This window comes from Bombus terrestris, chromosome 17 (genome assembly GCF_910591885.1).
Source record: "Bombus terrestris chromosome 17, iyBomTerr1.2, whole genome shotgun sequence".
In the NCBI taxonomy this organism is placed as follows: Eukaryota; Metazoa; Arthropoda; class Insecta; order Hymenoptera; family Apidae; genus Bombus; species Bombus terrestris.
Window position 1 is genome coordinate 4,823,811 of NC_063285.1, and position 60,948 is coordinate 4,884,758.

Below are 60,948 nucleotides of genomic sequence, written 5' to 3' on the forward strand. Positions count from 1 at the left end.
TCTTTCAAAATCTAATATAATTTCACATCTATTTATTAATCAAATTTTAATTAATTTAAATTTATTCTCTCCAAAATTTAGCTTCGTGGGTTCAAATAATATTTCTATTTTGAAATATAGTATAATTTCAAATATTTCTATTAAAATTGAAATTAATAAATTAGACTTCTCTTTAAAAATCTAATATAATTTCAAATCTATTTATTAATTAAATTCTAATTAATTTAAATTTATTCTCTCCAAAATTCAGGTTCGTGAATTCAATTAATATTTCTATTTTGAATTATAGTATAATTTCAAATATTTATATTAAAATTGAAATTAATAAATTAAATTTCTCTTTCATAATCAATAAAATTTCAAATCTATTTATTAATTAAATTTTAATTAACTTAAATTTATTCTCTCCAAAATTTAGGTTCGTGGATTCAAATAATATTTCTATTTTGAAATATAGCATAATTTCACATCAGCAACAATAATTATTGCTGTACCAACAGGAATTAAAGTTTTTAGTTGATTAGCTACATATCATGGTTCAAAAATAAATTTTAATATTACAATTATTTGATGAATTGGATTTATTTTAACATTTACAATTGGAGGATTAACTAGTGTAATACTATCTAACTCATCAATTGATATTATTTTACATGATACCTATTGGTCATTTTCATTATGTGCTATCAATAGGAGCAGTTTTTGCTATTATTACTAGACTTATTCATTGATATCCAATAATTATAGGTTTAACAATAAATAAAAAAATGATTAAAAATTTATTTATTTATTATTAATGATTAAAAATATTTATTATAATATTTATTGGAGTTAATATAACATTTTTTCCTCAACATTTTTTAGGATTAATATAAATACCTCGACGATATACAGATTATCCAGATTCATATTATTGTTGAAATTTAATTTCCTCAATTGGAGCAATAATTTCAATAAACAGAATATTATTTTTAATTTTTATTATTTTTGAAAGATTAATTTCTAAACGAATAATTTTATTTAAATTTCATCAATCATCTCTTGAATGATCCTCCATCTGATCATTCATTAATTGAAATTCCACTAATCTCAAAAAATAAAATTAAAAATATTTTTAATAAATATTAATTTTATATATTAATAATTATATATATGTCGAGTTATCGTTGGGATTTCGAACGCGCGATGGTTCTTAGTTAGAATTTGCCATCGTGATGTTCAATAAAGGTTGTATTTACATAAATTAATATTTCTTTACAAAGTTTGGTAAATAATTAGTTTAACGGTTAACTAGTATAACAAACAATAAATATAACGAATGCTTTTGTCAATATTCTTGGGTTCTGTAACGAATCCACGGTCAACGGGTAACTCTTTGTATGTTTTAATATATTTGATAGCACGCTGACACGTTTACTCAGGCACAGGGTTTCTCTTAGATGGACTCCAAGACGATGACAGTAAACTCTCCAAGGAGATTGCAAAATAAAAGACAGATACAGTTACATATGTCAAATACATATCGATCGGGAATATCAACAAATTCCCAAGCGCCGTAACTAGGCAGTCCCGCGTAAACCAGCATTGCTCCTGATCGAGACTTGATTGCTTATACAGCGTGTCCCTCAACATCGGCACCTCCTCTGTAAGACATTTCGTTCATACCGTGACCGTGGCTACGTTCGGCGACCAGTTATGTCACCTCGAGCCTAAGTATTAGGGAATCTTCCTAAAGAAAGGCCCGATGTCCCTACATCTCCGACATATATATATATATATATAGGATTGAAGTCAGGATTATGGAGATGGGCGTTTAATGAATTTTCATTAGAATTAGCCATTGTCGTGATACAACGGAGAGTTTATTAGCACGGGCTTATTAACAAGATTAAGCACTCGTAGCACTAGTGATAATGACCTTAGGTTCGAAACGAATCCGCGGTCACGGGATGGTAAACGTATGTTCTCGCACAGTTCAAGTCTAACTCTTTGTTAACTAGATGTGAGGTATTCACTGGTTGTAAGGTGGCACTGTCATTCGTCGATGAGATCGTACGAAAGAATGAATCTCCGTCTCGACGATACCGTCGAGGAGAACTATAATGGGTGTGTCTAAGGACATGAGATCCTCGGATTCGTCAACGAAAGCTTTCGTTCCAAAGGTGAGGGAAATTAGCGCTGTTGCTAATTGATCGATCTCCATATCGGCGTTTTGAAAGAGATGCTGGCCGCCCTTGAGGGAAGGTTGTTGACGGGGGGTAACGTTCGTGGAAGATAGGTTTCTCCTATCCTCCCGTAGTTGCAACAAAGACTACTTGACGGACTTCGCTTGACTAAATCTTAAGATCTATAGCGGGTCCTCACGTTAGCTAAACATACACCACAAAGGCATGCCGACACCCGGCGATCATCTTACCCGGAGGACAAAATCTACGTGTGGCGGGCCGCGGGATAGAAACTATTGAAGTATTTACTGCCACGTATCGCTACGACTATTTCTTTTAAGGAGAGGTATAGAGTTACTCTGTGGCTTTGTTAGATAAAACGTTCATCCCTTTGACCGCGGCTACGTTCGGCGACTGATTGTCGCCTCGAGCCCAAGCTCATGATCATAAATCTCGAACAATCGGAGCGGCATTTGTTTAATCCAAGTTACAGAGTTGCGGTATTCCCGCGAATTCAAGGAGGAGCTCCGGCGTTCTTTCATCTCCGATATATATATATATATATATATATATATCATCTCCGACATATATATATATGTCGGAGATGAAAGAATACTGGAACCTTCCCTTCGGAACTTTGGGAAGACCCCTAGTATTGTAATTTAGATTTCACCATAGCCGAATTAAGAAACTGTTGTCATTCGATTCGACTGTACTTATTTGAGATTTATGATAGTGAGCTCGGGCTCGAGGCGACAACCAGTCGCCGAACGTAGTCGCGGTCAAGGGATGAACGTTTTGTCTAACAAAGGCATGAAGTAACCCTATAGCGCTCCTTAAAAGAAATACTTAGGACGGGGCACGACGGTAAGCATTTCAACGATTTCTGTCCCGTGGCTCGCCACACGCAGACTCTATTCTTTGAGTAAGATGATTACCAGATGTCGACGCGTCTCCACAGTACATGTTCAGCTAGCCCGAGGACCGGCTATAAATCATAAGATCTGTTTAACTAAAGTCCTTCAAACCGACAAACAGTCCTCGTCCCAACTACGAGAAAATAGGAGAAATCTATTTTTCTCACCAACGACGCTTCCTCTTCTCGAACTTTCTCTTAAGGGCGGCTAGCACCCTTCCCTAACCACCAACATGGAAATTGACCAATTAACAGTAACGCCAATTTCCCTCACTTTCCGAATGAAGGCTTTTCTCCACGAATCCGATGATTTCGTGCCCTTAGGCACACCCGTCATAGCTTTCCGCGACAGCGTTACCGTGATGGAGAACCACTCTCCGGTACGATCTCAAAGACGATTCAAATAACTCTCGAATACGTAGTGATTGCCTCGTGCATTAATATTGAGTACAACTTAGACGCTGAAGAAAAGTAGAGTTCGTCATCCCCGTGACCGCGGATTCGTTAGTGAGCCTAGGATCATTGTCATTAGCTTCTCGAGTATCTAATTATCGCGATCACTTGTCCAATTCCATCATAGTCATATTTGCACTAGTAAATATCTCCTCTATTGCATAATGATCACGTCTAGCGCCAATAGGGATTCGCTTCACGCCCTCAACCCTAACTCAAATCTTAACGCCAACCCGACATCAGAAGTGGGATCAGTGCCGATTATAACAATGCTAGAACTTACGATCATCGTGCGCAAGTTGCAAGTCGTACGCAATTCAGTCGCTAGTGCAAATCGAGTGTGAAACCTAACAATTATCGCTACCACGTTTTAACCCTTAAAATCGCGTGCTCCGACTCCGCTGCATGGGGCGCAGCTGCCAACCTGATTATGGAAGGAAACTATAATTTCAATAACGGGTGGCGAGTCGACTTCTACGTACTGGAAGCACCAACGGATAGATCAAGTCATCTGGGTGAGTCGTTTCCATTTTACTCCGATTCGGGAGCCGAGCGTTCACTAATTAAAGAGTCCGCGGCCTCGAGATTTTCTGGCAAAGGAATGACTGACATATTAGTAATGCGAGGAGTAGGAAATACTTGTATTAAACATACGCCTCCCATTTGTTCATCGTGTGTATTAATGATTTTTACATCGAAGATAATTTCTCATGTCCTTGCTGATAGTGATGTAAAATATGATATCGCGATTAGTTGCGGAACTCTAAGTCTGGGTTTTTACGTAACATTACACAAAACAGCCTCGCTATGTGTAAAACAAAAATAATTAATGTCTGTAATGAAACCACTGCAAACGAGATCGTCGTTAATGAAGCTGACACTGATGTACATGGTAATAATAAAAGTCGATCAATTTCTCTTCTCGACAAATTCAAAGATTCATTCGTTACGGGTTCCCTACGTATTCGCGTAAATACAGGCCGGCTAGAAATACGATTAATTGATCCTAACATCACCGTACGAGGAAGTCCTTATAGACTTAGCGAGGAGGACCAAAGAGCGGTACGTGAGAAAATAAGCGTTTTAATTAAAGCAAAGATCATAAGGCCTAGTAATACGCCATTCGCGAGCCCTACGTAACTCGCGAAGAAGAAAACGGCTCAGATAGATTACGAGTGGATCCCTGAGAGCTAAATCAAAGTACCGTCGCGGATCGGCACCCTTTACTCCTTATTGCGGATCAAGTCGCGAGATTGCAAGAGGTGAGATATTTTATTACCCTGGATATGGCCAGCCGGTTTCACCAAATTCCTATTTATCCTAATTCAGCGAAGTATACAGAGTTCGTTACTCCCGACAGACAATATGAGTAGATAACGATGCCGTTTGAACTGAAGAATTGCGCCGTCCGTCTTTCGGAGGGTCATTCGCAAGGCCTTAGGTGACCTCGCTCATTCGTACGTTGTTATTTATTTCAATGACGTCCTAATTATTGCCAACTCGATAGATCAAGCTTTAGAAAGATTGAACACCGTATTAGATACCCTCGTAAAAGCCGGATTCTCTTTTAATTTTGCGAAACGTTCTTTTCTAAAGATATCGGTGCTCTATTTGCGATATGTAATTCATAACGGAGAAGTTCGTCCTAACCCGGGTAAAATACACACCTTAAGATCTTCACCTGTGCCAACGACCGTTACACAGTTCAGGCAGTTCATAGGGTTAGCTCCGTACTTCCGAAAATTCGTCCCTAAATTCTCACAGACGATGAAACCCCTGTATGCGCTCATCTCAGATAACAGAAATATAACTTGGACAGATAGACACGAGAAAATAAGACAACAGGTAGTTTCCGCCCTGACCGACGCGCCGGTGCTAACGATATTCAACCCCAATTACCCGATAGAACTACATACTGACGCTAGCTCGGAGAGTTACGGGGTGATTTTGACGCATCAAGCCGAAGGTAAGAACAAGGTAATAGAGTATTACAGTAAAAGAACCAGCCCCGCGGAATCCAGATGTCACTCATATGAACTGAATACATTAGCTATCGTAAACGCCGTAAAACATTTCTGTCACTATCTATAGGGACGGGAATTTCTTGTCGTCACGGATTGCAACTCGTTGAAAGCATCGAGTGATAAAGTACATTTAAATGACAGGGACCATAGGTGATGGGCTTACTTGCAGACTTTTATTTTTGACATTATGTATCCGGAAAGTAAACGGACGGCTCACAAATTTCTTGTCGCGAAACCCCACAGGCGTTGACCCTATTAAATTCGACAAAATCAAAGAGAAAATAGTTGACTGGCCGAAATTTCGGAAGATTGGCTATTAGCGGGACAACGTTGTGATTCTCAAAGCTTGGAAATCGTCAAGGGATTGCAAAACGATGGACTCGCGGAAGACATCGCGAATACATACGAATTACGGTTCGGTACTCTGCACCGTAGGTTACAAAGAAAAGGCAGCATTCTCTGTGTACCTATAGTCCCAAGATGTTTTAGATAGTCTGTTATTAACCATGTGCACCAGTCAATTATGCACTTAGGTTGGGAGAAAACGCTGAAGAGACTATACGAGTATTACTGGTTCGAAGGGATGGCGAAGTACGTTAGCCGATTCATTGAGAACTGTCCTGCTTGTCAAGTTGCGAAAGCTAGTTTAGGTAAGATACAAGCCGAACTGCATCCTATACCTAAGACCAGCATACCCTTTTTTTTTTTTTTTTTTTTTTACGTGGAGAGATCCTCATGGACACCCAGCTGCAAGCAGCATGGGTAGTGTCGGACTCTTACCGACTAAAACTCCACGGTGGTCTTCCAGACGGCTGTTCGAGGAGGGCTCAGGATCTCTTGCGAATACTACCAAGCGCTCCTCGTCGTCTATCTCCCTGCTGGGCGGGAGACTTCCTTGTTAGACAGAAGATCGGGGCCGCCAGGGGGGACCACGCCCCCTAGCGCCCCTTTCCTTGGGTCTTGTTACTTCCTCGATGACTCCTTGGGCGCGTTTACGGCGGGGGCACCGCCGCTCCGTGACGCGCGGAGCCTCCTTGATGTCGCGCTCTGCTGGTATGCTGGGCTTTCTCTCTTTCTCTCTCCGCTCGCTCCTTCACGAGCATGACTTGCTCGCAAAAGGTGCGGACGGCTGTGTACTCCTGGAGCCCCCTGAGCATAGCTTCGATGAGCGTATCAGGGGCCAATCTCTCGCCGATCTCGAGTCGTAAGACACGTCGCGGTACCTCCCACGCCGGGCAAGCCTCCAGCGTGTGCTGCGCCGTGTCCTCCTCCTCCCCACATTGGTGACAGATGGACGTCACCTCTCGCCGGATCTTGAGCAGGTACTCGCCGAACACCCCTTGGCCGGTGAGCACCTGAGTCGTTCTGAATGTTAGCGGGACCCCGCCTTTGTCTCTCCACTTGTCTCAGTTGGGCAGGACGGCGCGGACGGCCCGATGAGGGCGTACCGCATCCTCTTCCAACAGCTGCGAGTGCCACCGCTCCCATGCTTCTAGTCTTGCTTCCTCCCGAACATCCACGGTTGGTGCCGTCGGCGTGGCCCGTCGGTCCAAGGTCGCGGCCCTCCGATGTTCGTACACCCGACGAAGGGCAAGGGCCTGTAGCTCGAATGGGGGGGACGCGGCCAGCACGGTCGCTGTCGCGTAGGACACCGTCCTGTATCCCCTGGCTGCCCAGATGGCGATCGTCCTGTGGAGCCTTCTCACCAGAGTCAGGTTACGCCGGCTCGCCGCCAGATCTTCGGCCCATACAGGTGCTCCGTAAAGGACTCGTGACCGGATCACTCCTTCGTAGAGCCTGCGGACTCCCAATCCTGCCCCGCCGATGTTAGGTAATAGGCCGCATAAGGCGTTGGCTGCGGCCGTCACTTTCGGGGAAGACCAGCATACCCTGGCATACGGTCCACATGGACATAACAGGCAAGTTGAGTGGTAAAAGCAATCAAAGGAGTACGTCATTGTTTTGATCGACGTCTTCACTAAATTCGTATACCTGCATCATACTCGTAAGATATATTCCCTTAACACCATTAAAGCGCTTCAATCCGCTATATTTTTATTCGGGAGTCCCTGCCGAATAATAGCAGATCGGGGATGATGTTTTAAGGGTAAAAGAATTTCGAGAATTCTGCGAAAGCAAACGAATTAAAGTTCACTTGATAGCGATCGGTGCTAGTAGAGCCAATGGACAGGTAGAGCGTGTTATGGGTACATTGAAAATTATGTTCACGGAAGTAGATATATATATGTCGGGTTGACGTTACGATTAGAGTTAGGGTTGAGGGCGTAAACGAATCCCTATTGACACTAGACGTGATCACTATGCAATAGAGGAGATATTTACTAGTGCAAACATGACCATGTTGGAATTGGACAAGTAATCGCGATAAATTGACACTCGAGAAGCTAATGACAATGATCCTAGGCTCAATAACGAATCCACGGTCATCGGGATGACGAACTCTACTCTTCTTTAGCGTCTAAGTTGTACTCAATGTTAATGCGTGGGGCAATCACTACGTATCCGAGAGTTACTTGAATCGTCGTCGAGATCGTACCGGGGAGTGTCTCTCCGTCGCGGTGATGCTGTCGAAGAAAACTATGACGGGTGTGCCTAAGGGCACGAGATCATCGGATTCGCGGAGAAAAGTCTTCGCTCGAAGGGTGAGGGAAATTGACGTTGCTGTTAATTGGTCAATTTCCATGTTGGTGGTTAGAGAAAGATATTAGCTGTCCTTGGGGAGAGTTGCTAGCGAGAAGCGTCGTTCGTGGAAGGATAGATTTCTCTTATCTTCCCGTAGTTGGGGCACGGGCCATTTGTCTATTTGAGAGACTTTGTGTAATTGAAATTTAATATTCGTAGCGGGTCCTCGCCCAGCTAAACATATACTGTGAAGATGCGTTGGCATCTGGCAATCGTCTTACCCGAAGGACAAAGTCTGCGTGTGGCGAGCCACGGGACAGAAATCGTTGAAATGTTTACCGTCGTGCCCCGTCCCAAGTATTTCTTTTAAGGAGAGCTATAGAATTACTTCATGCCTTTGTTAGACAAAACGTTCATCCCTTTGACCGCGGCTACGTTCGGCGACTGATTGTCGCCTCGAGCCCGAGCTCACTATCATAAATCTCAAATAAATACAGACGGATCGAATGACAACAGTTTCTTAATACGGCTATGGTGAAATCTAAATTACAATACTAGGGGTCTTCCCAAAGTTCCAAAGGGAAGGTTCCGGTGTTCTTTCATCTCCGACACGGCCATTCTGACTATCACACGTCCTCGGGTGGATCTAAAATATTGGGTTCTCCCAACATTAGACTTGATATGACTAATATTTTACTCCTTTGTAGTTTAGCTAAATTATACTAGTTTATTTATGGTTTAAATAACTGTCCAAATAGGTCAAGGGCCCAGGTTAACAACAAAAATTTCGATCGGACGTTCAATGATAAAGTAGGGAAGAAAAAAAACACAAAAGTCAGTAGCATTATGATTGGTATTCAAAGCGCCAGTTGCATTTTGTGAGTTACCAGTCAGACCGTAATGACATGACAGATCATTTTCGATTTCGTACACGGACGAGTCTCAGTTTGTTGGATCATATTACCGCACTGGGCGTGTGTGGAGACACTGAGTGCGGGTGCATTGACGTAATAGGTGTGTATGAAGACACTGAATGCGAGTGCAGTGTATGGAGACACTGAACACGAGTGCATTGATGTAATAGGCGTGTATGGAGACACTGAATGCGAGTGCAGTGTATGGAGACACTGAACACGAGTGCATTGATGTAATAGGCGTGTATGGAGACACTGAATGCTAGTGTGTGGTCACACTAGGCTTATGTGGGAATATCGAATGCTAGTGTGTGGTCGCACTAGGCTTGTGTGGAAATATCGAATGCTAGTGTGTGGTCGCACTAGGCTTGTGTGGAAATATCGAATGCTAGTGTGTGGTCGCACTAGGCTTGTGTGGAAATATCGAATGCTAGTGTGTGGTCGCACTAGGCTTGTGTGCTAGTGTATGGTAACACTAGGCTTGTGTGGAAATATCGAATGCTAGTGTGTGGTCGCACTAGGCTTGTGTGCTAGTGTATGGTAACACTAGGCTTGTGTGGAAATATCGAATGCTAGTGTGTGGTCGCACTAGGCTTGTGTGCTAGTGTATGGTAACACTAGGCTTGTGTGGAAACACTGTGTTACATGTCATAGTCATAGTGTTAATGATCCTCTGAGATCGGTGTAGTCATATCGTCATTGTCACTGCCATTGTCATCACTACAGACGTCCAACTCAGCAGGAACGCAACTATTCGGCATTTTTCTTAATCTGTCATGACTGTATTTATACGATCGTTTGCCATCTAATGTCTTTAAAGTATATCTATCCCCTTCCAAAATCTCTGCTATTACGAATGGACCCTTGAATTTTGGCTCTAGCTTGGTTTGGTTTCTTTTCTCGTTTTTGCGTGGTACGAAATCGCCGAGGTTAAACCTAACCACTTTAGCTTTGTTTCTATCAAATCTTTCTTTGTTGTACTGGGCTTTACTCTCTATGTTCTACGCAGCCTGCTATCTTACATCAGGGATATCGACTTCCTTTTCCTCGATATTGTCGGGTAGCAATAGGTCGTACGGTCTCGCTGTTCTACCGATTAGTAGTTGTAAAGGGCTCGAATTAGTCACGCGGTTGGTGGTGCAGTTCAACGCTAGCGGTATTTCCCCAATCGCGTCTTGCCACGGCCGCCCGGTCGTTTCTACTGTCGTGAACGTATTTTCAATGTACGCATAACACACTCTACCTGTCTATTGGCTCTATCATCGGTCGCTATCGAGTGAACTTTAATTCGTTTGCTTTCGCAGAATTCTCGAAATTCATTACCCTTAGGACATCTTTCCTGATCTGCTACTATCCGGCAGGGACTTCCGAATAAAATATAGCGGGTTTAAGCGCTTTAATGGTGTTACGGAAATCTATCTTACGAGTACGATGCAGGTATACGAATTTAGTGAACACATCGATCAAAACAATGACGTACTCCTTTGAATCGCTTTTACCACTCAACTTGCCTGTTATGTCCATGTGGACCGTATGCCAGGGTATGCTGGTCTTAGGTATAGGATGTAGTTCGGCTTGTATCTTACCTGAACTAGCTTTCGAAACTTGACAAGCATGACAGTTCTCAATGAATCGGCGAACGTACTTCGCCATCCCTTCGAACCAGTAATACCTGTACAGTCTCTCGAGCGTTTTCTCCCAACCCAAGTGCATAATCGACTGATGCACATGGTTGATAACGGACCATCTAAAGCCTCTCGGGACAATGGGCAAGCAGAGGGTTCTACCCCTCCGCTGCACTTTGCGATAGAGGATACCTGAGCGCAACTCATAGGTATTCGCGATATCTTCCGCGAGCTCGTCGTTTCGTAGTTTGCGGGTAGTTTCTATAATTTGCGGGTCGCGACGCTGTTCGGCCAGTAGCCAGTCTTCCGATATTTCGGCCAAGTTAATTTCTTTCTCCACAATTTTGTCAATTTTACGGTGGCCTAAGTCTACGGGATTTCGCGAGAAGAAATCTACGTGGGACATCCTCTTCCCTTCTCGGTACATAATGTCGAAGGTGAAAGTCTGCAAGTAAGCCCACCACCTGTGGACTCTGTCGTTCAAATGCGCTTTGTTACTTGACGCTTTCAGCGAATTGCAATCCGTAACAACAAGAAATTCTCGTCCATGTAGGTAGTGACGGAAATGCTTGATGGCGTTTACGACTGCTAACGTTTCTAGTTCGTAGGAATGATATCTAGATTCCGCGGGGGTAGTTCTTTTGCTGTAGTACTCGATTACTCTATTTTTACCTTCGACTTTATGCATCAAGATCGCTCCGTAGCCCTCCGAGCTGGCGTCGGTATGTAGCTCAATTGGGTAATTAGGGTCGAATATCATTAGTACCGGCGCGTCGGTCAGGACGGAAACTACCTGTTGTCTGATTTTCTCGTGCCTATCTGACCATGTTATGTTTTTGCTACCTGAGGTGAGCGCATACAGGGGTTTCATCATCTGCGAGAATTTAGGGACGAACCTACGGAAATACGAAGCTAACCCAATGAATTGTCTGAGCTGAGTGACGGTCGTTGGCGCGGGTAAGGAACTTAAGGCGTGTATTTTACCCGGGTTGGGGCGAACTTCTCCGTTATGGATTATATATCCCAAGTAAAGTACCGTTGTTTTCAGAAAAGAGCATTTCGCGAAGTTGAACGAAAATCCGGCTTTCACAAGAGTATCTAGTACGGTGTTCAACCTTTCTAGAGCTTGATCTATCGAGTCGGCAATAACTAAGACGTCATCTAAATAAACGACGACGTAAGAATACGCAAGGTCGCCTAAGGCGTTAAAGATGGCCCTCTGAAAAACGGACGGTGCATTTTTCAATCCGAACGGCATCGTTACATACTCATATTGTCCGTCGGGTGTAACGAACGCGGTATACTCCGTTGAATTGGGATGTATGGGGATTTGGTGGAACCCGCTGGCCATATCCAGGCTAATGAAGTATTTCGCGTTCTGCAATCTCGCAATTTGGTCAGCGATAAGGGGTAGGGGATACCGATCCGCAACCGTATTTTTATTTAGCGCTCGGAAGTCTACGCACAGTCTATCCGAGCCGTCCTTCTTCTTCACGAGCAACATAGGACTTGCGAACGGTGACTTACTAGGTCTTATAATGTTTGCTTTAATTAGTTCGCTAATTCTCTCCCGCACGGTTTTCCGCTCTTCCTCGCTAAGTCTGTAAGGACTTCTTTGGACGGTGACGTTAGGGTCGATTAGTCGTATCTCTAGCTGGCCCGTAGTTACACGAGTACGTGGGAAACCCGTGATGAATGAGTTTTTAAACCTTTCGAGAATGGAAATTAACCGGCCCTTATCGTTACCAAGTACCTCGGTGTCTACTTCACCGAGATCGATCTCGTTTTCGACGGTCCTATTACAGGCGTTAACTATTTTCGTTTTGCAAATGTTGAGACTGTCGCGCGTAATATGTACATCGAAGCCTTGGCTCAAAATTTCGCGACCAATCATGATATCGTATTTTAAGTGGCTATCGGGGAGGACGTGAAAAGTTATCTCGAGCGCAAAACCGTTGATGCATACGGTGGACAAAATCTGCGACGTACTCTTAACGCATGTATTCCCTATCCCTCGCATTACTACTACGTCGGCCGTTCGTATGCCGGGAAATTTCGGGGCAACGGACTCCTTAATCAACGAGCATTCGGCCCCAGAATCGAAACAAAATGGGAACGACTCACCCAGATGACTTGATCTACCCGATGATGCTTCCAGTACGTAGAAGTCGACTCGCCACTTGTTATTGAAATTATGGTTTTCTTTCATAATCAGGTTGACAGTTGCGCCCCGTGCAGCGGGGTCGGAACGTGCGATTTTAAGGGTTAAAACGTGGTAGCGAAAACTTGTTAGGTTTCACACTCGATTTTGCACTAGCGACTGGGTTACTCGCGCACGATGGTCGTAAGTTCTAACACTGTTATAATCGGCACTGATCCCACTTCTGATGTCGGGTTGACGTTACGATTAGAGTTAGGGTTGAGGGCGTAAACGAATCCCTATTGACACTAGACGTGATCACTATGCAATAGAGGAGATATTTACTAGTGCAAACATGACCATGTTGGAATTGGACAAGTAATCGCGATAAATTGACACTCGAGAAGCTAATGACAATGATCCTAGGCTCAATAACGAATCCACGGTCATCGGGATGACGAACTCTACTCTTCTTTAGCGTCTAAGTTGTACTCAATGTTAATGCGTGGGGCAATCACTACGTATCCGAGAGTTACTTGAATCGTCGTCGAGATCGTACCGGGGAGTGTCTCTCCGTCGCGGTGATGCTGTCGAAGAAAACTATGACGGGTGTGCCTAAGGGCACGAGATCATCGGATTCGCGGAGAAAAGTCTTCGCTCGAAGGGTGAGGGAAATTGACGTTGCTGTTAATTGGTCAATTTCCATGTTGGTGGTTAGAGAAAGATATTAGCTGTCCTTGGGGAGAGTTGCTAGCGAGAAGCGTCGTTCGTGGAAGGATAGATTTCTCTTATCTTCCCGTAGTTGGGGCACGGGCCATTTGTCTATTTGAGAGACTTTGTGTAATTGAAATTTAATATTCGTAGCGGGTCCTCGCCCAGCTAAACATATACTGTGAAGATGCGTTGGCATCTGGCAATCGTCTTACCCGAAGGACAAAGTCTGCGTGTGGCGAGCCACGGGACAGAAATCGTTGAAATGTTTACCGTCGTGCCCCGTCCCAAGTATTTCTTTTAAGGAGAGCTATAGAATTACTTCATGCCTTTGTTAGACAAAACGTTCATCCCTTTGACCGCGGCTACGTTCGGCGACTGATTGTCGCCTCGAGCCCGAGCTCACTATCATAAATCTCAAATAAATACAGACGGATCGAATGACAACAGTTTCTTAATACGGCTATGGTGAAATCTAAATTACAATACTAGGGGTCTTCCCAAAGTTCCAAAGGGAAGGTTCCGGTGTTCTTTCATCTCCGACATATATATATATATGTAAGGTCGTAAATCTTGGGATAATTCAGGGATCGATTCTGTAGTCTATATATATATATATATATATATATATATATATATATATATATATATATATATATATATATCGGAGATGAAAGGACACTGAGGCCTTCCCTTTGGAGTTCTTCGGAAAACCCCCAATATATTAGTCTCTATGATTTAACTCGATTATAATTGTCGGATATTTGTGATAGTGAGCTTGGGCTCGAAGCGACAAGTCACTGAACGTAGCCACGGTCACGGGATAAACGTTTTTACCTAACATAGGGATGGAGTAGTCCTATAGCTCTCCTTAAAAGAAATAGTTGTAACGGCACGCGACAGTAAACATTCCAACGGTTTCTGTCTCGTGGCTCGCCACACACAGACTTTATTCTTCGGGCAAGATGATTACCAGATGTCGATGCATCTTCGCAGTGCATGTTCAGCTAGCCTAAAGACCCGCTATAAATCTTAGGATTTTGTTAACTAAGGTCCTTCAAAAGGACAAATAGTCTATAATCTAACCGTCCCTAAATCTATCACCTACTACGGGAGGATGCGGGACATACGTTTTCTCACGAACGACGCTTCCCGCTAGCAACATTCTCTCAAGGGCGGTTAGCATCCTTCTTCAACCACCAACATAGAAATTAATCGATTAACAGGAGCGTCCATTTCCCTCACTTTCCGAACGAAGGCATTTCTCGACGAATCTGATGATCTCGTGTCCTTAAACACACCCCATCATAATTTTCCTCTTGCAGCATCATCGTGACGGAAAGTCATTCTCTCGTGCGATCACATCGACGAAAAGAGTATCGTCTTTACGATCAGTGAATATTTCACGTTTTGTTAAAAAAAGAGTTAGACTTGGACTTTGTGATAACGTACATCTTTCATCCCGTTGACCGCGGATTCGTTATTGAACCTAGGATCGTTGTCATTATCATCTCGAGTATCTAATTACCGCGGTTACTTGTTAAACTCTATGATACTCATACTTGTACTAGTAAATATACTCTCTATTGCATAACGACAACGTCTATTCCAAATGAAGATTTGTTTCACGCCCCTATAGCTATAGAATTACTCCATGTCTTTGTTCGACAAAACGATCATCCCTTGACCGCGGCTACGTTCGGTGACTGGTTGTCGCCTCGAGCCCAAGCCCACCATCATAAATCTCTAACAAATAAAGTCCGATTGAATGACTACAATTGCTTAATTACGGCTATGGTAGAATCTATATTACAGTATTAAGGAGTTTCCCTAAAGTTCCAAAAGGGAAGCTGTCTCTCTGGAGGTGGCGGACTTCCATTACATATTGTACTCATCGCAAACGGCCCTTTCTCTCGAAAAAATAAAGAAATAAAGTTTTAACAATTTTTAAAGTAGGTTTATTCACAATGCGATTGCAGTTTTATAACAAAATATTTTTTAGATAAAATAGGATATCAAAAAACTATTTGTTGTAGCTGTTATATATAGTTATAAAGGCTATATTATTTCTGTATCCATAAACAATCGTTCGCTCTTGTAACCTTTGACTCTGCTACGGTTGAAAGAATCACAACGAGTTACGGTGCCATCAATAGCAGACGACACTTACGGGTTTCCGCATTTCTCCTCTCACTATTAGCAGGAAATCACTTGCTCGTCCTTGGGCATGATATGCGAAGCCAGGTTGGTTTCAGCAGACAACACCGACGTAAGTAATCAGTTGGTTTGAAACATACATTCTTGCTTCCATATACGTTAATTTGTGGAATTAAATAATTATAACAAGAACGAATATTAATAATATAGTTTATTTATAATAACAAGAATATTAATAATATAATAAGAAGAAAATATTATAAACGATCATTCGCTGCTGTAACCTTTGATCCGCGTGCGGTTGAAAGAATCGCAACAGTTCCGTACATAGTTCCGATTATGTGACAGCAAAAAAATTGTTATCACGGATGATAATCAATGCGTACTAATTTCCCCTGAGCTAACGAATTTATCTGATTTGTAGTCAGTATAGGCAACTGCTCGGCGCACAGCCGACACTCGTCTGCGGGTATTAGCCGTCCTATTCGTTTTTCGCATGAGTCGCAACGAAGGACACGTGCGCGGCCTGAGACTCCGCAAATGCTATGATAATTTGCTTCTTCGTACATCCGTACGTCCGCTTTCATCATAAGTAAATTTCTGTAACAAAATCCACAAAGTGAATAGTCGTTGGTGCGGTAGGCAGGTGCGACTCGTATCAAACAATAATATCTAGGTAGGTCAACATGGCGTGTCAGTTGTCTTGGAATTATCATATTCAAAAGACCATAATTTGCATGTACTTGTTCTCTGTTGCAAAGGTTGATGCACATTCTGTAAAGATAGAAAAATTTCGTATTATTTGCACGTTCGTGTATTCGTTGTCCTTAGTTTGCCCGTTTGTCGATCCGTCATTGTCTATTGCGATTATGGACTACTTACAATTTATTTATGGTGACATATTGTGGAATTTACTGATTGCAGCGCGCACACTTCCTGAGTTTCAGTTGGGGTTTTCATATTCGTTGTCTTATCGTTTCTCCCTAAATCAAAGTGGCATGTTTTATAGTTGATTGATCTCGGCGCGCACATTTCGCGACTTCTCGTTGGTCTTTCACAGGCTCGTTGTTCTATTACTCCTATTTATCCAAAGTGGCATGTTACGTAATTAACTGCTTATGGCACGCGTATTTCACGAGATTCAATTAGTTTCACGTACTTGTTGCTTTCCCATCTCCCTATTCCATGTAACATGTGCAAGTTCCGTAAGCTGCGATCAGTTTTTTCACACGATCGTTACTTATTGTTTCAACTTCAGTTCTAGATTAATACGTTACATTGTAATTGACAGGCGTTTGCAGTTTCCGTTCATTATTATAATCGGTGCCCACGCGTTGCCGGTTTGCGAGTTTTCCTGATAGTATCTTTTTAATTTTGATTGGCAAATTAATACATAGTAAAAGTATCTGAGCGTGTTGTAATTGACAGGTTTCTATAATTCCCGTTTGTTATTATTATACGGTGTTCGGACGTTGGCAGTTCGCGAATTTCCCCCATCATATTATTTGAATTTTGGTTGTAGATTAATATTGTAAAAAGTGAAGATATCAGAACGTTTTGTGTCTTTATTCCCCTAAACGTTCTTTGCCTAATTCTATTATCCCCAGAGTAGTGTCGCGCATCATTAGCGAGTTATGACAAATTCTTACTCTGTCTCAAGTTACGGCTCGTGTTGAGCGCGAGACGCGACAAGAAGATTTCAACGAAATTCTCCAAGAAATTGCATTTTACAGATATGCGCGCACTTCGTGCAAAACATCCATGCGATGCATTCGGCATCAAAACAGAGTAAAAAGAGTGCTTAGTTGACAGGATATCCCTTATTCGAGCGGAAAAGCAACAGGTTTCAACGTATATCCCCATAAGATTGCACTTTACATTACAATGAGCGCTGCGATCAATAAATTTCACAATATGCCACCATGGATAAAATAGGATTAATAAAGCGATAAGAAAAATAACCGGAATTCACGAAACGCGCACACCGCGATCAGTAAAATCCACATTGCGTCGTTTTCAATAAAATAATAAAGAAACTCACGTAAGATACTCGTTACGAAGCGTTAAACACTTCAAGAAATTTCGTAGAGATACTTCGTTGTATCGAAGACTACATAGGGATAGGTGTTGCGCGGTTCAGAGTTGGCGTAACATTGAGACGTCCGCTGATGCGCTCTGCCTTGCGCGCGCTCTACCCACCACAGTACACAGTGCAGTAAGCAGCGAATGGGAGCTGAGGGACGATGATGTTCTCAGGTAAAGTCAGCAGAGGGAAGCAGCTGCGACGCGCCAAATAATCGAGTATCACCGCGAGCAGAGATAACCACGTGCCGAGAAGAGTTCGACTCATTATCAGCAAAACGTAAAATTGCAACGCTCGTTGGGAGATCGTATCAGCAGGTGGATGAAACCGTAACACACTTGGGAAGGAAATCAACAGAAGCGAAGACTGTAGCGTCCGCAGAGATAACTACGTGCCGAAACTACGCGTTCTCGTGGGAATAAACCGTCACGAGGCAATTATTTATTATAAATAGGAGTTGTCGCCTACAACAACAGTCAGTCATTAAGAAGTTAGTCACAATTATGTTCCGCAGCAGTTACGGTCCATCAAATTCTGCAGTTACGCAATAAATATTAAGAGTCACTATCAATAACCACATACTCTCGTAATGCCATAGACAATATATTATATACAGGGTGGTTGGTAACTGCAGGATGGTGGCACAAGCGGAAAGGGGGTGATTCTACGCGAAAAAAGAAGTCGAAATTATAGAATAACAATTTTTCGATTGAGGCTTTGTTTTCGAGAAAATCGCCTTTGAATGTTCGCTCGGTACGCGTGCACTTTATCACGTCTCGTTATAACGGATCTCCCTGTAGATCGTTGTCTCGATGGATATTATTGCAGTTTAAGTTTGTTTCTGCCGTAACGGAAAATTAGGAATACATAATGAAATAATATGAAGTAATCATAAAGTTTATTATTACAAAAATTGCTGAAAATGTTGCCCATTCTGCCGAACACATACTTCTGCTCTTCTAATTAAATTTCTATGAACACTTTCAAAGTCGATTTTCTCGAAAACAAAGCCTCAAACGAAAAATTTTTATTCTACATTTTCGACTTCTTTCTTCGCGTAGAATCACTCCCTTTCCGCTTTTCCCACCAGTTACCAACCACCCTGTATATGGATATATATATATACATGTGTATTGTAGTATCGTGAGGAAAAAACCTGGTTAGAAACAAACCAAAACATTGTCGTCTGACCTTCGGCTGTTGGTTTACATAAGAGAAAAACCTATTGACTAAAGTCACCTAGTCCTTGCGGCACGAAAACAGGACCGGATTAGGAAAAGGACAAATTAACGTTGATCGAGAAGTGAGATCGTTTTATCGAGAGGTCAGAGTTAGTCGAGAAGCGGAGGAGTAGATTTGTAGAGTTGAAAGAGTCAGCGGAGTTGCCTGAGTTGCTAGCGTTGTTGAGAGATTGGGTTGTTAGAGTTATAGAGTTGCGAGAGTGATTTGAGTAGAATAAGATTTTTGCGTTTAGTTCAAGTTGAACATTTATCGTTCTCTGTCCAATAAACCTCTGTTATTTTTATTTATCTTAAATAAATAGCATTAGGAGAATTTTACAAATCTAAATTATCCTAATCCTATCCTTCCCGATACTACATTTTGGGGGCTCGTCCGGGATTGAAGCCAGACAGAGAACGACACGTTTTACGGAACTACTCGTGCTGAAAAGAAAAGAGTTGAAAATGGCAAATTGTGAAGAAGAACAGTTTTCAAGTGAGGAAAATTTAACGCTGGAAGAATTAAGAAACAAGCTTGCACAGTTAAATCTACCAATATCTGGTACAAGGTTAGTGTTGGTTGCCAGGCTAAGTCGAGCATATAGTACTGGACAACGAAGTACTAAAGAGCCAGCAAACGGTAAAAAGACCACGGAGAAGCAAGGTTCAGGGGCAATACCAAAAACTAAGCGTGATCGAGATGAAGACGAAGATCTCGAGAAGCTTAGGACAAAAGAATTAAGAGAACGTCTTGCTAGTATGGGGCTAGAGACGAGAGGAAGAAAAGATGAACTACGTGTGAGACTACAGGCGGCGATGGAAGAAGAGAAGACGTCGTCGGAAGAAGAGAGCGACGACGAAAGCGAAACTGAAGACGACGAAGAAGACGAAAGAGAAAGCAAAAGGAACGTGCGAGGTGTATATCAAAAACCTGACAAATTCCGTAGGAAAGCACGTAGGTATACAACAGTAAGTTTTCAGGATGTGCAAGACGCCTTAGAAGTTTTTACAGGCGAAAACAACGAAAATATTAATCAATGGTTCGAGGCGTTCGAAGAAACTGCAAGCATATGTAGGTGGAAAAGAACAAAAGGTAATGTATGCAAAAAACTTGATGAACGGATCGGCAAAGATATTTGTGAATTATGAGTGCCATGCTAGAACTTGGTGCGAGTTAAAAGAAGGTCTGATAAGGGAGTTTTCGAAAAAATTTAACACTTGGCAGATACACCGCAAACTGCAGGAAACAAAAAAAAAAAAAAAAAGAGAAAGAGACGACGAAGGATGTACAGCGTACTTGTACCGAATGCTTGGTATAGCCAGTCAAATGAATATGGAAGAAGCAGCAAAGATAAGGTACATCATAGATGGAATAAGAGACAAATTAGTCAATAAAACAATATTGTACGGGGCTAAATCAATAAAAGAGCTAAAAGAAAATCTTATCATCTATGAGGAACAAAAATACCGTATAGCAGAGTCAACTATGAGACCGGTGAGAGCTAAGGACAATGGAAGATACAAGCAGTCGGAAGATGTAGCGAAGTATAAAAGGTGTTATAATTGCGGAGATGAAGAACGCGTGTGTGCAGAGTGTCCGAACAAGTCGAGGGGACCTAAATGTTTCAAGTGTAGAGAATACGGATACATTGCATCGAGGTGCGACAATCTGAGCGAGTCCATAAAAGAGGTTGGTAGTGTGTTTCGATTGTTACCGACGAAGCGTGGTAAAGACGTGAAGATCGGAAATTTCGAACTGAGCGCGCTGGTAGACACCGGTAGCGAGTTAACCTTGATGCGGTATAATCAGTATGTAAGAATCGGAGCGCCCAAATTAAGTCGAGACATTATTGAATTTCACAGTATCGGGTCTAAAAGAAATTTTACGCTCGGGAAATTTCGGACGGATATTATTATAGACGATGAATTGTATCATATAACGATACACGTAGTTCCGAACACTGCGATGCAACACTCGTTGTTGATAGGTACAGACTTCCTGGATACCGTCGAGATAAACATGAAGAGGGGAGATATCTCCATTAGTAGAATAAAAAACGAGAATTCCGATGGGTTTCCAGAGGTCCTTAAAGTATACATAGAGACGGGAGCGCGTGAGGTAGATCTATCTCGTGTCGGGAACGTGCAACACAAGCAGGCAGTTGTAGTTCCCACGAGTGCTTGTCTCAAGGACACCGTCGTAATGAACAAAATTTCGTTAGATGAATCGGTTGCGACAAACATAACCGCAATAGCGTCGGGTGGAAACGAGACGGACGGTTGCGATGAAGTTTTTGTAGGATGCACCGAGCATCGCGCGAATTGTAGAGTTGTACAAACAAATTCTGTCGCGAATTCTAAGAAACGAACCAAAAGCGAGAATGAGGCGGCTGCAAGAGAATTTGAGGTAGTGCGTAGACGAGCTATCAATCCGACCTCTTGTCGGCGAAGGGCGTTCAACTTATTACCAACTTACAAGGGCGTTATTTTGAAAATATAAATTCGATTTGAAATATATATTCGTTTGAAATATAAATTCTGATTTCCTGATATAATAATTAATAATAGCAAATATCTACAAACAACTATTCGCTGTTGTAACCTTCGACCCTGCTGCGGTTGAAAGAATCGCAACGGGTTACGATATCTTCAGTAGCTGAAAACGCCTACCGGTTTTCGCAATCGCCCTCTCACAGTTAGCGGATAATAACCTGCTCGTCTTTGGGCACGATTTGCGAAGCCGCATTGGTTCCCGCAGAGGACACTGTTATAAATAACCATTTGTTCACATTTGATGCCAAAAGCAAGATAGAATTCTAAAGGTTTATTGATTACTTTGGATTGAATTAAGCTATTGTGACGTAATCTTATACGTCTTGTAGAGATAGCTTGCAAATTTCCTACTTTTCCATTCTTAACTATTGTTATTGCGAATGATATGTTATTATTCGCCAATTTCATTTCTTTGTGTCTGAGCGTTTCTCCATGGAAACTGGTCGCTGCAAGTGCTCTTTCGTCACATGGTTTGATAAAAATTTCATTCGATGCTATTCAGATTCAGATATGTCCAAGCTGCCTAAACTTTCCACACGACTAGAAGCGGCATAGATTTGCACTTTTGCAAAATTCTCTTTGCCAAGATCAATTACGGTCCTATCTATTATAGCCATTTGTAATCTGTGTACCGCTACTGTCCAGCTTAGCACAAGCGATGACATTCTTTATTCAACATCTCCGAAACGTTTCGTCAGTTGAAACATTGCTATTACTGGAGATATGGGAATGTAGCCGTCAGCATATTTGAATCTGCTTCCAATTCTCTCACTTTCAGCTGACCTCTTCGAAGTACTGACAAATAAATTTCTTTGCCATTCCCATTGCGTCGTTTATCGAACCAACGGAAATTGGTATGTTTCGTCGCAACATAACTCGTGATCCCTCGGCTAATGTTATTGCATGCAACAGTTATCCATGATTATTTACATCTGCATGAATAATATTTTCGGAAGTTTTTTTCTCGCATGTAGCTGCTTCCCGACTCTCGCCTACTCAATGAATAACGTACACACGACGTAATTTCGCTAATTCATCAATCACTTTTGTGTTATATTCGTCTACGAATCTTACTATCTGGAATATTCTTACTGCTATATATCACTCCTTCGCACTCATAGTATTTCAAACTCAGAAGTTGTTATTTCGCCAAACTGTAAATTATCTAATAGGTCGATAAACTCTGTATCATCCTTTTACCTCATATTAATGATGAGTTCGCAGAATGAAACTTGGTACTATAAATTAATCTTTACAGCACACCACTGTTTTTATACAATACAACAATGTTCTTTTGCTGGGAATAATTGCATGAAAGAGATGTCATCGAAGAGAAATACATTTCTGTCACCAAATATTTTTTTATATATCTTGAATTCTTGCAGTCTTAAATGAATTATTCGCAAATTCTCGTAAGATACCATTGAGATCTCATCAACAATCAACTATCTTTTATGACGTCACTTTCGTTCCTCCTGTTCAAACTTTTGTCCTGTCACGCGGTTATAGCAGTGCCTTTCTCAATAGGCAAGGGGAAACAGACAGATACAAAATTATCCCAAATATTTCAACGACAGTAACGTCAATCTTTATATATGTCGGAGATGTAGGGACATCGGGCCTTTCTTTAGGAAGATCCCCAATACTTGGGCTCGAGGTGACGTAACTGGTCGCCGAACGTAGCCGCGGTCACGGGATGAACGAAATGTCTTACAGAGGAGGTACCGATGTTGAGGGACACGCTGTATAAGCAATCAAGTCTCGATCAGGAGCAATGCTGGTTTACGCGGGACTGCCTAGTTACGGCGCTTGGGAATTTGTTGATATTCCCGATCGATATGTATTTGACATATGTGACTGTATCTGTCTTTTATTTTGCAATCACCTTGGAGAGTTTACTGTCATCGTCTTGGCTGTCAGTCTGAAAGTAACCCAGCGTCTGAGTTAACGTGTCTGCGTGCTACAAAATGTATTCCATTGTACAAAGAGTTTACCCGTTGACCGTGGATTCGTTATTGAGCCCAGGAACATTGTCAATAGCTTTTGTTATACTTATTAATTATTTCACGCCTAAAATTTCTAACGATAACCCGACATATAAATCTAAGTGGTCATTGTATATTCTTTAGTCGGCATAAATCGTCACAGGATACGTTCTTCTGCGAATTATTCATTTTTCGACGGAAATCTGTTCGCCGCGAAGTGATATCTGACGCACTATTAAGTTATAGAAATATCCTTCTCTGTCACTGTTCAAAGTATAATACTGCTGGCGCAGTATAGCTGGTTTATTCCTTATTCGCATACAGCACTGGATAGCCCACACAATTGTTTATTCATTAATAAGTATAAAGAAACGAAACAAGAGTAATAAATAGATAGAAAGAAATTACCGTCTTATCAATAACAATGAAAACCGTTTTACGTTCACCCTGTATTATTGGTCGCTACACTAAAGAATGTATAATAAGATGAAAAATCTTTTCCAAAGAAATATTATCAATTTTGAAATGCATTGCAAAGTGACAAATAATTTTCTTTGTATTTATACAAATAAGGAATGTTACAAGGATTAAATAATTTCAACCATATTTATATTTTATTTATACGCACGTATAACAATAGTTAGGATTACTCATTCACTTACTAAACAGCATATTATATATACCGCAACCTTTTCGAAGGTGGCGCAAAATTAAAGATACTACAATATATAGACATATCCTAAATACACATATAAAGATAACCTTTATTGTTAAGATGAGTACAAAGTGTAAGGAGAAGGGTTAAAACTTTACAAAGATGCCTGGATTTCAACTGAAGCGTTTAGCACACAATACGATGGAAAAACGGTCAGGGCATATTTAGGGATGCTTAACTGTTTCAGAGCTCGTGATGGTCTGAACCGTCTCTAAGTTTCCAAAGAGGCCAATTGAGAAAGTCGTAAAATAACCGTCTACAGCCATTCCTGACAATAATGACGACCTTGATAATAGTCACGAATTTACGACTTCTCATTAGCATAAACGAAAGAAATACGAACTACAGAACGAATCCAAACAGAGCTTGTCAGTACGATGTAGTCAAATAAAATGCAAGATATTCCGACGGCAAAATCAAACCAAAGCTGATGTAACAATAAATCTAAAATAATGCGATGCATACGTACACACGGATTTCCGATAAATATTACAAAAATATATTCTTAACCTATGTATATCGCATGGATATACACACATATCGAAAATATCGCCGGCGAATTTACCTTCATTTTCGTGGTAATCACGCAAATACAAAAGTAAAATGACAGAAGGTGTGCTTTATAAATAATCGAATTATTAATTGTTAATTATCCTCTGAAATGCAAAATTTCATCTGATCGACTCTTACTATTCCTGTAAAGGGCATACGTGTTAATTAAAACCCACCTATATCTGTAACAACATATCTATTTTTCTCTAAAATCTTTTTAATAACGTAGGGGCTTTCAAATTTCGGTACCAATTCCTTATCTACTCCCGGTGCGACGTCCGAATCACGTATCCGATCATCACGTATCGTCGATTTTGATACCCTGTCGCATTTTTATGTTTTCTGTCGTAGACGCGTTCATTTTCTTGCTCAGGCTTGTCACTTATTCCTGTCGCTTAATGAAGCCAAGCTGATTTATTTCAAACAACAATTGCGAAAGACTTTCTCCCGTTGACCTGCAAACTGTATTGTTCTAGGCGAATTCGACTGGACTCTAGACTCAAGACTGCCATTTCCCGGGTGTTTCCGACAATTTTGCCAGCATCGGTGTTCCGTTTGCCTGTGGAGTACCGAATGTAACATGTTCGACCGCATTATTAGTTAGGAATTCTTTGAATGGCCCAGTCGAGAAAACAAAAGCCTCGATTGCTAATTACTCGTCTGGGTCTACTTTAAGTTCTAAAATATTTCGTCATGAAAACTCATATTGGTAAACACCAACCTTTTGTGTCTTTGTCGACTGGCATGGGCATAACCGTTTGAAAAGGTACGTTACCTTTTCTCAACTACGCAAATATCCTTCGATTTTACCACTAGTCGGCGAAAACTTTGAGCATTTCAAACAATTGCCAAAATATTTCTGTCTTACTTTCTGTCAACCAATGTACTCTACTAATACTTTCGACGATTTTATTGAATCCTAAATGATATTATTTTCCAATTACAGCTCGTGCTAATCGCTGATGGAATCGAAGATCGAGCATCCTCCGATCGGCTCAATATCAATGGTCAGCGGCCATCGAGCGTGCGATCAGTTCGTTTTTATTGCCAGACACAGCTAAATTTCTAAACTAAACAAGTACCTTCAGCTCCCCAATGGTATGTTTTTTTATTATTATTATTATTATTTAATTTGTACTTTACCATTTGTCCGGCTGGAAATTTGGTAAATTTTTCTAACTTAATTGCTAAATAATATGTGGATGGCTACCCCCAGCGGGATACTATCTTCGAGTTTGACTATTTTGTTTCTTTAGCGAGGTCAGTGGGGTGTTTTCTTTTTAGTCTTCTATAAATGGTAAATGTGTTTAGATTTCTTCCACGCTATTTGTATCTCAGGGTTCTGTGGGCATATATATATATATATATATATACACATATACTATATATATATATATATATATATATATATATATACACACACACATATACTATATATATATACACATATACAGGGCGATACTCTACAGCTGTAGAAAAATTGAAAAATTTAAGCGATTCTTCAAGCTAAAATAAGATGCAAATCAAGAATAAAAAGATTGCGTTTTCAGCTTTGTTTTTTAGTTATTGTCAATTAAAACTTAGCCGAAATGTCTCTGTGTCCGAGCAAACCTCCTTAACTGAACAAAAGTAGGTCAGCCTAAACAGCGAGACGCACAGGGATCCTCAAATCGAACGACACATAGGCTTGCCTAGCACAAATCGTAGAAAAGAATATTATGATATTTGACGATGTAAACCATCTTGCGCGACGCTTTGTAAGAAAAATCGTAAATGAATGACAAATAATATTTAAAAGTAAAAGAAATCAAAACGTTTATAAAACTAAAAACGGAAAGGCTCAAAAATATCTACAGTAGAATAACCTAAACCTCTACTAAATTAAACTTTATGTTTGTACTTTATGTTTGGCTGTTGAAATGATCCTGCCCTTCCAGAACTGTTTTACCCTCCTACCAAATTTCTAAAATCTAAACATGTTATGTAACAAGATAGTAGTGGAGAGTCCATTCAGAAAGAAACTAATATTTAGTTGCGAATAACTAAAAAAACAGAGCCCGAAACGCAATTCTTTTATCCTTGATTTTGGCTTTATTTTAGTTTCAGGAATCACCCCTTAAATATTTTTACACCTGTGGCCGAACATCCCGCATAATTCCATTAACGCGCACGCTATTAATACATTTACTGTAATTTGTATCAGTACAGATACAAGCTTTCTGTTATAATGTACTGTTATAAGGACTTTCTGTTACAATGTATTGCAATTTAATACAAATAAATATAAAGTTGACGAGATTTTAAATAATATAAATATAAACGAGTTGAAGTTTCATAGCATGGCACTCGAGCATTGCCATACCAAATGCAGGTTGCTGCAGTATACTTATTATACTGTAATATGTAAATAGAGTAATCTTAACCATTGTTATCAACGGGGATCAAGCGAACTTAAAATACCGTGCACGACCAACATACTCGAGGCTGTAAGAAATATCTGTCGTAATTCAATCAAAAATGAATATTATCTATGTATTGAGTTTGAGTTAGCTTCTCGAATCACTACGTGAAATAATAAAAAATATTATTTTCATAGAATAATGTCATCTAATTAATCATTCGCCTACTATTCTAATAATTGATTCGTTATTATTTCATGCAACCCAACCCTCTGGCAACGGCATTGAAAAATCTAAACCAAATCGGAAATATAGATCATATTCACTTTTAATTTAGCTGTAAATTATAATCATAGAGATATAAGGATAGAGTGCGAGGGCGAGCTGAGAAAGCGAAAGCGAAAGCGAAAGAGAACGCTGCATAAAGGCCTCTTGTGTCCTTGTCTAATAACGCATGGTCATTCGTATAGCAAACATATAAGTGTATAGCCAACACAAACATTGTCAGTGTCATGCCTGATTAGACAAGGACAGAAGACACTTTTATGCAGCGTTCTTTCTACTCCTATGTCGCATCCACTTACACGATAATTTAAGACTATATGACTCGCGTACTCTAACTCTTTGTATATCTATGGTTATAATAGACATTTATTGCAGTCTCACAGTTGTTCGAAATTTTGAATTTTAGAACATGTCTAAGAATCATCGAAATGGAAAGGTAGGTAGCATTTCTGCACTTCCATCAAAATTACTATTAACAAATTGAACACTTTAAACACTCCATCCATTAAATAAACCTCTATTACATAATTGTGATAGTATGAAACTTCCTTTCTGCTGTGACGTCCATATCTCATAAAAAGATTATTTGAAAGTTAGTGGTTTTCACGTTCGTGTTCTATGTACATATGTAGCGCTTAAAGTTCTAAAACAGACAATTTAAATATCCGTGAAGGTCACCTTTTATAAACATTGTAAGTTATAATTTAATTTTATACATATAAGAAATCATTCATATTCTAATATTGAAATATACATCTATACAGATATTGCATACATATGTATGTATGTTAGGTTAGAAAAATTTACCAAATATCCAGCTGGACAAATTGTAAAGTACAAATTAAATAAAAAAAAAAAAAAAGAAAAAAAGAAAAAAAAGAAAGAAAAGATATGTATCTATATATATATATATATATATATATATATATTTATATGTACAGCAAATTTCCAATTAGATGAATTTTTTACTGTATATTCCAAAAACAATATGTAAAACGATTTTAATTAATATTATCATTTGTCATTTTACATCTACCTATTTACAAAATTACTGTGGACTTGTCTAAAACCACCAGAAATGAATAACATAGAAACTTAGGACTTTACCTTGTCGCTGCTATTACTGCAAAAAGCCTACGACCACAAAGTATTAGTAGTAGTAGTTGGTAATATTAGTATTGCTAACTACTATTACTAGTAATAAATATTAGTAATAGTAATTATGAAAACAGTCAATCATATACATTTTGAAAATATTTAGATTTTTTTCTTTGGTTATACTAAAATAAATTCTCTCTTATTTAAGCAAACGACTCAAAAAATATTTGTTTAGGTATACAATATAATGTATATCTCCTATATGATTATAAAATGGTACATGTAACTTAGAAGAAACCATGTTTAGAACCTCGTATGACTGGTTACTACTTACAGACTTATTAATATGTGTAAATATTTATAGTATATTTAAGAGATTTATGGCCTAACAAAATGATAAGCCTCATTAAATAGACATAGCGACAAATGATTTCTATCAGACTGTTTTAACATTATTAAGCGAACTATTAAGAATGATATTATTTTACAATTTTCATGTATAATAAAGATTTAGAGGTCGTCTTCAAATACTTTAACAAATTACTGAGTATCCTAAATCTAACTTACAAAAGGATATTATAAAAGATGTATACCAACTTTGTCTATCTGAAATATCTCTTATTACTTTAAATAACAGAAAACAGTAAGTTATAAAATATATTTAGATTCTAAAACAGATCTAATATGATGACGATGTATTTTCTTTTATATATATATATATATATATATATATATATATATATGGTGATATCATATACAAAAGATCTTCAGAGACCTTTCAAGACCTTTTAAGACCTTCATGTCAGTTTCATTTTTTAGTGAAGTGTCTTATATTCCAATTTCATAAAATGTTGAATAATGAACATAAAAGTACTTCATTAGATTAATTGTAAAATTCAGTGTTACTAAGATTCCTTCTATCTTTCTTTACAGAATGATTAATTTTATTAGTATTTTTTAGATGTGTATGTGTGCATATATTGTTTATCGTAATGAGGCTTGTAATTTAGTACAACCTTTGCTTAGATAAGTACACGTTTAATATTTTAGATACAAGCAAACAGTAAATAGTGACTATTACAAACAGCAGTGTTAGATTGTTGGCGTTATTCTTACAAGAATATTGATATTGAGACATTGTGAAAGTCTAAACCACACATATTTTTCATACCAGAAACACAATTTTTTGGCCCGCTCGAACCTTACAATTGTTATTTTTGGATGTTTTGTTGGGTAGTATATCAGTAACACTGCAAAATATAATAGAAATATTTCACAATGCAAGTAATAAATTCGACAAACTCAAATGTATGAGGAATTATTTTCAATATAATCCCTATTCTATTGAAGTCAGACATAAAAGTTATATGCCTTGATAACACAAATTCTACAGAGCGTTTTACCTTTTCGCCTACAAAGAAACTATTACAACAAAGTATGTCATCCTCCTAATTTTTTGTAAATAATTCTTATTCTTCTCTTATTATTTGAAACAATAAAAATGAAGTCAACAGAGTTGGAGGAATACCTTGTATACTACTTGCAGCAGCTACAATATCTACATAAATTTTAAAACATTTATCCTATTTAATATTTTTTTAAATTTAAGTGACACAATCTCAAACTTAATAATTGTCAATTGTATGAATTTAAAAGTTGTGTTCATGTGTTACAAAGCCTAAAAAACACAAAGAGTAACATGCAGTTTTGTAACAAAATTTTACTTGAAATTTTTTACGCAAACATTCTATGAAGATAAAAAGAACAGTACATATTTTCCTAAGACCTCTGTTATATGATTTTTTGCTTTCATATCCCAATTGGTTATAAGTTTCAAACATAATAATGATGAATGCATATAATTCTGTTCATATTCAATTGTCAGTAGTCGTTGAAATCCATGATTGTTTTCCAGATTGGGGTTAGGTTATATAAACTTTTATATGAATAATCTAATATAAAAAAAGAATATTTATATGTATCTAATGTTGATATTGACAAGATTTTATGTAATTATTCTATTATACGTATACAATTAGCGATATTTAATTTTATTACTAAATGTATACACATATTCGTATTTACGAGTCATATTTCTTTAAATATTTATACGCAATTATTCTTCAACCTATTTGTTATTAGAAGTAAAAATACTACTCTTATTTATGTAAAAATATCTCTAGAATCTTCAGGCGACTCTTATCTTTTTAAATGGGACTAAATGTAACATTTAAACATGACAAATTATGTATGAATTTTTTTCTAAAGCTCAAAAATTGCCTTTATTATAACGTATAGTCTAACCTATATTCTAATATTCTACATTTCTGATATTTTATTGTATTCTAATATTCTAACGTATTCTAATATTTTATAACTCTGGTATTCTCATATATTCTAATATTCTATAATTCTGGTATTTTAATATATTCTAATATTTATATAAAAGCATTGTTCTTTATTACTTAACGTACATAATATACGTCACCGTGATTCTTCAGGACTAACGTTACTCTATTAAACCAGTTGCACTACCAGCCAAATCTGCATTAACGAAATCTGCTATTAGCTTTTGTGAACAGAAAGGCTGCAGATTTGATATGGGATCAGTTTTATTCGGTTATGTTACCAGCTTTTCCATTAGGCAATTTTTTCGTTTTTCCCTTTAGGTAACTACTTCCTTTCTTCGTAATTTGGAAGAATGTACAATAGACCTAAGGACCTTTTAAGTACCAGTAATAAACTGAAAATACTTGTACGGTTAAAGCTTCCTGCCAACTAATAAGACTCGGTTTATGGTGGGGCCTTAGGTTTATTGAGTGTTTCTCTAACGGTGCTTGGGCCTTGACGGTCAGACAATGAAGGACGTCGCGCGGACCTTTTCACGCGACGTTACAATATTATTGGAAACACTCGAGAAGTGGTGGTTGGTATTAAACAATATACCCTGTATATCTTATAGGAATATTGAAATATACATACATACATATTTTATATATATGTAACTTATTGTATCTTAAGCATATATATATATATGTAGGAAAATGGTATAGTGCTAGTAGATTTGGTAACGGTATGATTGTTACAATATCGTTTGATGCTCCGGCAATCTATGTTTGCGCAATCACTGTTCGTTACTCACTAACTTCGTTACAACGATTCTTTTTAAAATATGGTGACAACAGTCTATGACAACGCTGATAACACTCTATGACAATTTCTTTTTTAAGAGTTTCATATATAGGAAAACAACTACTACTCCAAATACCTTCCATTAAGAACAACTTCTTCCGCTTTGCTAAATTTATCAACTCTGTTGTTTGCTTCAAATTCATAGTTAAAGGTTTTTCACATAAAACATGTTTCCCATGATTTAACATTAATTTTGCAATGTCAAAGTGTTGAGGATGTAACGTTCCAATATATACGACATCTGTAAATGTAAAAAAATGAAAAACAATAGATTACAACAATTTTGTGTTATTTCACAAAAACTGGCTATCGTATTTAGCTTTCGGTATTTCGGAGATGCGTATCTGTAGAGTAATTGCGCATGCGAAGTTAGAGAGTGTCGAAGTGATGAAAAAACGTGTGGTAAATGAATTGCGTGTATGATTTCCTTGCCGAGTGGCGAGTATGTACAGTGTACAATGTACAGGGTGTATGAAAAGTATGTGTAAAAACCACCGTAGCGTGATTCTACACATCTGGATCGGTGGAGATTTGTAATAAAATGTTTGTGCAAAATTGATCTGGAGCATGATTTTCAAGGCCAAATTTGTTTTTTATTGTAACGTATTCCACTCATTATGAGGATAAGAGGTCCCAAAGGAACCATGGTATGGGTCGCACTCAAGCGAGGAACTGAACGTGCGTTCTCTTGCTCTTGCGTGCTCTTGCGTTTCCAGAGGCAAGGAGAGTAAGGCGGATTTGTTAGATTCAATGACGTTCAAAAACGTTTATAAAAAGATTATTTCTATATTAATTCAGCTTAAAAAAACACGAAACATACCAATATTCTTGTCTTTCGCTAGCTCTACATAATTGTAGAGCTAGCTCTACATAATTGTAATAACGCCTTTTTAATTTTATGTAAGCTAGAAAAGTTCTGTGCCCTTGATAGTTCACGTGCCGCTACTGCAAGAACTACATGTTCGGATTCTGGTAATGTTCGTAAGCATGTTACAAAACCATGTGATATTTTCCAGCACCTGCTATACCCCAATGAATGGACATCTGTAATAATGTAATTTTAAAAGAAGCTAATTATTTACTAAATAATATAATGGTAAACAATTATAAATTAATTTAAAGTTATAAATAGTAACATTGTTATTCTCTTATATACTAGAATTGATTGAGAAAATCAGTACATGTTTTCAATTGGTATTTCTTATTAATGTATATATATGTCGAGCTCTCATCGGGGTTAGGGGCGTGTAACGAATCTTCATTTGGATTAGTCATTGTTGTTATACAATAGAGATGATATTTACTGGTACAAATATGATTATTACAGAATTTAACAAGTAACCATGGTGATTAGATACTCGAGATGCTAATGACAATGATCAACGGGATGGCAAATGCGCTTTCTTCCAAAGTCTAAGTCGAACTCCAACTTACTTGTCCACAATTCAAGTATAACTCAACTTACTTGTCCACAGTACAAGTAGAACTCTAACTAACTCTTGTTGAAGCGTAGAGAGTATATCTTCAACAATAAAAGATACAAAAATGTTCGCTAGGACGTGTGTAACTCGCTGATGTTGGATCAACGCACATAATTGAGACTGATGAAACTCTTCTCTCCTTACGACCGCGTTCGTTTACATTATATTGGTCGAGGGGGTACCGATAAAATTCCAATCGCCTTTGTTAGACGGTTCCACGTAACGGCGACATTGTTTCTGCTCGGAGTTTGATTATTAATGCAATATGTGTGTGTCCTACGATAATGATACTCCGAGGCAAAACTACTCGTGGCTTGATTTGTCCTCGAGCACGTGTGCCGCTACAACTATATTTTTAAGGAGAGCTATACAGCAACTCCATACCTCTGTTAGGTAAAAACGTCCATCCCGTGACCGTGGCTACGTTTAGTAACCAGTTGTGTCACTTCGAGCTCAAGCCTACTGTCATAAATCTCGAGCAAACATAATCGGATTAAATTATAGACAACTACTTCTGAGCTTTATTATTTATTATTATTTTACCGGGGTTGTCTGTCCTCAAAGCATAGGAAGAAGGAGGAGGGGTTTTTAGTGGGTATGGCAACAACATCCGCCCGAGTCCCACATAACCCAGTGATGCGGGTCACTGGGCATGCGTAACAGCATTTTCCCCTCCTCACGCAAAAAAAAAACACACATTACATATCTTACATTTTGTTTATGTCATGGTATCAGGTAATATATATTAACTATAAACAAAGGCTAGGCCAGCTTGAGTATTTCATTGAGTATTCCTATTATATATCCTGCATATTGCAGTCCTGTGTACAACTGCATAGTGAAAAAAATTATCATTAATGAGCTGCGTTAAGTTTGACTTAATCTTTAAATCCAACTGTCACACCGTAAAACGGCTGACTACGATTTTGGATAATAAATAATAATATAATTACAATTCATATTAGCCTTTTACATCGTATTGCTATTATTAAAAATTGCAAACATCTCAACCATAATATCAAGGAATTTAATTGTTCGACTGTCAAAATTGTCGTCGAAATAGGTTTTTAGAAAAATCTCTTGCAGTCTCACATATGCAGTTGTAAACGATTATTTAGTTTTGTAAAATTTAACACCAAGGTAAACAGATCAATGACTGATGGATGTAAACAGATCGTCAAGCGGCTATGCTAGTGAGCTTCACAAATACACACATATGGGCTGAATTGACTGTAGTGGTATCGACTGTTTTTTGCAAATATCTCGATAATGAAGAACCCGCGAGTAACATACAACGGCAAAAGTAATTCAAAATGACTGTAAGATAAACAAACAGAAGAAAGCCCCAATAAATGCAACCATATTACATTTACACTACGAAAACAGAAACCACCAAATATCCAATTGGATGGCACGCACATAAGACAAACAAAGCAAGAAGTTAAATATCTAGGACTCCAGTTAGACACACAACTTACATGGAAGTAGCATACTAAATCAATTATGGACAAAATATGAATAAAAGAAAGACAGATGTACTGGATAACTAGTCGAAAGTCTAAGCTCAGCATGGAAAATAGACTAAAAATTTACAAAACGATAATAAAACTAATTTGAACGTACGGAATACCACTATGGGAGACAGCAGCAATGAGTCACATAAATAAACTCGAGTCGCTACAATCGAAGATACTCAGAGCAATAGTCAACGGCCCCATGGTATGTCAGAATCAAGGATTTACGGAGAGACCTAAAAATACCAACGATCAAAGAAAAAATCGGCAGATACGCAAAAAAATATAAGAAAAGAATGACAACACATACAAATCAGCTGAAACGAGCAGAAATCTCATAAAAAGAAGACTAAAGAGAAAACACCCCCCTGATCTCACTAAAGAAATAAAATAGACAAACTAGAAGATGGTATTCCGTTAGGGCTGGCCATTCACATGTTAGTTAGCAATAAAGATAGAAAAATTGACCGAATGTCCAGCTGGACAAATTGTAAAGTACAAATTAAATAAAAAAAAAAAAAAAATGGAAATTTACAACGTGACTTCAGTCCCCTTCATGCGTGGATTCGATTTCTGGAATGCATCATTCATATATCTCGCAGAATGAGAACTGAAAAATGGTAAATAAAACAAAAAGACGACAAAAAATAGCTTCTTCATTGAAAAAAAAATAAATATAACAGTTATTCCTAAACCTGCAGGTAGCGAGAATTCAAATGACGAGAACGCAGCTCGTCGAGCATTTCAACAAACACAAATATTGGCAAACACAACAGGTGTAAACATCAACCTACCCTAGAATTTACGAACGATTGTAATAACAATATCTTGCCAATTTGCTATAGATTTAAAGAAATTTAAATCACATTGTTTTCACAATGCAAAATTATTTAAAAAGGCATCCTCGTGGTATCCAATGCCACAAACCATACACAAAATTTTAATACGTAGCAAGCAGATTTTCAACAATGCATTTTAATCTCAAGGCCACTTAGCAGAAGACGCAGCGGAATCTAAAAACAAATTTTACAAATATGATAGACAATTTTCACGCTTGCAAAAATAGTTGTAAGAACAATTTACAGCATACATATATTTAATAGAGCTACGGAAACATCAGATCCATATATCTCATGCATTAGCCTTAAAAACAGAGTTCATAAGCAATAACTAAAGAATTTAAGTAAATCAAAAGTACCGTCATTATTACGTACCCCATACATCCAATCAGAACCATTAACCATCAACATGTAACATAAATCCAGAACAAGCAATGGACGAAGAAGACCAGTCTGCTGATAATGAAGAATGCGAAGAAAATTTGCCAATATTTAGACATTTAGACAATTCAGAACTAAACTCGGGCGAACTATTATTATAACTGTGACCATATTTTTAATTTTACTTTTACTATTTTCTTCGGTATATCTTTTATTATTTTTCCCAGTATTTTATTACAAATAGATAGATTAGATTAATGAACAGAATCTGTTTGATTTCTGCGAAGATCCGCTGCACGAGGTTTTCTTATATTTCTATTGACAGTCCGCTAACATAACCGAATAAAACTGATCCCATATCAAATCTGCAGCCTTTCTGTCCACAAAAGCTAATAGCAGAATCCGTTAATGCAGATTTGGCTGGTAGTGCAACTGGTTTAATAGAGTAACGTTAGTCCTGAAGAATCACGGTGACGTATATTATGTACGTTAAGTAATAAAGAACAATGCTTTTATATAAATATTAGAATATATTAAAATACCAGAATTATAGAATATTAGAATATATGAGAATACTAGAGTTATAAAATATTAGAATACGTTAGAATATTAGAATACAATAAAATATCAGAAATGTAGAATATTAGAATATAGGTTAGACTATACGTTATAATAAAGGCAATTTTTGAGCTTTAGAAAAAAATTCATACATAATTTGTCATGTTTAAATGTTACATTTAGTCCCATTTAAAAAGATAAGAGTCGCCTGAAGATTCTAGAGATATTTTTACATAAATAAGAGTAGTATTTTTACTTCTAATAACAAATAGGTTGAAGAATAATTGCGTATAAATATTTAAAGAAATATGACTCGTAAATACGAATATGTGTATACATTTAGTAATAAAATTAAATATCGCTAATTGTATACGTATAATAGAATAATTACATAAAATCTTGTCAATATCAACATTAGATACATATAAATATTCTTTTTTTATATTAGATTATTCATATAAAAGTTTATATAACCTAACCCCAATCTGGAAAACAATCATGGATTTCAACGACTACTGACAATTGAATATGAACAGAATTATATGCATTCATCATTATTATGTTTGAAACTTATAACCAATTGGGATATGACAGCAAAAAATCATATAACAGAGGTCTTAGGAAAATATGTACTGTTCTTTTTATCTTCATAGAATGTTTGCGTAAAAAATTTCAAGTAAAATTTTGTTACAAAACTGCATGTTACTCTTTGTGTTTTTTAGACTTTGTAACACATGAACACAACTTTTAAATTCATACAATTGACAATTATTAAGTTTGAGATTGTGTCACTTAAATTTAAAAAAATATTAAATAGGATAAATGTTTTAAAATTTATGTAGATATTGTAGCTGCTGCAAGTAGTATACAAGGTATTCCTCCAACTCTGTTGACTTCATTTTTATTGTTTCAAATAATAAGAGAAGAATAAGAATTATTTACAAAAAATTAGGAGGAAGACATACTTTGTTGTAATAGTTTCTTTGTAGGCGAAAAGGTAAAACGCTCTGTAGAATTTGTGTTGTCAAGGCATATAACTTTTATGTCTGACTTCAATAGAATAGGGATTATATTGAAAATAATTCCTCATACATTTGAGTTTGTCGAATTTATTACTTGCATTGTGAAATATTTCTATTATATTTTGCAGTGTTACTGATATACTACCCAACAAAACATCCAAAAATAACAATTGTAAGGTTCGAGCGGGCCAAAAAATTGTGTTTCTGGTATGAAAAATATGTGTGGTTTAGACTTTCACAATGTCTCAATATCAATATTCTTGTAAGAATAACGCCAACAATCTAACACTGCTGTTTGTAATAGTCACTATTTACTGTTTGCTTGTATCTAAAATATTAAACGTGTACTTATCTAAGCATAGGTTGTACTAAATTACAAGCCTCATTACGATAAACAATATATGCACACATACACATCTAAAAAAGACTAATAAAATTAATCATTCTGTAAAGAAAGATAGAAGGAATCTTAGTAACACTGAATTTTACAATTAATCTAATGAAGTACTTTTATGTTCATTATTCAACATTTTATGAAATTGGAATATAAGACACTTCACTAAAAAATGAAACTGACATGAAGGTCTTAAAAGGTCTTGAAAGGTCTCTGAAGATCTTTTGTATATGATATCACCATATATATATATATATATATATATATATGTCGGAGATGCAGAGACATCGAGCCTTTCTTTTGGAAGATTTCTCAATACTTGGGCTCGGGGTGACATAACTGGTCGCCGAACGTAGCCACGGTCACGGGATGAACGAAATGTTTTACAAAGGAGGTTCCAGTGTTAAGGGATACGCTGTATAAACAATCAAGTCTTGATCAGGAGCAATGCTGGTTTATGTGGAACTGCCTAGTTACGGCGCTTGGGAATTTGTTGATATTCCCGATCGATATGTATTTGATATATGTAACTGTATCTGTCTTTTATTTTGCAATCTCCTTGGAGAGTTTACTGTCATCGTCTTGGAGTGAGTCTTAGAGAAACCCTGTGCCAGAGTGAACGTGTCAGTGTGCTATCAAAAAAATATATTAAAACGTACAGAAAGTTTCCCGTTAACCGTGGATTCGTTACAGAACCCAAGAATATTATTTAAAGCATTTGTTTACTTATTGTTTGATATCTAAGTTAACCGATAAACTAACTTTGTAAAGAAATATAATTTTATGTAAATACATCCTTTATTGAACATCATGATGGCAGATGCTAACGAAGGATCGTCTCGCGCTCGAAATCCAAACGATAATTCGACATATATATATATATATATAAAAGAAAATACATCGTCATCATATTAGATCTGTTTTAGAATCTAAATATATTTTATAACTTACTGTTTTCTGTTATTTAAAGTAATAAGAGATATTTCAGATAGACAAAGTTGGTATACATCTTTTATAATATCCTTTTGTAAGTTAGATTTAGGATACTCAGTAATTTGTTAAAGTATTTGAAGACCTCTAAATCTTTATTATACATGAAAATTGTAAAATAATATCATTCTTAATAGTTCGCTTAATAATGTTAAAACAGTCTGATAGAAATCATTTGTCACTATGTCTATTTAATGAGGCTTATCATTTTGTTAGGCCATAAATCTCTTAAATATACTATAAATATTTACACATATTAATAAGTCTGTAAGTAGTAACCAGTCATACGAGGTTCTAAACATGGTTTCTTCTAAGTTACATGTACCATTTTATAATCATATAGGAGATATACATTATATTGTATACCTAAACAAATATTTTTTGAGTCGTTTGCTTAAATAAGAGAGAATTTATTTTAGTATAACCAAAGAAAAAAATCTAAATATTTTCAAAATGTATATGATTGACTGTTTTCATAATTACTATTACTAATATTTATTACTAGTAATAGTAGTTAGCAATACTAATATTACCAACTACTACTACTAATACTTTGTGGTCGTAGGCTTTTTGCAGTAATAGCAGCGACAAGGTAAAGTCCTAAGTTTCTATGTTATTCATTTCTGGTGGTTTTAGACAAGTCCACAGTAATTTTGTAAATAGGTAGATGTAAAATGACAAATGATAATATTAATTAAAATCGTTTTACATATTGTTTTTGGAATATACAGTAAAAAATTCATCTAATTGGAAATTTGCTGTACATATAAATATATATATATATATATATATATATATAGATACATATCTTTTCTTTCTTTTTTTTCTTTTTTTCTTTTTTTTTTTTTTATTTAATTTGTACTTTACAATTTGTCCAGCTGGATATTTGGTAAATTTTTCTAACCTAACATACATACATATGTATGCAATATCTGTATAGATGTATATTTCAATATTAGAATATGAATGATTTCTTATATGTATAAAATTAAATTATAACTTACAATGTTTATAAAAGGTGACCTTCACGGATATTTAAATTGTCTGTTTTAGAACTTTAAGCGCTACATATGTACATAGAACACGAACGTGAAAACCACTAACTTTCAAATAATCTTTTTATGAGATATGGACGTCACAGCAGAAAGGAAGTTTCATACTATCACAATTATATAATAGAGGTTTATTTAATGGATGGAGTGTTTAAAGTGTTCAATTTGTTAATAGTAATTTTGATGGAAGTGCAGAAATGCTACCTACCTTTCCATTTCCATGATTCTTAGACATGTTCTAAAATTCAAAATTTCGAACAACTGTGAGACTGCAATAAATGTCTATTATAACCATAGATATACAAAGAGTTAGAGTACGCGAGTCATATAGTCTTAAATTATCGTGTAAGTGGATGCGACATAGGAGTAGAAAGAACGCTGCATAAAAGTGTCTTCTGTCCTTGTCTAATCAGGCATGACACTGACAATGTTTGTGTTGGCTATACACTTATATGTTTGCTATACGAATGACCATGCGTTATTAGACAAGGACACAAGAGGCCTTTATGCAGCGTTCTCTTTCGCTTTCGCTTTCTCAGCTCGCTCTCGCACTCTATCCTTATATCTCTATGATTATAATTTACAGCTAAATTAAAAGTGAATATGATCTATATTTCCGATTTGGTTTAGATTTTTCAATGCCGTTGCCAGAGGGTTGGGTTGCATGAAATAATAACGAATCAATTATTAGAATAGTAGGCGAATGATTAATTAGATGACATTATTCTATGAAAATAATATTTTTTATTATTTCACGTAGTGATTCGAGAAGCTAACTCAAACTCAATACATAGATAATATTCATTTTTGATTGAATTACGACAGATATTTCTTACAGCCTCGAGTATGTTGGTTGTGCACGGTATTTTAAGTTCGCTTGATCCCCGTTGATAACAATGGTTAAGATTACTCTATTTACATATTACAGTATAATAAGTATACTGCAGCAACCTGCATTTGGTATGGCAATGCTCGAGTGCCATGCTATGAAACTTCAACTCGTTTATATTTATATTATTTAAAATCTCGTCAACTTTATATTTATTTGTATTAAATTGCAATACATTGTAACAGAAAGTCCTTATAACAGTACATTATAACAGAAAGCTTGTATCTGTACTGATACAAATTACAGTAAATGTATTAATAGCGTGCGCGTTAATGGAATTATGCGGGATGTTCGGCCACAGGTGTAAAAATATTTAAGGGGTGATTCCTGAAACTAAAATAAAGCCAAAATCAAGGATAAAAAAAATTGCGTTTCGGGCTCTGTTTTTTTAGCTATTCGCAACTAAATATTAGTTTCTTTCTGAATGGACTCTCCACTACTATCTTGTTACATAACATGTTTAGATTTTAGAAATTTGGTAGGAGGGTAAAACAGTTCTGGAAGGGCAGGATCATTTCAACAGCCAAACATAAAGTACAAACATAAAGTTTAATTTAGTAGAGGTTTAGGTTATTCTACTGTAGATATTTTTGAGCCTTTCCGTTTTTAGTTTTATAAACGTTTTGATTTCTTTTACTTTTAAATATTATTTGTCATTCATTTACGATTTTTCTTACAAAGCGTCGCGCAAGATGGTTTACGTCGTCGATACAGGACGAAAGCGTTAACTACTTCGATCATGGACAGATTTTCCCACCTCGACCATAGGAGAGAGTGGAGACGGTGACCGAAAGCCCCCGTGGTTTCGTCCTCCAGTTGCTGTTCGTTGAGGAATCCGACCATCATTGAAGTTATAGTCTCCGTGGTGCCAAAACGCGAGAGAAAATATTCGGTAAATTTTGTCCACGTAAGACCATCGACCGGAATTTGCGAAAGCCACCGTGCCGCAACACCTTCCAGAGCACTACTTAAAAGGAGATATAAGTCACCATCGCGTATAGGCCTGTCTCGCATAATCACACTGGCTGTCGCGCACCACGTGGCTGCGTCGGTACCCGCTATTCCGGGGTTGAAACGCGGCAGCGATAACTCGAGTGCCGGCCTAGGATTTCGCGCCGGTGTCAGAAACAGCTCCCGCATGACGGCCACGTGCTCTTGCATGGTTAACGTAGACCCGAATCCCACTTCTGATGTCGGGTTATCGATAGGATTGGGGGTGGAGGTGTTCGATGAATCTTCGTTGATATTGGCCATCGATGCGGAGTAACAATGGTAGAGTTTATTGGCACAAGAGAGTGGTATTACAGCGTTGGTAATTAATCACAATGTTAGATGCTCGCGGCGCTATGACAATGGCCTCGGGTCCGGTAACGAATCCGCGGTCAACGGGATGTCGAACGTGTATACTTCGTGGAAGTCTAAGTTATATTCCGATCGCCACAGAACGAGCACTCCGTACCGGAGAATTACTTGTATCGCCGTTAAGATCGCACGAAAGAGTGTCTCTCCATCACGGTGACGCTGTCGAGGAGAACTATGATGGGTGTGTCTAAGGGCACGAGATCATCGGATTCGTGGAGGAAAGTCTTCATTCGGAAAGTGAGGGAAATTGGAGTTACTGTTAATTGGTCAATTTCCATGTTGGTGGTTGGGGAAGGGTGCTAGCCGCCCTTAAGAGAAAGTCGCCATCGGGTCTCGTCGTTCGTGAGAAGAATATACTTCTCCAATTTTCCCGTAGTTAGAACAAGGGCTGTTTGTCGGTTTGAAGGACTTTCGTTAAATAGATCTTAAGATTTATAGCGGGTCCTCGGGCTAGCCGAACATGTGGAGACGCATCAACATCTGGCAATCGTCTTACTCGAAGCATAGTCTGCGTGTGGCGAGCCACGGGACAGAAACCATTGAGACATTTACCATCGCACCCTGTCCCAAGCATTTCTTTTAAGGAGAGTTATAGAGTTACTTCCTGCCTTGGTTAAACAAAACGTTCATCCCCTTGACCGCGACTACGTTTGGCGACTGGTTGTCGCCTCGAGCCCGAGCTCACTATCATAAATCTCGAATAAGTACAGTCGGATCGAATGACAACGGTTTTCTTAATACAGCTATGGTGAAATCTAAATTACAGTACTAGGTGTCTTCCCAAAGTTCCGAGGAGAAGGCTCCGGTGCTCTTTCATCTCCGACATATATATATATGCCCACAGAACCCTGAGAAACAAATAGCGTGGAAGAAATCTGAACACATTTACCATTTATAGAAGACTAAAAAGAAAACACCCCACTGACCTCGCTAAAGAAACAAAATAGTCAAACTCGAAGATAGTATCCCGCTGGGGGTAGCCATCCACATATTATTTAGCAATTAAGTTAGAAAAATTTACCAAATTTCCAGCCGGACAAATGGTAAAGTACAAATTAAATAATAATAATAATAATAAAAAAACTTACCATTGGGGAGCTGAAGGTACTTGTTTAGTTTAGAAATTTAGCTGTGTCTGGCAATAAAAACGAACTGATCGCACGCTCGATGGCCGCTGACCATTGATATTGAGCCGATCGGAGGATGCTCGATCTTCGATTCCATCAGCGATTAGCACGAGCTCTAATTGGAAAATAATATCATTTAGGATTCAATAAAATCATCGATAGTATTAGTAGAGTACATTGGTTGACAGAAAGTAAGACAGAAATATTTTGGCAATTGTTTGAAATGCCCAAAGTTTTCGCCGACTAGTGGTAAAATCGAAGGATATTTGCGTAGTTGAGAAAAGGTAACGTACCTTTTCAAACGGTTATGCCCATGCCAGTCGACAAAGACAGAAAAGGTTGGTGTTTACCAATATGAGTTTTCATGACGAAATATTTTAGAACTTAAAGTAGACCCAGACGAGTAATTAGCAATCGAGGCTTTTGTTTTCTCGACTGGGCCATTCAAAGAATTCCTAACTAATAATGCGGTCGAACATGTTACATTCGGTACTCCACAGGCAAACGGAACACCGATGCTGGCAAAATTGTCGGAAACACCCGGGAAATGGCAGTCTTGAGTCTAGAGTCCAGTCGAATTCGCCTAGAACAATACAGTTTGCAGGTCAACGGGAGAAAGTCTTTCGCAATTGTTGTTTGAAATAAATCAGCTTGGCTTCATTAAGCGACAGGAATAAGTGACAAGCCTGAGCAAGAAAATGAACGCGTCTACGACAGAAAACATAAAAATGCGACAGGGTATCAAAATCGACGATACGTGATGATCGGATACGTGATTCGGTCGTCGCACCGGGAGTAGATAAGGAATTGGTACCGAAATTTGAAAGCCCCTACGTTATTAAAAAGATTTTAGAGAAAAATAGATATGTTGTTACAGATATAGGTGGGTTTTAATTAACACGTATGCCCTTTACAGGAATAGTAAGAGTCGATCAGATGAAATTTTGCATTTCAGAGGATAATTAACAATTAATAATTCGATTATTTATAAAGCACACCTTCTGTCATTTTACTTTTGTATTTGCGTGATTACCTCGAAAATGAAGGTAAATTCGCCGGCGATATTTTCGATATGTGTGTATACCCATGCGATATACATAGGTTAAGCATATATTTTTGTAATATTTATCGGAAATCCGTGTCTACGTATGCATCGTATTATTTTAGATTTATTGTTACATCAGTTTTGGTTTGATTTTGCCGTCGGAATATCTTGCATTTCATTTGACTACATCGTACTGACAAGCTCTGTTTGGATTCGTTCTGTAGTTCGTATTTCTTTCGTTTATGTTAATGAGAAGTCGTAAATTCGTGACTATTATCAAGGTCGTCACTATTGTCAGGAATGGCTGTAGACGGTTATTTTACGACTTTCTCAATTAGCCTCTTTGGAAACTTAGAGACAGTCCAGACCATCACGAGCTCTGAAACAGTTAAGCATCCCTAAATATGCCCTGACCGTTTTTCCATCGTATTGTGTGCTAAACGCTTCAGTTGAAATCCAGGCATATTTGTAAAGTTTTAACCCTTCTCCTTACACTTTGTACTCATCTTAACAATAAAGGTTATCTTTATATGTGTCGGGTTGGCGTTACGATTAGAGTTAGGGTTAAGGGCGTAAACGAATCCCTATTGACACTAGACGTGATCACGATGCAATAGAGGAGATATTTACTAGTGCAAACATGACCATGTTGGAATTGGACAAGTAATCGCGATAAATTGATACTCGAGAAGCTAATGACAATGATCCTAGGCTCAATAACGAATCCACGGTCAACGGGATGACGAACTCTACTCTTCTTTAGCGTCTATGTTGTACTCAATGTTAATGCGTGGGGCAATCACTACGTATCCGAGAGTTACTTGAATCGTCGTCGAGATCGTACCGGAGAGTAACTCTCCGTCTCGACGATGCCGTCGAGGAAAACTATAATGGGTGGGTCTAAGGACATGAGATCCTCGGATTCGTCAAAGAAAGCTTTCGTTCCAAAGGTGAGGGAAATTAGCGCTGTTGCTAATTGGTCGATCTCCATATCGGCGTTTTGAAAAAGATGCTGCTGGCCGCCCTTGAGGGGAGGTTGTTGACGGGGGCATCGTTCGTGGAAGATAGGCTTCTCCTATCGTCCCGTAGTTGCAACAAGGACTGTTTGTCTAAATGAAGAACTTTGCTTGACTAAATCTTAAGATTTATTGCGGGTCCTCAAGTTAGCTAAACATACTGCGGAGGTATATTGACATCTGGAGATCATCTTACCCGAAGGATAGGATCTGCGTGTGGCGAGCCACGGAACAGAAACCTTTGAAATATTTACTGCCACGTGTCGCTACGGCTATTTCTTTAAAGGAGAGGTGTAGAGTTACTCTGTGCCTTTGTTAGATAGAACGTTCATCCCTTGACCGCGGCTACGTTCGGCGACTGGTTGTCGCCTCGAGCCCAAGCTCACTATCATAAACCTCGAACAATCGGAGCGACATTTGTTTAATCTAAATTACGACATTACAGTATTCCCGAGAATCCAAGGAGAGGTTCCGGTGCTTTTCCATTTCCGACATATATGTACTTAGGATATGTCTATATATTGTAGTATCTTTAATTTTGCGCCACCTTCGAGAAGGTTGCGGTATATATAATATGCTGTTTAGTAAGTGAATGAGTAATCCTAACTATTGTTATACGTGCGTATAAATGAAATATAAATATGGTTGAAATTATTTAATCCTTGTAACATTCCTTATTTGTATAAATACAAAGAAAATTATTTGTCACTTTGCAATGCATTTCAAAATTGATAATATTTCTTTGGAAAAGATTTTTCATCTTATTATACATTCTTTAGTGTAGCGACCAATAATACAGGGTGAACGTAAAATGGTTTTCATTGTTATTGATAAGGCGGTAATTTCTTTCTATCTATTTATTACTGTTGTTTCGTTTCTTTATACTTATTAATGAATAAACAATTGTGTGGGCTATCCAGTGCTGTATGCGAATAAGGAGTAAACCAGCTATACTGCGCCAGCAGTATTATACTTTGAACAGTGACAGAGAAGGATATTTCTATAACTTAATAGTGCGTCAGACATCACGTCGCGGCGAACAGATTTCCGTCGAAAATGAATAATTCGCAGAAGATCGTATCCTGTGACGATTTATGCCGACTAAAGAATATACAATGACCAATTAGATTTATATGTCGGGTTATCGTTAGAAATTTTAGGCGTGAAATAATTAATAAGTATAGCAAAAGCTATTGACAATGTTTCTGGGCTCAATAACGAATCCACGGTCAACGGGTAAACTCTTTGTACAATGGAATACATTTTGTAGCACGCAGACACGTTAACTCAGACGCCGGGTTACTTTCAGACTGACAGCCAAGACGATGACAGTAAACTCTCCAAGGTGATTGCAAAATAAAAGACAGATACAGTCACATATGTCAAATACATATCGATCGGGAATATCAACAAATTCCCAAGCGCCGTAACTAGGCAGTCCCGCGTAAACCAGCATTGCTCCTGATCGAGACTTGATTGCTTATACAGCGTGTCCCTCAACATCGGTACCTCCTCTGTAAGACATTTCGTTCATCCCGTGACCGCGGCTACGTTCGGCGACCAGTTACGTCACCTCGAGCCCAAGTATTGGGGATCTTCCTAAAGAAAGGCCCGATGTCCCTACATCTCCGACATATATAAAGATTGACGTTACTGTCGTTGAAATATTTGGGATAATTTTGTATCTGTCTGTTTCCCCTTGCCTATTGAGAAAGGCACTGCTATAACCGCGTGACAGGACAAAAGTTTGAACAGGAGGAACGAAAGTGACGTCATAAAAGATAGATGATTGTTGATGAGATCTCAATGGTATCTTACGAGAATTTGCGAATAATTCATTTAAGACTGCAAGAATTCAAGATATATAAAAAAATATTTGGTGACAGAAATGTATTTCTCTTCGATGACATCTCTTTCATGCAATTATTCCCAGCAAAAGAACATTGTTGTATTGTATAAAAACAGTGGTGTGCTGTAAAGATTAATTTATAGTACCAAGTTTCATTCTGCGAACTCATCATTAATATGAGGTAAAAGGATGATACAGAGTTTATCGACCTATTAGATAATTTACAGTTTGGCGAAATAACAACTTCTGAGTTTGAAATACTATGAGTGCGAAGGAGTGATATATAGCAGTAAGAATATTCCAGATAGTAAGATTCGTAGACGAATATAACACAAAAGTGATTGATGAATTAGCGAAATTACGTCGTGTGTACGTTATTCATTGAGTAGGCGAGAGTCGGGAAGCAGCTACATGCGAGAAAAAAACTTCCGAAAATATTATTCATGCAGATGTAAATAATCATGGATAACTGTTGCATGCAATAACATTAGCCGAGGGATCACGAGTTATGTTGCGACGAAACATACCAATTTCCGTTGGTTCGATAAACGACGCAATGGGAATGGCAAAGAAATTTATTTGTCAGTACTTCGAAGAGGTCAGCTGAAAGTGAGAGAATTGGAAGCAGATTCAAATATGCTGACGGCTACATTCCCATATCTCCAGTAATAGCAATGTTTCAACTGACGAAACGTTTCGGAGATGTTGAATAAAGAATGTCATCGCTTGTGCTAAGCTGGACAGTAGCGGTACACAGATTACAAATGGCTATAATAGATAGGACCGTAATTGATCTTGGCAAAGAGAATTTTGCAAAAGTGCAAATCTATGCCGCTTCTAGTCGTGTGGAAAGTTTAGGCAGCTTGGACATATCTGAATCTGAATAGCATCGAATGAAATTTTTATCAAACCATGTGACGAAAGAGCACTTGCAGCGACCAGTTTCCATGGAGAAACGCTCAGACACAAAGAAATGAAATTGGCGAATAATAACATATCATTCGCAATAACAATAGTTAAGAATGGAAAAGTAGGAAATTTGCAAGCTATCTCTACAAGACGTATAAGATTACGTCACAATAGCTTAATTCAATCCAAAGTAATCAATAAACCTTTAGAATTCTATCTTGCTTTTGGCATCAAATGTGAACAAATGGTTATTTATAACAGTGTCCTCTGCGGGAACCAATGCGGCTTCGCAAATCGTGCCCAAAGACGAGCAGGTTATTATCCGCTAACTGTGAGAGGGCGATTGCGAAAACCGGTAGGCGTTTTCAGCTACTGAAGATATCGTAACCCGTTGCGATTCTTTCAACCGCAGCAGGGTCGAAGGTTACAACAGCGAATAGTTGTTTGTAGATATTTGCTATTATTAATTATTATATCAGGAAATCAGAATTTATATTTCAAACGAATATATATTTCAAATCGAATTTATATTTTCAAAATAACGCCCTTGTAAGTTGGTAATAAGTTGAACGCCCTTCGCCGACAAGAGGTCGGATTGATAGCTCGTCTACGCACTACCTCAAATTCTCTTGCAGCCGCCTCATTCTCGCTTTTGGTTCGTTTCTTAGAATTCGCGACAGAATTTGTTTGTACAACTCTACAATTCGCGCGATGCTCGGTGCATCCTACAAAAACTTCATCGCAACCGTCCGTCTCGTTTCCACCCGACGCTATTGCGGTTATGTTTGTCGCAACCGATTCATCTAACGAAATTTTGTTCATTACGACGGTGTCCTTGAGACAAGCACTCGTGGGAACTACAATTACCTGCTTGTGTTGCACGTTCTCGACACGAGATAGATCTACCTCACGCGCTCCCGTCTCTATGTATACTTTAAGGACCTCTGGAAACCCATCGGAATTCTCGTTTTTTATTCTACTAATGGAGATATCTCCCCTCTTCAAGTTTATCTCGACGGTATCCAGGAAGTCTGTACCTATCAACAACGAGTGTTGCATCGCAGTGTTCGGAACTACGTGTATCGTTATATGATACAATTCACCGTCTATAATAATATCCGTCGGAAATTTCCCGAGCGCAAAATTTCTTTTAGACCCGATACTGTGAAATTCAATAATGTCTCGACTTAATTGGGGCGCTCCGATTCTTACATACTGATTATACCGCATCAAGGTTAACTCGCTACCGGTGTCTACCAGCGCGCTCAGTTCGAAATTTCCGATCTTCACGTCTTTACCACGCTTTGTCGGTAACAATCGAAACACACTACCAACCTCTTTAATGGACTCGCTCAGATTGTCGCACCTCGATGCAATGTATCCGTATTCTCTACACTTGAAACATTTAGGTCCCCTCGACTTGTTCGGACACTCTGCACACACGTGTTCTTCATCACCGCAATTATAACACCTTTTACACTTCGCTACACCTTCCGACTGCTTGTATCTTCCATTGTCCTTAGCTCTCACCGGTCTCATAGTTGACTCTGCTATACGGGATTTCTGTTCCTCATAGATGATAAGATTTTCTTTTAGATCTTTTACTGATTTAGCCCCGTACAATATTGTTTTATTGACTTCTTTGTCTCTTATTCCATCTATGATGTACCTTATCTTTGCTGCTTCTTCCATATTCATTTGACTGGCTATACCAAGCATTCGGTACATGTACGCTGTACATCCTTCGTCGTCTCTTTCTCTTTTTTTTTCTTGTTTCCTGCAGTTTGCGGTGTATTTGCCAAGTGTTAAATTTTTTCGAAAACTCTCTTATCAGACCTTCTTTTAACTCGCGCCAAGTTCTAGCATGGTACTCATAATTCACAAATATGTTTGCCGATCCGTTCATCAACTTTTTTGCATAAATTACCTTTTGTTCTTTTCCACCTACATATGCTTGCAGTTTCTTCGAACGCCTCGAACCATTGATTAATATTTTCGTTGTTTTCGCCTGTAAAAACTTCTAAGGCGTCTTGCACATCCTGAAAACTTACTGTTGTATACCTACATATTTTCCAACGGAATTTGTCAGGTTTCTGATATACACCTCGCACGTTCCTTTTGCTTATTCTTTCGTCACCTTCGTCGTCTTCAGTTTCGCTTTCGTCGTCGCTCTCTTCTTCCGACGACGTATTCTCTTCTTCCATCGCCGCCTGTAGTCTCACACGTAGTTCAGCCTTCTTCCTCTCGTCTCTAGCCCCATACTAGCAAGACGTTCTCTTAATTCTTTTGTCCTAAGCTTCTCGAGATCTTCGTCTTCATCTCGATCACGCTTAGTTTTTGGTATTGCCCCTGAACCTTGCTTCTCCGTGGTCTTTTTACCGTTTGCTGGCTCTTTAGTACTTGGTTGTCCAGTACTATATGCTCGATTTAGCCTGGCAACCAACACTGACCTTGCACCAGATATTGGTAGATTTATCTGTGCAAGCTTGTTTCTTAATTCTTCCAGCGTTAGATTTTCCTCACTTGAAAACTGTTCTTCTTCACAATTTGCCATTTTCAACTCTTTTCTTTTCAGCACGAGTAGTTCCGTAAAACGTGTCGTTCTCGGTCTGGTTTCAATCCCGGACGAGCCCCCAAAATGTAGTATCGGAAAGGATAGGATTAGGATAATTTAGATTTGTAAAATTCTCCTAATGCTATTTATTTAAGATAAATAAAAATAACAGAGGTTTATTGGACAGAGAATGATAAATGTTCAACTTGAACTAAACGCAAAAATCTTATTCTACTCAAATCACTCTCGCAACTCTATAACTCTAACAACTCAATCTCTCAAGAACGCTAGCAACTCAGGCAACTCCGCTGACTCTTTCAACTCTACAAATTTACTCCTCCGCTTCTCGACTAACGCTGACCTCTCGATAAAACGTTCTCACATCTCGATCAACGTTATTTTGTCCTTTTCCTAATCCGGTCCTGTTTTCGTGCCGCAAGGACTAGGTGACTTTAGTCAATAGGTTTTTCTCTTATGTAAACCAACAGCCGAAGGTCAGACGACAATGCTTTGGTTTGTTTCTAACCAGGTTTTTTCCTCACGATACTACAATACACATGTATATATATATCCATATACAGGGTGGTTGGTAACTGGTGGTAAAAGCGGAAAGGGAGTGATTCTACGCGAAGAAAGGAGTCGAAAATATAGAATAAAAATTTTTCGTTTGAGGCTTTGTTTTCGAGAAAATCGACTTTGAAAGTGTTCATAGAAATTTAATTAGAAGAGCAGAAGTATGTGTTCGGCAGAATGGGCAACATTTTCAGCAATTTTTGTAATAATAAACTTTATGATTACTTCATATTATTTCATTATGTATTCCTAATTTTCCGTTACGGCAGAAACAAACTTAAACTGCAATAATATCCATCGAGACAACGATCTACAGGGAGATCCGTTATAACGAGACGTGATAAAGTGCACGCGTACCGAGCGAACATTCAAAGTCGATTTTCTCGAAAACAAAGCCTCAAACGAAAAATTGTTATTCTATATTTTCGACTTCTTTTTTCGCGTAGAATCACCCCCTTTCCGCTTGTACCACCATCCTGCAGTTACCAACCACCCTGTATATAATATATTGTCTATGGCATTACGAGAGTATGTGGTTATTGATAGTGACTCTTAATATTTATTGCGTAACTGCAGAATTTGATGGACCGTAACTGCTCCGGAACATAATTGTGACTAACTTCTTAATGACTGACTGTTGTTGTAGGCGACAACTCCTATTTATAATAAATAATTGCCTCGTGACGGTTTATTCCCACGAGAACGCGTAGTTTCGGCACGTAGTTATCTCTGCGGACGCTACAGTCTTCGCTTCTGCTGATTTCCTTCCCAAGTGTGTTACGGTTTCATCCACCTGCTGATACGATCTCCCAACGAGCGTTGCAGTTTTACGTTTTGCTGATAATGAGTCGAACTCTTCTCGGCACGTGGTTATCTCTGCTCGCGGTGATACTCGATTCTTTGGCGCGTCGCAGCTGCTTCCCTCTGCTGACTTTACCTGAGAACATCATCGTCCCTCAGCTCCCATTCGCTGCTTACTGCACTGTGTACTGTGGTGGGGAGAGCGCGCGCAAGGCAGAGCGCATCAGCGGACGTCTCAATGTTACGCCTACTCTGAACCGCGCAACACCTATCCCTACGTAGTCTTCGATACAACGAAGTATCTCTACGAAATTTCTTGAAGTGTTTAACGATTCGTAACGAGTATTTTACGTGAGTTTCTTTATCATTTTATTGAAAACGACGCAATGTGGATTTTACTGATCGCGGTGTGCACGTTTCGTGAATTCTGGTTATTTTTCTTATCGCTTTATTAATCCTATCTTATCCATGGTGGCATATTGTGTAATTTATTGATCGCAGCGCGCATTGTAATGTAAAGTGCAATCTTATGGGGATATACGTTGAAACCTGTTGCTTTTCCGCTCGAATAAGGGATATCCTGTCAACTAAGCACTCTTTTTACTCTGTTTTGATGCCGAATGCATCGCATGGATGTTTTGCACAAAGTGCGCACATATCTGTAAAATGCAATTTCTTGGAGAATTTCGTTGAAATCTTCTTGTCGCGTCTCGCGCTCAACACGAGCCGTAACTTGAGACAGAGTAAGAATTTGTCATAACTCGCGAATGATGCGAGACGCTACTCTGGGGATAATAGAATTAGGCAAAGAACGTTTAGGGGAATAAAGACGCAAAACGTTCTGATATCTTCACTTTTTACAATATTAATCTACAACCAAAATTCAAATAATATGATGGGGGAAATTCGCGAACTGCCAACGTCCGAACACCGTATAATAATTACAAACGGGAATTATAGAAACCTGTCAATTACAACACGCTCAGATACTTTTACTATGTATTAATTTGCCAATCAAAATTAAAAAGATACTATCAGGAAAACTCGCGAACCGGCAACGCGTGGGCACCGATTATAATAATGAACGGAAACTGCAAACGCCTGTCAATTACAATGTAACGTATTAATCTAGAACTGAAGTTGAAACAGTAAGTAACGATCGTGTAAAAAAACTGATCGCAGCTTACGGAACTTGCACATGTTACATGGAATAGGGAGATGGGAAAGCAACAAGTACGTGAAACTAATTGAATCTCGTGAAATACGCGTGCCATAAGCAGTTAATTACGTAACATGCCACTTTGGATAAATAGGAGTAATAGAACAACGAGCCTGTGAGGGACCAACGAGAAGTCGCGAAATGTGCGCGCCGAGATCAATCAACTATAAAACATGCCACTTTGATTTAGGGAGAAACGATAAGACAACGAATATGAAAACCCCAATTGAAACTCAGGAAGTGTGCGCGCTGCAATCAGTAAATTCCACAATATGTCACCATAAATAAATTGTAAGTAGTTCATAATCGCAATAGACAATGACGGATCGACAAACGGGCAAACTAAGGACAACGAATACACGAACGTGCAAATAATACGAAATTTTTCTATCTTTACAGAATGTGCATCAACCTTTGCAACAGGGAAGAAGTACAAGCAAATTATGGTCTTTTGAATATGATAATTCCAAGACAACTGACACGCCAAGTTGACCGGCCTAGATATTATTGTTTGATACGAGTCGCACCTGCCTACCGCACCAACGACTATTCACTTTGTGGATTTTGCTACAGAAATTTACTTATGATGGAAGCGGACGTACGGATGTACGAAGAAGCAAATTATCATAGCATTTGCGGAGTCTCAGGCCGCGCACGTGTCCTTCGTTGCGACTCATGCGAAAAACGAATAGGACGGCTAATACCCGCAGACGAGTGTCGGCTGTGCGCCGAGCAGTTGCCTATACTGACTACAAATCAGATAAATTCGTTAGCTCAGGGGAAATTAGTACGCATTGATTATCATCCGTGATAACAATTTTTTTGCTGTCACATAATCGGAACTATGTACGGAACTGTTGCGATTCTTTCAACCGCACGCGGATCAGAGGTTACAGCAGCGAATGATCGTTTATAATATTTTCTTCTTATTATATTATTAATATTCTTGTTATTATAAATAAACTATATTATTAATATTCGTTCTTTTTATAATTATTTAATTCCACAAATTAACGTATAAGGAAGCAAGAATGTATGTTTCAAATCAACTGATTACTTACGTCGGTGTTGTCTGCTGAAACCAACCTGGCTTCGCATATCATGCCCAAGGACGAGCAAGTGATTTCCTGCTAATAGTGAGAGGAGAAATTCGAAAACCCGTAAGTGTCGTCTGCTATTGATGGCACCGTAACTCGTTGTGATTCTTTCAACCGTAGCAAAGTCAAAGGTTACAAGAGCGAACGATTGTTTATGGATACAGAAATAATATAGCCTTTATAACTATATATAACAGCTACAACAAATAGTTTTTTGATATCCTATTTTATCTAAAAAATATTTTGTTATAAAACTGCAATCGCATTGTGAATAAAGCTACTTTAAAAATTGTTAAAACTTTATTTCTTTATTTTTTCGAGAGAAAGGGCCGTTTGCGATGAGTACAATATGTAATGGAAGTTCGCCACCTCCAGAGAGACAGCTTCCCTTTTGGAACTTTAGGGAAACTCCTTAATACTGTAATATAGATTCTACCATAGCCGTAATTAAGCAATTGTAGTCATTCAATCGGACTTTATTTGTTAGAGATTTATGATGGTGGGCTTGGGCTCGAGGCGACAACCAGTCACCGAACGTAGCCGCGGTCAAGGGATGATCGTTTTGTCGAACAAAGACATGGAGTAATTCTATAGCTATAGGGGCGTGAAACAAATCTTCATTTGGAATAGACGTTGTCGTTATGCAATAGAGAGTATATTTACTAGTACAAGTATGAGTATCATAGAGTTTAACAAGTAACCGCGGTAATTAGATACTCGAGATGATAATGACAACGATCCTAGGTTCAATAACGAATCCGCGGTCAACGGGATGAAAGATGTACGTTATCACAAAGTCCAAGTCTAACTCTTTTTTTAACAAAACGTGAAATATTCACTGATCGTAAAGACGATACTCTTTTCGTCGATGTGATCGCACGAGAGAATGACTTTCCGTCACGATGATGCTGCAAGAGGAAAATTATGATGGGGTGTGTTTAAGGACACGAGATCATCAGATTCGTCGAGAAAAGCCTTCGTTCGGAAAGTGAGGGAAATGGACGCTCCTGTTAATCGATTAATTTCTATGTTGGTGGTTGAAGAAGGATGCTAACCGCCCTTGAGAGAAAGTTGCTAGCGGGAAGCGTCGTTCGTGAGAAAACGTATGTCCCGCATCCTCCCGTAGTAGGTGATAGATTTAGGGACGGTTAGAATATAGACTATTTGTCCGTTTGAAGGACCTTAGTTAACAAAATCCTAAGATTTATAGCGGGTCTTTAGGCTAGCTGAACATGCACTGCGAAGATGCATCGACATCTGGTAATCATCGTGCCCGAAGAATAAAGTCTGTGTGTGGCGAGCCACGAGACAGAAACCGTTGGAATGTTTACTGTCGCGTGCCGTTACAACTATTTCTTTTAAGGAGAGCTATAGGACTACTCCATCCCTATGTTAGGTAAAAACGTTTATCCCGTGACCGCGGCTACGTTCAGTGACTTGTCGCTTCGAGCCCAAACTCACTATCACAAATATCCGACAATTATAATCGAGTTAAATCATAGAGACTAATATATTGGGAGTTTTCCGAAGAACTCCAAAGGGAAGGCCTCAGTGTCCTTTCGTCTCCGATATATATATATGTCGGAGATGAAAGAACGCCGGAGCTCCTCCTTGGATTCGCGGGAATACCGCAACTCTGTAACTTAGATTAAACAAATGCCGCTCCGATTGTTCGAGATTTGTGATCATGAGCTTGGGCTCGAGGCGACAATCGGTCGCCGAACGTGGCCGCGGTCAAAGGGATGAACGTTTTATCTAACAAAGGCACAGAGTGGCTCTGTACCTCTCCTTAAAAGAAATAGTCGTGGCGACACGTGGCAGTAGATACTTCAATAGTTTCTGTCCCGCGGCCCGCCACACGCAGATTTTGTCCTCCGGGTAAGATGATCGCCGGGTGTCGGCATGCCTTTACGGCGTATGTTTGGCTAACGTGAGGACCCGCTATAGATCTTAAGATTTAGTCAAGCGAAGTCCGTCAAATAGACTTTGTTGCAACTACGGAAAGATAGGAGAAACCTATCTTCCACGAGCGTTGCCCCCCGTCAACAACCTCCCCTCAAGGGCGGCCAGCATCTCTTTCAAAACGCCGATATGGAGATCGACCAATTAGCAACAGCGCTAATTTCCCTCTCCTTTGGAACGAAAGCTTTCTCTGACGAATCCGAGGATCTCATATCCTTAGACCCACCCAATATAGTTTTCCTCGACGACATCGTCGAGACGGAGAGTCATTCTTTTCGTACGATCTCATCGACGAATGACAGTGCCACCTTACAACAAGTGAATAACTCACATCTAGTTAACAAAGAGTTAGACTTGAGCTGTGCGAGAACATACGTTTACCATCCCGTGACCGCGGATTCGTTTCGAACCTAAGGTCATTATCACTAGTGCTACGAGTGCTTAATCTGGTTAATAAGCCTGTGCTAATAAACTCTCCGTTGTATCACAACAATGGCTAATTCTAATGAAAATCCATTAAACGCCCATCTCCTTAATCCTGACTCTAATCCGACATATATATATAGACTACAGAATCGATCCCTGAATTATCCCAAGATTTACGACCTTACATATATATATATATATATATATATATATATATATATATATATATATATATATATATATATATATATCTACTTCCGTGAACATAATTTTCAATGTACCCATAACACGCTCTACCTGTCCATTGGCTCTACTAGCACCGATCGCTATCAAGTGAACTTTAATTCGTTTGCTTTCGCAGAATTCTCGAAATTCTTTTACCCTTAAAACATCTTCCAAGATCTACTATTATCCGGCAGGGACTCCCGAATAAAAACATAGCGGATTTAAGCGCTTTAATTGTGTTAAGGGAATCTATCTTACGAGTATGATGCAGGTATACGAATTTAGTGAAGACGTCGATCAAAACAATGACGTACTCCTTTGATTGCTTTTACCACTCAACTTGCCTGTTATGTCCATGTGGACCGTATGCCAGGGTATGCTGGTCTTCCCCGAAAGTGACGGCCGCAGCCAACGCCTTATGCGGCCTATTACCTAACATCGGCGGGGCAGGATTGGGAGTGCGCAGGCTCTACGAAGGAGTGATCCGGTCACGAGTACGGAGCACCTGTATGGGCCGAAGATCTGGCGGCGAGCCGGCGTAACCTGACACTGGTGAGAAGGCTCCACAGGACGATCGCCATCCGGGCAGCGAGGGGATACAGGACGGTGTCCTACGCGACAGCGACCGTGCTGGCCGCGTCCCCCCCATTCGAGCTACAGGCCCTTGCCCTTCGTCGGGTGTACGAACATCGGAGGGCCGCGACCTTGGACCGACGGGCCACGCCGACGGCATCAACCGTGGATGTTCGGGAGGAAGCAAGACTAGAAGCATGGGAGCGGTGGCACTCGCAGCTGTTGGAAGAGGATGCGGTACGCCCTCATCGGGCCGTCCGCGCCGTCCTGCCCAACTGGGACAAGTGGAGAGACAAAGGCGGGGTCCCGCTAACATTCAGAACGACTCAGGTGCTCACCGGCCAAGGGGTGTTCGGCGAGTACCTGCTCAAGATCCGGCGAGAGGTGACGTCCATCTGTCACCACTGTGGGGAGGAGGAGGACACGGCGCAGCACACGCTGGAGGCTTGCCCGGCGTGGGAGGTACCGCGACGTGTCTTACGACTCGAGATCGGCGAGAGATTGGCCCCTGATACGCTCATCGAAGCTATGCTCAGGGGGCTCCAGGAGTACACAGCCGTCCGCACCTTTTGCGAGCAGGTCATGCTCGTGAAGGAGCGAGCGGAGAGAGAAAGAGAGAAAGCCCAGCATACCAGCAGAGCGCGACATCAAGGAGGCTCCGCGCGTCACGGAGCGGCGGTGCCCCCGCCGTAAACGCGCCCAAGGAGTCATCGAGGAAGTAACAAGACCCAAGGAAAGGGGCGCTAGGGGGCGTGGTCCCCCCTGGCGGCCCCGATCTTCTGTCTAACAAGGAAGTCTCCCGCCCAGCAGGGAGATAGACGACGAGGAGCGCTTGGTAGTATTCGCAAGAGATCCTGAGCCCTCCTCGAACAGCCGTCTGGAAGACCACCGTGGAGTTTTAGTCGGTAAGAGTCCGACACTACCCATGCTGCTTGCAGCTGGGTGTCCATGAGGATCTCTCCACGTAAAAAAGAAAAAAAAAAAAAAAAAAAGGGTATGCTGGTCTTAGGTATAGGATGCAGTTCGGCTTGTATCTTACCTAAACTAGCTTTCGAAACTTGACAAGCAGGACAGTTCTCAATGAATCGGCTAACGTACTTCGCCATCCCTTCGAACCAGTAATACTCGTATAGTCTCTTCAGCGTTTTCTCCCAACCTAAGTGCATAATTGACTGGTGCACATGGTTAATAACAGACTATATAAAACATCTTGGGACTATAGGTACACAGAGAATCCTGCCTTTTCTTTGTATCCTACGGTGCAGAGTACCGAACCGTAATTCGTATGTATTCGAGATGTCTTCCGCGAGTCCATCGTTTTGCAATCCCTTGACGATTTCCAAGGTTTGAGAATCACAACGTTGTTCCGCTAATAGCCAATCTTCCGAAATTTCGGCCAGTCAACTATTTTCTCTTTGATTTTGTCGAATTTAATAGGGTCAACGCCTGTGGGGTTTCGCGACAAGAAATTTGTGAGCCGTCCGTTTACTTTCCCGATACATAATGTCAAAAATAAAAGTCTGCAAGTAAGCCCATCACCTATGGTCCCTGTCATTTAAATGTACTTTATCACTCGATGCTTTCAACGAGTTGCAATCCGTGACGACAAGAAATTCCCGTCCCTATAGATAGTGACAGAAATATTTTACGGCGTTTACGATAGCTAATGTATTGAGTTCATAGGAGTGATATCTGGATTTCGCGGGGCTGGTTCTTTTACTGTAATACTCTATTACCTTGTTCTTACCTTCGGCTTGATGCGTCAAAATCACCCCGTAACTCTCCGAGCTAGCGTCAGTATGTAGTTCTATCGGGTAATTGGGGTTGAATATCGTTAGCACCGGCGCGTCGGTCAGGGCGGAAACTACCTGTTGTCTTATTTTCTCGTGTCTATCTGTCCAAGTTATATTTCTGTTATCTGAGATGAGCGCATACAGGGGCTTCATCGTCTGTGAGAATTTAGGGATGAATTTTCGGAAGTACGGAGCTAACCCTATGAACTGCCTGAACTCTATAACGGTCGTTGGCACAGGTGAAGAACTTAAGGTGTGTATTTTACCCGGGTTAGGACGAACTTCTCCGTTATGAATTACATATCGCAAATAGAGCACCGATGTCTTTAGAAAAGAACGTTTCGCAAAATTAAAAGAGAATCCGGCTTTTACGAGGGTATCTAATACGGTGTTCAATCTTTCTAAAGCTTGATCTATCGAGTTGGCAATAATTAGGACGTCATTGAAATAAATAACAACGTACGAATGAGCGAGGTCACCTAAGGCCTTGCGAATGACCCTCCGAAAGACGGACGGCGCAATTCTTCAGTTCAAACGGCATCGTTATCTACTCATATTGTCTGTCGGGAGTAACGAACGCTGTATACTTCGCTGAATTAGGATAAATAGGAATTTGGTGAAACCCGCTGGCCATATCCAGGCTAATAAAATATCTCACCTCTTGCAATCTCGCGACTTGATCCGCAATAAGGAGTAAAGGGTGCCGATCCGCGACGGTACTTTGATTTAGCTCTCAGGGATCCACTCGTAATCTATCTGAGCCGTTTTCTTCTTCGCGAGTTACGTAGGGCTCGCGAATGGCGAATTACTAGGCCTTATGATCTTTGCTTTAATTAAAACGCTTATTTTCTCACGTACCGCTCTTCGGTCCTCCTCGCTAAGTCTATTAAGGACTTCCTCGTACGGTGATGTTAGGATCAATTAATCGTATTTCTAGCCGGCCTGTATTTACGCGAATACGAAGGGAACCCGTAACGAATGAATCTTTGAATTTGTCGAGAAGAGAAATTGATCGACTTTTATTATTACCATGTACATCAGTGTCAGCTTCATTAACGACGATCTCGTTTGCAGTGGTTTCATTACAGACATTAATTATTTTTGTTTTACACATAGCGAGGCTATTTTGTGTAATGTTACGTCAAAACCCAGACTTAGAGTTCCGCAACTAATCACGATATCATATTTTACATCACTATCAGCAAGGACATGAGAAATTATCTTCGATGTAAAAATCATTAATACACACGATGAACAAATGGGAGGGGTATGTTTAATACAAGTATTTCCTACTCCTCGCATTACTAATATGTCAGTCATTCCTTTGCCAGAAAATCTCGAGGCCGCGGACTCTTTAATTAGTGAACGCTCGGCTCCCGAATCGGAGTAAAATGGAAACGACTCACCCAGATGACTTGGTCTATCCGTTGGTGCCTCCAGTACGTAGAAGTCGACTCGCCACCCGTT

The 60,948-nt window shown here is 39.0% G+C and overlaps 2 long non-coding RNA genes and 1 pseudogene across 3 annotated transcripts; 1 reads left to right on the forward strand and 2 right to left on the reverse strand.

Annotated features, from left to right (window-relative positions):
* Positions 1–25,070: 25,070 nt before the first annotated feature.
* On the reverse strand, positions 25,071–31,158 carry LOC125386788. Of its 2 annotated transcripts, none has more exons than XR_007227180.1 (2): positions 31,113–31,158; positions 25,071–25,415 (listed from the first exon to the last, which is right to left on the reverse strand). It is a non-coding gene; the product is annotated as an uncharacterized LOC125386788 (long non-coding RNA). The 2 variants fall into 2 exon arrangements; XR_007227181.1 differs by lacking the exon at positions 31,113–31,158 and adding an exon at positions 25,578–25,959.
* Positions 31,159–31,697: 539 nt separating this feature from the next.
* On the reverse strand, positions 31,698–40,760 carry LOC125386778 (annotated as a pseudogene).
* An 11,676-nt stretch (positions 40,761–52,436) lies between these two features.
* LOC125386790 lies at positions 52,437–54,385 on the forward strand. The gene is made up of 2 exons (XR_007227183.1): positions 52,437–52,537; positions 53,805–54,385. It is a non-coding gene; the product is annotated as an uncharacterized LOC125386790 (long non-coding RNA).
* The last annotated feature ends 6,563 nt before the right edge of the window (positions 54,386–60,948 follow it).